The sequence below is a fragment of the Mytilus californianus genome, unplaced genomic scaffold (genome assembly GCF_021869535.1).
Source record: "Mytilus californianus isolate M0D057914Y unplaced genomic scaffold, xbMytCali1.0.p SCAF_7, whole genome shotgun sequence".
Lineage (NCBI taxonomy): Eukaryota > Metazoa > Mollusca > Bivalvia > Mytilida > Mytilidae > Mytilus > Mytilus californianus.
Window position 1 is genome coordinate 3,634,802 of NW_026262723.1, and position 72,089 is coordinate 3,706,890.

The 72,089-nt window shown below is 35.5% G+C and overlaps 3 protein-coding genes across 3 annotated transcripts in view; all 3 read left to right on the top strand.

Annotated features, from left to right (window-relative positions):
- The window catches only part of LOC127708151 (macrophage mannose receptor 1-like), a 13,115-nt gene extending 5,456 nt beyond the window's left edge, over positions 1-7,659 (top strand). The window contains exons 2-6 of the mRNA XM_052212991.1: positions 2,979-3,067; positions 3,770-3,873; positions 4,078-4,088; positions 4,788-5,016; positions 7,656-7,659. Coding sequence (XP_052068951.1) covers positions 2,979-3,067; positions 3,770-3,873; positions 4,078-4,088; positions 4,788-5,016; positions 7,656-7,659 — 437 coding nt within the window. The remainder of the gene's footprint in view (positions 1-2,978; positions 3,068-3,769; positions 3,874-4,077; positions 4,089-4,787; positions 5,017-7,655) is intronic.
- A 23,879-nt stretch (positions 7,660-31,538) lies between these two features.
- Positions 31,539-37,668, top strand: LOC127708153 (perlucin-like protein). The gene is made up of 5 exons (XM_052212995.1): positions 31,539-31,590; positions 32,866-32,954; positions 33,461-33,566; positions 34,597-34,825; positions 37,488-37,668. Exons 1-5 carry the CDS (start codon positions 31,539-31,541, stop codon positions 37,666-37,668), a joined length of 657 nt encoding a protein of 218 aa, XP_052068955.1.
- A 16,077-nt stretch (positions 37,669-53,745) lies between these two features.
- LOC127708154 (perlucin-like protein) overlaps positions 53,746-72,089 on the top strand; it is a 20,451-nt gene continuing 2,107 nt past the window's right edge. The window contains exons 1-2 of the mRNA XM_052212996.1: positions 53,746-53,952; positions 71,973-72,078. Of these exons, the coding sequence (XP_052068956.1) occupies positions 53,746-53,952; positions 71,973-72,078 (313 nt within the window). The remainder of the gene's footprint in view (positions 53,953-71,972; positions 72,079-72,089) is intronic.

Consider the following 72,089-nt stretch of genomic DNA (forward strand, 5'->3'; position numbering starts at 1 on the left):
AACCAACAAATAATGAAATAACACAAACCTTACTTAAATTCATGTGCTCCAGATGGATACCAATCGTGTTGTTTTTGACAAGTAAAAGTCCAGTGCCAAGTTTGTTGAGGACACCATCAACGTGGAAAGGAGGCAGATATTTTGCATACAACAAATGAAAGTATGCGTGGTAATTTGTGAAAAAAGAAACGTAAGACCTAATTATATATATATAACGTAAGACCTAATTATATATATATAACGTGTCCAGAATAAACTCTATTAGATAATGTCACTTATAAACTTTAAAAAAATGGAAACTTAACAATTGGAAAGTTAAAGAAAATTCTTTCAAACAATCCTGCTCAAATCAGTTTTAGAATTGACTTTCTGTAATGTTCCGATCTCTGATAATTTTTTTTTAATTTGACAAAGTAGTTCATGGAACAAAATGAAACATTTTGACGCTTTCTTATTTTTTTTTGTGTTCGAGAAAAACGTTGTCAGGCCATTAAATATACGTTTATAAAGCCTAACTATGAAATAATAGTCATTATACATATACAAGGAAAAATCGTCTAGAAAATAGTGAATGTTTACATCCATGGCTTTCAAATGATTGGGTTTGATTGTTCTTTGTAAAGTAAATCAAGAAAATTGGAAGAACTCACAAAATGTATATAGTATTATTTTCTTTATAGGAAAATGAGGTGTATCACAAAATTTATTGTTTTGTGGTGTCCTCACTTGTAAAAGATGTGAACCACAAGTTCATTGTTGAAGACCTTGGTATTATAAACAACATCAATAATGACGCTTAATTTATTCCCAGGATATCATAGGATTTAATTTACATATACATTCACCCATTGTATGCTCTTTCGACGATAAACATGTAAGCATCTTTTTCGTTTTTGCCATGGCAATTTCAGTTCATTTTCAATTTATGAGTTTGATTGTCCCGCTGGTACCTTTCGCCTCCCTCTTATACTTTACTACGACTAAACAGTTATGTAGGATGTAGATCATGGAAACAGGAACGATTATATCCAACTTTTTAATAATGTTAATACAATGGCAACAGTCTTGTTAGTGGTAATACAGTTCTAGATTATTCCGTATTCATGTCGGGTTCTTCCAGATTAGTTGAAAAAAACAAGACAATACCATTGCCGAAAAGAAAAAGGGCGAAAAGACGAACAAGATTTCCCGAAAAAAAACATAAACATGATAAACTAAAGCAACAAAAATCTCTGTAAAAACTTTTAAAATCTATTGTACTAAAACTAAGTGGTGTAAGGGAGTATATCAAGTGGACAATCGACAATCATAAATCCAGTAAAACAGACTGCACAATAATAATAAAAAAAAATGATAAAAAAAAGGCAAACAATAAAGATTTACACAACCAACAAAATACTGGACTACACGAACCCCAACAAAAACTGGTGGTGAACAGAGGTGCTCCGGAAGTGTAAAATCAAAAATAACAGGACCAAAGATAATATTGACTGCAGTGTTTAATTCCATTTTTACATCCCAAAACAATCTACATATCAGTCTTTCAAACCTTTGCTATCATTGTTCACCTGGTAAAGATTGTATCGGAAACGAGCATCGTGCACATCAAAGTATTAATTAGTGTTATGGGTTTACATTCTTACATAGGTTCTATATGACAACATTTCTGTACATGAACTGATAAATGTTCTAATTCATGTTCTAACAAATGTTCTATATAGCAACATTTTCTTCATGTACTGATAAACGTTCTAATTTATATTCTAACAAATGTTCTATATAACAACATTTTCTCCACTTGTACTGATAACTGTTCTGATTAACGTTCCTAGTGTTCATATGGGATGTTTACTTTGGTTTTGGTGCGAATTTGACACCCACATTCTAACCTGTCTGCAGTTGCCATTCACATTCTTAAACATTCTGACATTGAAATCACGAAATTTGATACCAAGTCTTATCAAAATTGAGATAATTAACGAATACTAGTATAAATATCGCCTTATTAAATGCAACAAGCAGTATTGAACTGAAACATTATCCTATAAAATGTCTCCTGTTTTGATAAAACTTCTTGTTTTGGCAGTTGTAGGAACAGCTGGTAAGCATAATTATATATTTCATTTAATGAACTGACTTTTCAAGCCTTTAAAGATATATGTATATCATGTATATCTTATAACAACATGCTGATAATTACAGCTACATAATAGTTCATTTCCTGTTTTTTTCCTCGATGGAAGACATTAAAGTAGAAGTTATGACAAACGTGATGATTTAAAAATGTTTACTTCTCCTTTCTCAACAGTAATATATGCTTTGTTCCAACTTATGCCGTTTACACATCTAAGCTAATACGTAACACTCGTGCACGCTCCAAAGATACGAACTTCATTGACAGAAGTGTGCTCCTTACACACAAAACTAAACCCACGGACTGATGAGGAAGAACGATTGAAATCCATATCAAATAAGTCACCATTTCGAATTGGCCGACTGATATGCTATATCTGTGTCTCAACTCATTTGCAACATGTCTGTGTTTCAACTCATTAGCGACATGTCTGTGTCTCAACTCATTAGCAAAATGTCTTTTTCTCAATTCATTAGCGACATGTTTACAAAGTCTTAGATCTTCAGCTACCGGAATAGCTGTTTAATCTGAAGTTTTACTGATGGTGTCCTATTCCCGTTGATGACATTTTGAGTGACTGTTGCTTCGCATGGCGGAAGAAGCATGCGTATATTTGTAGTAGGAGACGCCTACCCTGTCGACGCCTAATACCTCAATCATTATCGTGATGATGCAATTCAATTAGTTTGTATTGGTTACCTTTGTTTCTTCTCGATAAACGAGATTTGAACTGCAGTCGCCTTAGTTTGTCTTCTTTATACAGATTTTTGTTTGTAATTCACACATTTAAACTTCTTTATTCAATGATACGACACATACTAATTCAATATTATTACTATTTCAGTATTTTGCACATGTCCAAATGGATGGAATCATTATGAAGACAAATGTTTCTTTTTGAGCCGGGACAATGAGACATTTGGCAATTCACTGGTGAGTTCAGATAATGATCAAAAGGTCTGAAATATACTAACATATTTACTACGTTTAAATCGTTCTTTTGTTTGAAAAAAACTTTCTCATCAGATACAACAGTTTGATGCTAACCGCCAAGTAGCTGACGGGTCGATTAAATACATTTCAAGCTATAATTTGTTATCAATTACTAGACTTAGTACTCCGGAGAAAAAGGGGACCTGTGATGTCGTAATTTAGCCGTTTTGTTTTGATTTCATAAAACGGTTCTATTGTTTGTATTTGTCTTACCAAGTTGTTGTTGTTGCACGCACTTGATGAAGTTGTTTTTCAATTGGCGAGACCCAAAATTTGATGAATACAAGACAGGTAAATAAAGGTCGTATGAAGGTCCCTTAGATTTTTAAAATCATAAAATGCATCATACTAAAAAAAAAACTGATGTTATAACGTTTAGCGCAAAATGTGTGTCTGGAATAACTCTGACAAGTATATCTAACTGCTAAGCAAAACAATATATATAAGGTTAAGCATTGGCTACTTTGTTCATTGGGGTAATTTATAAACAGATAAGCAACCTTTAACTTATATTTTGATATGCCTAGGGAGGATATGGAAGGAAACATGTCAATTCCATCATGGAAATCTATTCAAATAGGACTATGTTTACAAACTATATTTATTTATTATTTGCAATAACATGTCTTTATTTTTTCGCAGATGCTCTGTGAAGTAATTGGGCGCCAGTATGGAAGATCTGCGTCTTTGGCTACCGTTGATGATGCCAAAACACAAGTTTCTTACAGATTTAATGATCAAAATAAGTAGGAATAAATTGGCAACATGTATTACAACTATGATAATCCAAAACTTTTCAGTCACTCTTTCTTGCTAAATATTTTATGATTTAATGGAATCAATACTATTTTTGGCAGCAAAGCTTAGGTGTCGTAAGATATAAAGCTTCGTCCTGTTAGGCTCTACATGATAATTGAGATTTTGATATAAATACTTCATGTTCACGGGAGTTTATCTGCATGTATGTAAGACATTAAATCTTTGTTTTTCTTATCGTTAAAAAAGTCCGTTATAAACTTTAGAAATAGAAAATAGCGTCTTATTTGTTGAGAATCTATTACTTAAGAAGGTTTCAATTTTTAATCACTTTATTGGCTGCATTTAAAAAGAATTTAATTAACCAACATTCTGTAATGCATACATCTTATTGTTCAAAGTAGAAGACCTTTAGATACAACAACAATAAAACCACTTTTATGAAATGAGCATTTCTGTGTATTTTATGGGCATAGTTTTTCTATACCTACATCTCATTTTATGCTATTCTAAATATCAGATTTTTATTCGGAAAATATTAAGTTAAAGTCGAAACAAAACACAAGTAAAACCAACCAATGGGAGAAATAAACAGATATAAAACAACAGCGAACACACTCATATATCTATATCTCCCAAAACAAGGTCGAGATGGGATGTTGAAATCTTTCTCATTGACACTTATACCATTAGTTGGAAATCAAAGGAAATCTTATCTAGAAATAAAACTTCATATTTTTCTCACGCTATGCTGTTCATCCGTTTGTCAGAATCATGTACTATTTAGCATAACTTAGATAACAACGGAAGTTTGTAAATAGATATTTCGTTATATTAACTTTCCATATTTGTTAATATCAAAAAAGTTAATCTATCTCAAAGTCATTTTCCTTTGTTTATACAGATTCCATTGGAATGTACATAGGATTAAATGACCTTGTAACTGAAGGGACATTTCATTGGATAGCCAATGGTAAGCAGGCAACATACTTTAACTGGGGACCTACACAACCAAACAACAGAGGAGGAAACGAAAATTGTGTAGCTATGCGAGTTGATCCAGTTATAGGCTTCAATTATTCTTGGACAGATGGTCCTTGCACAGTACCAACCACCTACATTTGTGAAATGGTGTAAGTTTTATTTCAAAGAAATCGAATGAATTTTAAACTGTGATTTTCATTAAAACTTTTATTTTCAAATTATTGTAATGTAATGTACAAGTCGCCATCTAAATAAGTTGATGATTTATACCAGGCTTAAAAAGTGTGTACGCCTGACGCGTTTCGTCTACAAAAGAATCATCAATGATGCTTGGATCACAAAAGTTAAAATGGCCAAATAAAGTACAAGTTAAAGAGCTTGAAACACCATAAGCTATTGATAATAATTGCTTTGAAGAAAAGTTGTTCTTCTTTTACTGATCGACCTAAATAACAAAACGGATAATCTAGATCGTTAGTTGGATATTTATAGTGTACTGTTATTACACAGTGGTCAACCCAACATATCATGTCGCTTTTCTTAAACTTTTGAAAAGATGACCTCAACCTTAAATTTAATATGAAGATAAGCAGAAAAGGTATCATTGCCAATGAGACAAATATCCACAAGAGACGATATTAATAAGCAACTAAAGGTCACCGCTTTCAACAATGAGCAAAACCTATACAGCTTAGCAAGGTATAAAAGCCGCCAAAATGACATGTAAAACAATTCAAACGAGAACACTAATGGCCTCATAAGCGAAAAATTAATATAATATAAAAACAACGAAGGGCAATCACATGAATTACAGTCATATGACTAGGGTTATGCGCCTCATTGTTCATATGTCAGTAGTAACTTCTATTTAAAAAAAAACCCACATTTAAAAGATCATTAATATTTATTTTAAAATATCTTTTTATTTATTTTAGGGCAGCAGATATTGGAAACCTTCTCGGATAGGCGTAATTGTCAGAAATTGTTTTACATTTTACATGTCAGTTTATTCATTATATATAATATATACCTAAATTCTTCTGTTTGTTTTTATTTGATATTTTGTTATATGTAAATTGCTTGATATTGGGAGAGACCATAGAGTAAAATGGATTCTCTACATATTGATAATACCAGAGAGAGAGAGAGAGAGAGAGAGAGAGAGAGAGAGAGAGAGAGAGAGTAATCTTCAGTTATCTTTTATCAATTAACCTCGTAGTCTATTACTTCAAAGCCGTAGCCGACTAACATGAAATGTGTAGATCCAGAAAATACTGTAACCCTCACTTCCATTTTTATTGAAAGAAGAAAAAATAATATAAATTTACAGATGATGCAACAATAAACTTCTGTAATTTCTGGGAAATCCATCAGAATTTCTATATCATTTAATAAAAAATGTACCACTGAGAGGAATTGATATTCATTACGACACACAAAAACACAGAATATTTAAATGGTCATTCAATAAACATTACAATAAAATTTAGCTCCAGTATGTTGTTTGATGGAATTGATGGAAATTAACAGAACACACAATAGTTCTATCACTTTTCCTAACCTATACCCAAACACTATCTTAATTTCTGATATGAAAAGCATGTAATCAGAATAATCCATAGGTTTGATTTACAATAGTGAGTAATGGTACATATAAGTTTTATTTAAAACATTTCGAAAAATGAGCATTATTGTGGAACATTAACACTGACGGTTTTTTGCGTGCTTCCTATACAAAAGCCTCACCACTGACGGTCGTATCCCAAAAATTAAAAAGGAGAAATACGAAGTTGAAGAGCATTGAGAAGATAACTTATCTTTCATAAAATTCAAAGATACCTAACTTATCCTACATAAATGAATTAAGGTCGAAAATAAGCAACGTCTGGTTTGCTGAATACAGTTTCCGGTGTCAATTGATAGCTAAATATGAACTGATTTCTAAAATATATGGCTTCTGTATTTTGTCACAAAGTAAGGGAGCTTATTTACAATTTCCGGTTGGAAGTTACAACGACCGGTTTGATATAATAGGTTACTGCATATAGATTCCAAATATATTTGGTTGCTAGATGTTTTTACATACAATTAATGCAAAAAATAGCTATATCATGTTAACAGAAGGTCAGTATTGTAAATGACCTTTCCAGATCATATGTCTTCCAAACTAATTCAAAGGAACCAATTGCTTTATTATGTTTAAATATCAAGTTAAAGCAAAGGTCCAAATCTACAACGTCAAATTCATCTTCGATCTTGAACTTAATTCTATGTTCACAAAGCAAGGATCTCATATTCAAAATGTTTAAATAAAAAATACCAAACTTAAAGTTAAATTCAAAAACGGTGTAGGTTCTTGAAACATGACCAAAATAAAACGTCCGACTATATCAACCAACACATCGAACGGCGAACAACTGTAGTATTACTTACTTGGTACAGGCAATGTCCGAAAAAGATGGTGGTTAAACCTGGTTGTATTGATAGGTAAACCTCTTACTTGTATGACAGTTATTTCTTGTCCCTATATATTTCCAAAATGGGGAGCAACCGTAACAGACTAAATATGACATTAGTTGGGATACAAAACTGTGTAAACAATCATCACACAAGGTTGATTGGTTTGAACGTTTGATTTTGCCATTAAATAAAAGATTTTCTGTTTTGAATGTTTCTTGGAGTTCGGTATTTTTGCGTTTTTACTTATACAACACAATTAACAAAAATTATCAAACAAACAAACATATAAATCTTAATATGAATAAATCATAATTTTTTTCTACTGTAGTTAATAGAAAATCTGACAAAGACGCCAACAATAAAAGTAATTGTAGTTGATAGTACATGCAGGATATAAAAACATAATGCCGTACAGTATACATTTCCTGATAAAGTACGAATTATGTAAATTATAAATACAAGGGTAAACAGAATTAAAACAACATTGTTAACACCTAATGGGTCTGAATTGCACCTCTGCACCCACTTGCACCAGGAACGTAAAAAGCCAAAAAAACCGATAGCTGAATAGACGTAAAAGGACCATAAAGGAACATTATAGCATAAAAAAAAAAAAATGACGGGAAAAATGTAATGAAATAAAAAGATAAACATTTGTATCACCTACAATCCAAAGACCATGTGAAGGAGACACTGAATATTTATGTATAAGGTCTTGATACTTTCCGATGACCTGTTCAGGAAAATTATGAAACGAGCAGTTTTGTCAATGCAAATATTCAGGATCGATCGAAACAATATAGACGTTCTGAAACAAAATATACCAACAAACAATATATATGTATAAAACAGAAGGAACAAAAATCACCGCTTAACCTAACTCAAATTTTAGGGTAAACTCAAGTAGTAGAGAACTGAGAGTTCTGCCACACTTTCACTTTCGATCATTTTTTCTACAAAATTGAAAATAAAAGTAGGTCATCCATCTATTTATTAAATTAGTAAGGAACCGGTTCCAATAAAGTTTCATAAAACGCCCTAAACCCTAGTGAGAGTTGTGTCCCACTATGCAGAAATGCGTTTTTTCAAAAAGGAGTGAGAGGTGTTGAAATTGAAAAAAAAGAAGAATAAAAGACATGGGTATAGTAAGTAAAATGAATACGATTGTTGTTGAAACGGTAAAACAGTTAAGAAGTATGGCTAAAAATGCTGGTCTTAAAAGGGTTCTCTAGAATGAAGAAAGATGAGCTGGTAGAGTTGATTGAAACAAAGAAGGAACATACATTTAAGCGTATTCCTAAACCAGCGACAAAAAAAAGAGATCATGATCGAGGCGAAACAACATGGGTTGAAAGGTGTGGGTAGATTACCTATAAATCAACTGTTGACAAAGGTAGGTGAGAAAATCAAGAAGGATCAAGAGTCCATGATTCGGGTACATGAACCCATTAGATCCATTAAAGGTCTATTGACTACCTGGAAAATGACATCGGATGCAGAAATGGACACCCAGACCTTTCTTGAAGTAACACAAGGGAAAATGATGGACATTACCCAGAATTGTGGATTGAAAGGGGTTAAAATTAATGTGGTGTTACACTGTACTTTCGTGAAAATCAACCCCACATGTAAAGAGGACGATGAGAATGAGGGACACTTCAATTCGGGAAATCGAACTATAACCGAAGCCACCGACCTTATTGAAACTTTGAAAGAGATGGACCTAAAGATCGGAAAAAAGATTGCCGAGTGGACCTCTGAGAAGAATGGGTGGACATTGAAGGAAATCGTGAAATAACAACCCTAACATCAACAAACACACACCGTTATCTGGTTTGCAGTATGTAGATTTACCAAAATTGATCAAAGACAAAAAAGCCGTGATTAATGTTCAAAACAAAGATGATTAGTGTTTTAAATGGGCAATACTTGAAGCCGTGCATCATGAGGAGGTAGACCAAAAGAAAACACAAAGGTGGACTCAGTACTGTAGATTGAATAATGAACTAAACCTAAAAGGATTATCATTCCCCGTAAGCCGTAAGGATATTAGCAAGTTTGAGAAAATCAACCCTACCTTAGCAGTCAATGTGTATGGAATCAATGATGACAATGCGAAATACACACTACGATATTAAGTTTTTGCCGAAAAGTGGGATAGAGACATTCAATTGTTGCTGATAGAAGGTAAAGGTAAAAAACATAAGTGTTGCATAAAAACATGTCTAGCATGTCTAGAGTACTGTCGAATCAGATCTCGGATCATAACGGTAGACTTAAATTTTGCTACAGGTGTTTAAGCCACTTCCACAGCAAAGATGCATTGAAGAAACATAAAGAATATTGCGTTAACCACAAGGCAGTTAAGATCAAGATGCCCGGTAAAGGAGCCTACCAAAGCATTGAGAACCACGCCAGATCGACGAAAGTTCCTTTCTCGGTTTATGCAGACTTTGAGTGTTATACCGAAAAAGTAGAATCCAAGACAGAGGAAACCGTTGCAGACAAACCACACACCAAAGTGTATCAAAAGCATATACCATCGGGATTTTGTTATTACATTAAATGCTTTGATGACAGTGTCTTTACTAAGGAGCCGGTACCTTACACTATGCAAAAAGAAGGGAAATATGTGGCGCAGATTTTTGTTGAAAGACTTGAGAAAGATATCAAAGTCATTTTCTGCGAGAATGACTTCAAAAAACCGATGGTGATGACGACGGAGGATAAGAATGATTTTACGACTGCCATACAGTGCTGGCTCTGTGACAACGCTTTAGGAGAGGACAAAGTCAGAGATCACTGTCACTTCACAGGTAAGTATAGAGGCGCAGCACACAACGAGTGTAACTTGAAGAACAAAGTACCAAAGTTTATACCCGTGTATTTTCATAATCTAGCTGGGTATGAGAGTCATCTTTTCATTAAGAATTAATGTGTAACAGAAGGACCAATTATGTATTCCAAACACCGATGAAAACTATATTTCACTCATCAAAAGAATTCAAGTAAGTGACTACAAATCAAAGGATGGTTACATGAAACCACTGTACCAACATTTGAGATTTGTAGACAGCGTTAAATCTATGAGTACGAGTTTAGAAAAAATAGTAAAAGCAACCTCCCGTGAGGATTTGAAAAATATCGAAAAATTGTTTGGTGACCTACCGCTAGATCCTGAATTGTACAAGGTTAACCCATCTACCTCAGAAAACAATCGAGTCATTCAACTAAGTGAAGTTATTGATAAACGTAAAATGGAATACATTGTGTCCCATCTAGATGGTTTTGAATTGGGAAGTTGATGCATTAACGGGGTTAAGATGGGAAAGAATGCACAATTAAAATTAATGAAGGATTACTTGTCAAGGGTTAACAAGCGAAGAGAATGTGTAATGAGATAGTATCAGAGAAAAAGTTTTGGTAGATACTGGACTAGTTAAAAACTAGATATTCAAAACATGAGTCGGAAAATCAGACACAACTTGTGTTCAGACATCATGTATGACATTGACATGAAAAATGCTCATCCAACTTTACTGTCATGGTTTTGTTATGAAAATGGAATCGAATGTAAAGGATTAGATGCTTATATTGAACATCGATTAGAGTACTTAGCTATTTTAATGAAACACACAGGTAAAACACGTGATGAATGTAAAGACACTTTAGCCATCATTAATGGTAGACGAGAAGCACAAAACAAGGATGATCCTGAATGGTACAAATCTTACTATAATGAGATTAAACACATTACTGAATCCATCATTGCTTTACGACCAGACTTACATAAATTAGCTTAACAATCTAAAGAAAAGAAAGGTAAGAAAGAATACAACATTGGAGGAACTACCGTTAATTACATTATGTGTTTATTAGAAAAAAGAGTATTAATGATTGCTTTTGACTACTTAACAAAACAAAACATTGAAGTAGGTGCTCTTGTGTTTGATTGACTCCTGGTTTGCGAAAAGGATGTAACAAAGAAATGATGCCAGAGTTACTTGAGAAATGTTCTGCAGAAGTAAAAAAAGTGATGGGATGTGATATTACATTTACTTACAAAGTTAAGGATGAAGGGTATGATATACCCCTGGACGCGTCATCAACACAACATGTGAATGTAGAATTGCTTTTGCGAAAAGGTGTATACCCCTATGATTATATGGATAGTTTCGAGAAACTTCAGACCACTAAGTTACTATCTAAGAAAAAGTTTAACAATACCTTCACTAATGTGGATGTGAGCAAAACAGACTATAAACACGCCCATGGAGTCTGGAAAGAAATGGGAATGACCAGTATGAGAGAGTACCACGATCTGTATTTGAAGACTAACGTGCTCCTACTATGCGTCGTGTTTAAGAAATTCAGAGATCTTTTTTTGAAGATTTATCAACTCGACCCCGCTTGGTATTTAACAGCACAGAGTCTTTCTTATGATGCACTATTGAACATTACCGGTGCAAAGCTTGAGCTTCCGACAGATCCGGATATGCTTTTAATGTATGAACAAGGGATTAAGGGAGGAGTAACCGTCGCAACTAAACGATATTCCAAAACTAACAATTCATACATTGAAGGGCATGATGCTAGCAAACCAACGATTCACTTGATGTACGTGGACGCCAACATCTTGTATGGATGGGCTATGAGTAAGCACTTATCCACCGATGGGTTCACGTGGATCATTCCCGATGAGATTCAAGCCCTGGAGACCATCACCGCTGAAAGAATCACTTCCTTTTTCCACAGCGTTCGATTGGAGGACTGATTATTAGCAAGTGGTAAGACAACATTACTCAACAATTTTCTCCTTAAAGAGGACTGGTTAGATTACGATTGCTTGCACGTGTTTGGAAAATCACTTCATCAACCCATGTATCAACTGTTGCAACACGCATTGGAAAAGGGATTCACTAAAAAAGACATACGATCTTTGTTATACGTGAAAGGAAAATGTCCTCACTCTTAAATCGATGTTGTAAAAGACTTACTCCCACCTCAACATCCTAGTGGTAACGAGTCCTTCTTTTATGAACAAGGAGACGATATATCAGACCCTCGACAACTGGATTTTCATCGTAAAAACTGAATGATGTTTGACGCTCAATAGTGTTCAACGTTCAGTGCTCTGAATGAATGACTTTTATTAGCATTAGTGATCCTGAACAAAGTGAAGCTCTTGCGATGTCGAGCGTAACATTCAAGCTTGCAACTTACAAGAAGGACTGAATAAACAAGGATTGCGTCGTGATCTTAAATTTTTTAAACCCGTCGTAGAAGCACAAGATAAAACGGCTTCTAAAATCACCAAGACGATTGAAAATCTCCCAGCAATCCTACCACTACCTGCATTGCCTCCTCCGACTCCCGAGTTTGCCGATCCATAACCTATCGAACCACGTGCAAACTTTATTAACGTTGTTCCTCGAGCACAAAAGTATTTATAACTCAGTTTATCGCGTAAGGATGCTCACCACATTTTCGGACTAAGATATTAAGACAACAATGGTATTTACATCGGGAATGCACCCGTTACCTTTGAAGGAGATGGAGTACAATACAAAGGAACTCATGAAACGTCCTGAAACATATGAACAGGACGACTGAGATGCCTATGGTGCTATCTTAAAAGATACAAATGCAATGTATAAAAATTATGATCTAGCATCCGGACCTAAATCAAACAAAAGTCTCAAATGGAAAACCATCGTGTCAGACATGTACAAGAAAGATAAGTTTGGTAGTGGACTGGTAGAGTTATGTATTGCTTTTAATCATGCTGGGAACAGTGGTGTACGCAATGAAATCGTATCCATCCTCGATGCTATGAAAATGGGTGGTTTTATTAACAGTATGAAGTATAGAGAGATTCATCGTAAACTCCTATAGATAAATGTTCATCATTACGAAAGGATCAACGTAAAGATGCGGTTGGTGGCAGGGGTCTGTTTGACACGTTCGCTAATTTGTCTGGACGCGTGTGTACCTGTTCTACCGCAAAAACTCTAGGAAGTAAAGCCATGACTTCTGCCACTAATGCAGCATTAAAAGGTGCGGAAGAAGAAGCTACCAAAGCTGTGGGAAACCAAAAACAAAGACTCTTAATCATCGTTTGAATAACATCATCTCATCCTCTAAAAGCAAAAAGACTCCCCAAGCCCGTTTAAACAACATCATGTCAGGCAGTGGTATTGCAACGATTCACAACGTTGTCAAACGTTATAAATAAATGAGTGATATACTTAGTATCACAGACAGTTTGTCTTTTGATGAAAGTATTCGGGAATATCAAGTCCATGAATACGAACCACAAACTGAAGCGTCCTTAAACACTTAAGGTTCTGAAATAAGAATCAACATTGAAACACAATATTTGTTTGTTCATGCGCACTACTGGACGAAAAAACAACTGTCCATACCAGTAACAGTGGTTCTAAGACTGATAATGTTTGTTAAAGTTGTAACAGTTGTTAAATTTCACTGTTGCAGTTATTTTGTAACTGTCCCAACTTTAAAAGTGTTTGTCTATAACATAAATCGACTGCAACAACGCTAGAAATAACTGTCACAGTCATTAAAGGACTGATACAACTATTTCAAAGTTGTAACAGTTGATTTACAATTGTCCCAACTCGAAAAACGTTGTAACAGTCATAAATAAACTGATTAAACGCCTAAAAGGTTGTCACAGTCATAATAAGACTGCTGCAACCATTTGAAAATTGTAACAGTTATTTAATAACTGTCCCAACACGGAAAACGTTGAAACAGTCATAAATAAACTGTTTAAACGCTGAAAAGGTTGTAACAGTAAATATATGATTGCTACAACCATTACATAGTCATAGCTAATTTATAAGTGTAGCAACTTCCAAACATTGATCGTCATTAAGACTTAAAAGTCACGGATACAAAATTTCTGACAGTCAGGGATAGGTTAAATTATTTGTAAAACAATTTTACCGTGTGCAATATAAGGTTGTGACAAAGAGATACAACTATCATTTACCCATAAAACATTTAAACTATACCCATTTAATACATTAATTTTAGAAAGAAATTGATTTAAAAAAAAATAGTATTTTGAAATATTTGCCGCTGAACATTTTGGTATTCCCCGCTTTTTAGTGAATGTGCTAAATTTATATAATTATTTAACACTCCCTCGCCTCTCATCTCATCCTGAGACTACTATCAGTCTCATCGAACAAAATCGGAACCAGCACTAAATACCTGCAATTTCACACAGGACGGTTTTATTCGCATTTAAAACTACTAACAGATAAATCGAAAAAGTTTACCCAATATATTTGTAATCAAATGTATCTTTAACTGTCTTTACAGTTGACAATTTTCAATATTATCTAAATAAAAACTTTTTTATTTCTTTAAATTAGTTAGGTGTGAAATCATTCATGAATACAAGGTTGTCTTCAATACCCGTAGTTTTACGAATCACATTACTTCATAATAACGGTTAATATACATGATATACTGTAAACCTAGCGGGGAACTCCGAATATACACACTTGTCAAACTTATCCCCATATTAAACTGCTTAATTTTTTCCCGAGGGCTTATTTTACACACTTATTTTGAGCTTTTATTTGGGGCTACATTTTTTTTCTTGCAAAATTATAAATATTACCGTTACGGTATTAACCCTTTTGATTTCTATACATATAAAAAAAAATCAAAGCTATGATGAACATTTAACGCATCGTTTGCAGCTATGGAAAAACAAAAATACTCTTAAATCTATCTAAATTTAATTTATTTTACTATATTTTATTTTTGAATAATTCAATATTGACTGGACTTTGTACTGTATATTGTAACGAGTGGTCTATTTGAAGTTCAAATGTCCTTGATAAATAGCACTTCGGCATTCATTCATGATTGATTGAGGTAAAAATATTATCACTCAAGTTCATTCATATTTTCGCCGGATTTTTTTCTCAACCAATTTACCAAAAGTATTTATGAATAGATGGACGTACTATACAAGACCGACAAGATAACTAGCGCCAGTGAAAGTTGAAATGTTCAAAACAAGAAAACTCGCATTGTTTCAGACAAGGAAATCAAATCTTCTTTTATTTATTCACATAACGGTTTAGAACTTGTTGTATTCTTTAGACTCTGGTCTTGTTAAATTCTACAGACTGACGTCAGATTCTCTTTTGTGGTTTCAGTTGATCAGATGTCGCACTAACCATGCTAACGTTTATCCAAAATATTTTCCAATTTCCATTTTTTAAATTCAATTTATTTAATCATATAAATACTTGTATATATATTATTCAACCAGTAAAGAAAAACAATTTTACTAGATGTAATGGAAATTTTAAAATGGTCACATTTATAAATTAGGCAAATGGGTCCATTATTCTAATTATATTCATCTTCAATCAGTGATGAAAACAGTACATATGTATTACCAGCAGAACTTATTTGGGCACCCCTTAGAAAAAAAAATCATTGATTAATTAAATCATACATTTTTTTTACTCAGTTTAAAAGAAGGGTGGACTGAAAATAAGTATTCTGGCCCTGGTCTGAGTGAAAATATATAATCTGGCTGCCTATATGTTGGAAATTAATATTCTGACCTTATCAAATTTGCCAATTCAGTTGCTAACTTCTATGTCATTGGGTTTTCGGTGAAAAATTGTCTAATTTGTAAACAAGTACCACATCATTTTATTTATTAAATAATGATCTTATTAACAAAATTGCAGTTCTATTTAACATTGTTGTTTCGATATTTTAAGCAATTATGATTTCAGCCCTGTATCACCATCAATGATCACTTGTTCTCCAATGGATGAATCTGTCGTAAAGTTTTCAGGTGCTTAGACGTATAGATATATGTTGACTACTAGATTGATATTTAGTTGTTGTTGGGTTGATGTCATATAGTAGCAGTTTACTCAATTTCACCAGTTTATTATCATATTTTTTAGTCTATTTGTCATGTTTGTATTAGATAGGCTTTTCACACCATGCTATATATATGTATAATGTACAATCATAGTCGATACATTAATTCTAATTGTACAGCCACAAAAAAATGTCCAATTCTCATCCCTTTCTTGAAACCACTTTTGTATATTTTGTTTTTCATTTCAGGTTGGTTTTTTTCTTTTGCTAGAAGTTTTAAAATCATAGCAAATTAAAACCCCCAAAATATGCTTCCACACATAAATATTATAATTAAATTATAACAAACCTGACAAACAGCTCACTAATAGTGCATAATACATGTATGCCATTGTAATGCTTATTGTGTATATTGAAAATGTTGCTAAACATCTTAGGATATATATTTAGAAGGCATTTATTCAAAAGCAGATAAAATGGATTTGTAGAAAAACATGAATAACATGAATAAGGGCAGAAGCCTGTTAATATTGGATCACCTATAAGTCTTTGGTAAACCATAATACATTTGTCATCACTCATGTTTCAAAGGGGTCTGTAAACATGATAAAATCGGAGACATCAGAAATGATCATCCAGGAACAATTTTTTCAAATTCTAAACATGCTTAACTGTAATTTTGAGGCCCTATATAGCTTGCTGTTCGGTGTGAGCCAAGGCTATGTGTTGAAGACTGTCCTTTGACCTATAATGGTTTACTTTTTCAAAATTTTTTACTTGGATGGAAAGTTGTCTCATTGGCAATTATACCACATCTTCTTATAAAATTGAGAATGGAAATGGGGAATGTGTCAAAGAGACAACAACCCGACCATAGAGCAGACAAGATTTTTTATATCTATTAACTGACCCAATTTTATTGCCAACTGATTGTTTTTTGCTTTTGTATATAAATCAAACTTGGGTTTCTCATCTAAACTTGTTTACATTGTGTTACATCATCCAATATGGCTAGGCCTGTTATAGGTTTTTCATTATCATGATTATGTGGTACTGATTTTGCTCATTGTTGAAGGATGTGTTGTTACTAACAATTACATCACTTGGTCTACCGTTGATGGTTGTCTCATTGAAAATCATATCACATCTCCTTATTCTGGTTATTGTACATTCATGACATTATACATGTTATACAAGACTACAATATTATCAAATGAATTATAACAATTGTTAATAGTTGTCCGACTTTTGTTAACAAAAAGCAGCTATAATCAACATGGTAGACATGATCAATGGTGATGTAACAAGAGTGACTGTGCACACGCTGAAATGTCATATCTGCTTTGCCTACATGTAAAATTGAATTCATGTTGAATGTAAAAAATGTAATACATGTACGAAGGTTTTACTACATGTACAAGTATCACATAAACTTTCCATTATCAATTACCTTTGAAAATGAAGTCATGGTCAAATTAACCATGCCAGACAGATGATGTACAACCTACAAACTGACATTCCATACCCAAAATTTAGTGGTTTATAGTATCTGTGAAATAGACTTAACATCCAAACCATGAAAATTAAACATTGCCCAATGATTATGAAACATGAAAATGAGGTCATGGTCAGATTTAAAACCTCCCAATCAAACTTGTACAACTTACGAAAATATCCAATACGCCAAAAATAGTGATCCTATACATGTCATGCATGTACATGTACATGTAGTTTACAGCATCTGAGAAACATTTGGGAAATAGACCAAACCACAAAAACTAAACATTGTTCAATGAACCATGACATTTTCATTGAGGTCAAAGTCTGATGCAAGTCTTGCAGTTAGATATATTCACCTTACAATCATTTCATACACCAAATATAGTTGACCTACCATTCCTACTGCTTTTAGTATCTGAGAAACAAACTTGACAAAGTAACTGAAATAACCTTATAAATCACTGATCCATGAAATGAAGTCAAGGTCAGGTTAACCTTGCCTGACAGACAACGAGACATGTAGACCTTTCAAGATACCTATATATATATACCATATAAATTTATCCAATTACTCATTACACATGCTATACATGTACATGTAAGAGAGTATTTCACTGTATGACTGTTCAAACAGTAATATTTTTTTCAAACAGTCAGTGAACCATGAAAACAAGGTAAAGTGCAATGGACAAGTTACTAACAGAAACTTCATAACATAAAGAAGTATCCAGGTCTTTAAGCTTCTAAAATGTACCTAGTGAAGCTTTATACAAATAGGTTACGCTGTAGCCGCTGCCAGATTGTAATACCTATTTCTTGCATACTTCAACTTTTGTTGCAGGCGGGACAATAAAATTATACTTTGAAGTACATGGTTTATTTGTTTAATATGCTTAAAATAAAATTGAGATTGGAAATGGGGAATGTGTCAAAGAGACAACAACCCGACCATAGAGCAGACAACAGCCGAAGGCCACCAATGGGTCTTCAATGCAGGGAGAAACTCCCGCACCCGGAGGCGTCCTTCAGCTGGCCCCCAAACAAACATGTATACCAGTTCAGTGATAATGGACGTCATACTAAACTCCAAATTATACACAAGAAACTAAAATTAATTAGTGCATTTTGGCACTAATTTAGATTTTTATTTGATTCTAATTCAGACTTAAAGTACAGAAAGCAGTCATTTGACACTAAACAATTGTGACGGACTACGAGAGACCCTCATGGGTGGTTAAGGTCTTTTAACACACCCTGGTGCTAGTTAACAATTGCAATGCCAACATAAACTTCAGATTCGATATACATGCACTGTTTTGTAAATTTCTCTGAAACTAGAAATTCACATTATCCAAATTGTTATTATATTAAAATGACTGATTATCCACTAAAGTACTCATGAACTCAGATATGATGCACTATTATTATTAATGTTCACTGAAACTATGAATTTTCATTATTCCAAATGGCTATTTCAAATGAATAATTATCAAAGGTATTCATGGAATTCAGATACAATGTGTGATTGCACTATTAATATGCACTGAAACTATGAAATCTTGTTATTCCAAATTCATTATTGATATACCAAATGAATAATTATCATGATTATCCAAGTTATTTAGTCATCCAGTACTGTGGTCCTCCTTTAATACAATTTGTAAGTTTCCTATTTGTAAAATGCACAGTTTTTTTCTTGCCCAATTTAATCCTAACATCACAAGTCATCATCATCATGGAATAATGCTGCAAGTGCTATTCGTTATTTCCAAAAACAATAAATAACTAGCACAAAATAATGAATTAATCCACTGTTTCACAATTTGCAGCTATAAGAGTGACTCAGTGACATCTATATGCACTTCCTATGCATCAAAGTGCACATGTAGCAGGCTTCATATTCTAAGTGGGAATCATGCTCAAGCCAATATGAATCTACAAAAAAATATATATACATTGAGACTAAAGTACAGTAAAATTTTAACTAACATAATACTATATACATTGTACGGTACTTAGAAGAAAGTCAATTACAATAACTGTATTTACCTAGATGAAAACTAGCATTCCTCATTTGTTTGACAAAAAACTTCTAGGACTTATACAATTATATTTTTAAGACCCAATTTTAAACAAGAAGAATAAATCTTTTTAGGGGGTCTAAATTTTATATATGGTGTTGTCTTTTTTCCTACATTAATGATTTAGTGACTTTCGTTGAAGGGTTACTGTCTTATTGAGGCTCACACCATACTTTATTTCATCAATTCTTTAAAGTCAGACATCATGGACATAGTTATTCCTCTCTAAAACACAACAGGTTATTGCTTTTGTTCATGTTAATATGAAATAGATTGATACTACAGAGAAAAGTTTAAAGAATGAAAAAAATAATTAAATAAATAAATGCACTGTTACTATATAGATGCTATTGACTTTCCCTTTGTCAAGTGCATATAATGAATAAACCTTTGTGATGTAAATGTAGAATCTTTGTCCTAAGGTTAATTAGGATAATATATATATACTGTTCCAAGGCTTAACCCTCCCTGTTAATGTTTTAAATCCTTGAGTTTAATTTTACATCTTTTGTGTTACTGGTATACTTTTTACATCGCGATGACCTTGGGGTCATTCAGATGTATTGCTATCGCCTAGATTTCCATTATGTAAATTAGTTTTGGGTTTGTAACCGATCTATAAACATGATAAATATGCGCACATAAACGAATGCAAAATAACATTCCTTATCGTTTGATATAAATACATCTCTTCAATGAATACTGATAAAAATATTTTTGTTTACAACATAAATTAATAATATGAAAATGTTTTGTAGTTCGATATATATATATATAAGTAAAAAATCATTGATAATATCAATGCAGACGCACCGAAAAATTGTGTTAAAGCATGCGGAAGAATATCTCAGAGAACTTTTTGCGAGGACCGGTAACTCTGTAATTGTTTTTGCGGGAAAATATGAATGCCTACTCGTATCCAATCTTAGAAAAATCAAATTTTTACAGAAAAGTGTCCACCATGTATACTGATTTGTATCACTACAATATAATAGTTATTATGGTGAAGTTGAATTTCCTGTCATTTATTCATCATCCACGCACGAACTTGTCTCAGAAAAAAATATATCTCTGTACATTAACCTCAGTTTCAGGTAAAGAGATATGTTGTTTTTTTCTGAGACAAGTGCTTTTGACCATCCTCAAGAACTTGTGGTCATCCGATGTTCAGTACTTCAGTACTTTGATTACTTATTACAGCTTGTATTAAATAATGCTTTGCAGCTCAGACAACACTTTCTTTATTTTATTTTAGTTATTTACCCAATTTTATTTTGATAAATCAATACTCAGATAACTTTTAAAATATGCATTTTTTTGTATCCAAAATAATTTTATATCCTGCTATTTCATATTTTTCTTAAATTATAATTTATTTTGAAAAATTTATCAAAATTTTGAAGAGGACAATTATAATTTGTGAACATCATTATAAAATCATCTTCAATACATACCCATCACAGTTTAAAATTCCTCCCCAAGGCAATAAACTATTGTGTGTCTTAATCTGTATATTAGCTATATCATGTATATAAGAATTCCTGATTATCACCTATCCAGTGTTAACATCCTGATTATTACCTATTTTAACATTGTTTAATGTCACATTTGTTTGGTCATGAATTCATGTTCAGTAAATACATATATTTTAATTATTTATTTTGAATTTGAATAAAAGGTTTTTTTAAACTAAATTATTAAACATACAATGCAGTTAACACAGTAAATTTTATGACAACTTACTTGATAATACAATATCTATAAAAAATATTTTGAGCTTCATAAAATATTTTAAAAAAGTTTATACCATGTTTAGATAAAAAAAAATATTCTTACAGATAGATTTTTTTGTTATGTTTTCCCCACATAGTGAATGTTAAACATAAAATAATTATGTAGAAAAGGCAAAAAATCTGCAGTCAGATGTGAATGCACATGATGAAAGGAGATGTGGGATATAATTATATATCAATGATGCATCAACCCAACAGTAAGGCAACAACAAAGTAACCAAAACACAATTTAACACACAAATTTGACTCATGAATAGAAAGTCCAGTCCTTTAATCATTTTAATGGTGGAATAAATAAAAAGACCCTTGAATGTTACTACTAGACAACATTTATGGCATAAATGAATTTTGACTAACCATGCTACAGGGCACAATTTATATAAAAATTTCACATGAAAATATATAGTTTAGGTTCAAAGTATTTACAAATGTATAGTGATTTAATATTCTATGTTAAATCTAAAAAGAATATAATTATGATGCTAACTTTGCTCTTTTAATATGTTTTTTATTTCTTTTTAACTTAAAACCATGAACATGTAGCAATTAACATGATGAAATATTTATAGATATTTTATTCATTGTAATTATTCATTTTGAGAAAAGATGCAACAACCTCCACAACCCTTGTTCAATATGAATCCTTAAGTACATGATGAAACATTTACTAATTGAATTAGCACATTTTGTTTAATCAACTGTTTAAATGGCAACTGTATGACTCTGTGCATGGTTTCAGGAACATTTATTTAATAATATTGTTTTATTTTGTTGATTAATGTTATTTTGAACCATCTAATACATATTCACTTTCAATGCCTAATATATTATCAAATGTATTCATGTTTTGTTGTTCATGATTTGGGAAATATTTAGAAATTGAATGAAAATGCATACTTGCTAAATAAGTCACTAAAATTAATAATTTTCATAAAATTTTATGGTCATATCATATGTTTTCGTACACCGTCATATTAATTCATTTTGTACTACATGTATGCATGTTTTTTCAATGGAAATTGTGACGTCACAATGCATTCTTAATAGAATGAAAACTATCAGCCAATAAAGCAAAACCAGGGAAATACTTGTAATCCAGCATTAGCAACACAATTATATGGATATGTACATGTAACTATTGGTTGGTTGTTGGTTATAAAAAGTCCAGTGACAAGTATCTCATGCAAATCTAAGACCAGAGAGTTAACAATACATTAACATACAATATGTACATGATGTATACATAGGTCCTGTAAAAGGCCATCCCACACAACAAAAGTTAGCCAATGCCCCACATGTTAGAGTTTAACAGTAAGACGATGAAGATCAAGAGTAACATTTTTTTATTCCTTTGACCTTGTCACCCTTGGGGTGATGTATGCAAAGAAAATATGGGATTAAATGACATACACATGATAAAAGGGGGAGGGGGAATGGTGTCATACATGAATTTCAATGATGCACAACTTTTCCAAGCCCAAATCCTAACTTTGCCTTGGAACATGCAACTATGCACGAGTGTGGTGATATAGATCGTCGATTCATAGCCTGTCTGTAGTGTAGGAAGAACAAATGTGCACATTTTCCCTTCAAAATCTTGGATCCATGATTATTCGATAGACATGCTTTAAAATATTGTTCATTTCTACTCACCGATTGTAATTTCCAGCTCAGGTTATATTGTACATGTGGTCTAACATCTGTAGTTTCCTGTGTAAAATATAGTTTGCCGACCTGCAGGTCCAGCTTGCCGACAAGAAAATAAAGAGGGTAAATCGTTCACGGTGAACAATTGTTTTCCGTTTTTAATGAAACTTGACAGATTTAATTAATTTTTTTTTATCATCGGAAATATCCCTCACGGGGAGTAATTCAAATTAAAACTGTTTTATTATGCTGTACAATATTGGTAACTTAGTCATATTCTTTAAATTTACTTCAGGTACACCGACGGTACATTTTCTATTCCTCAGAATTTATCAAAACCTTTTCAAATATAAATTTGAATGAATTCATTAGCATCTTCTTCAATAATTTAAAACTCCATTTTTAAACGAAGGCTTCTGGTATGTAAAACCAGTTATGAACGAATCTGAATAGATAAATTAAAAAGTACAGATACCTAAAGGAAAGTCAAACGCACATGTCAAAAATGAACGGACAATGCTATGGCAATAAACGGAAAACGACAAAAGACAAACAACGATCGCAAAATAAATAAATAAAAAACAAAACAAGTCAACAACCGCACAATAGATAATAATAGTATAAATTATGGGCTATTTCACAACTATATCAAATCTTGAGAGCCGGGTGAAACGTAATTTTTTTTTTACACTGATCGAGTTGCTACCGTGACGCTAAAATATTTGTCGACTGCAACAACCTATGAAATGTTTGTTTTAAACATTTAACGACTGTAGCAACCTTTTACAATTTGTAATAAACATTTTATGACTGTAACAACCTTTAAAAAGTTGTAACAAACATTTTACAACGGTCCCAACTCTAAAAACGTTGTAACAAACATTTTTTGACTGCATCAACGTTTGAAAAGTTGACACAAACAAATTTCAACTGTCCCAACTATTAAAAGGTTGGGACAAACATTATACAACTGCCACAACTTTTGGAAAGACTGTAATAAATAGTATTTGACTGTGACAACCCCGTAAACCACTGCAACAGTCCTTAAATTACTGTTGATAACATTTTTTGATTTTCACAACCCATAAAAGTGTTGGGACAGACATTAATCAACTGTATCAGTTTCTTTGACAGTCATCTTCAGTCTTCCACAGACTAAGACAGTCGTACAACGACTGTTACTGGTATGGACAGTTGTTTTTTCGTCCAGTAGTGGCGGCTGAGAGTTATCTTTTGGTGGAAGGACGACTTCTGAAAAACGACGACACAGCGTATGCCGATGCAGATCTGGTCTCCCTTGTCAAAAATGATATCATGTATCTCTTCAAAAGCATCGGTTATAAACTATCCGGTCAGCAGATTGAATACCTTAATGATCCAGGTATAGTGACTACTATCTTGGGATTGTTGACGTATCCCGACGACTTTAGTAAATCACGAGGTCTCAACAAATTGTGGTATAAAGATACTACATCTGACGCCGATGCTGATAACACTGATTTTGCGCTAGACGTGGTTATATCATCGCAAAGCCTACAACCGAAGGAATGTTTTCATTCGCCAATCCTTAAAATCACATCTTTGGTTTCGCAAGGGATTAAGATAAGATCGTGTATGGATTCAAACACGAACTCACTAGTGCGAGACTCTGATGCAAACGCAGTGTTCAGAGCAGCAGGGGTTAATCTAGCAAAGATAGTATTACATAAACTATCCTGGTTCGTTCCTCATGTGGTCCCCTCAGATGACAACAAGATGGAACTATACAAAACAATCCAAAGCAGAAATACACCCAACTATGGTTTACGCATGAGGCAGTGCAATTCCATATCTGTTCTCAAAAGTAGAGAATTCACTTGGCGACTCTATGCCAAAAGTGGACGGGAGAGCCAAGATACATCATCGTTGCCTTCCAAACCGATAAAAGTAACAATCAAGAAGAAAACGCAGCCGTGTTTGATCACTGTCGATTACAAAATATCCATGTCACCCTGAATGCTCAACGTTATCCAGCCCTAGACTGTAACACCCTCCCCAGCAAGTGTCAAGTATCAAGGGTGTACAAGGAAGTCGCCGATTTTCATAAAAAAAATTTCAACTTAGATCATCTCGTTAGCAATAGCAACATCAACCCTTCTGACCTGATAGACCTTTACCCTTTGTTCGTCAGCGATGCGAGTCACCAGTCTGAAAAGTTGAGAGAGTCTGTGGTTGACATTCAAATCAGGGCAGCATTCGGACACAATGTTCCAGCCAACACCGAAGCCTTTGCAATGGTGATCTCAGATAGGCTCCTACAGTTTGAGCCTGATAGACAAAAGTTGAACGTTGTGTTCAACAGCATCCAGGGAGGGTTTCTCTTACATTGTGTCTGCTAATAACAACAAAATCGAAACCAGGTTCAACCCATCCATTCACTTAAAAATGGAAAGAGTTATGAAATGGCTCTGATTAACCTGGAGACTCAATACTCTTTCCCAAATATTCATACAGGGAACAATACCTTTCGTTATTCTAATGATAATGGTGCCACCTGGTTTACCGTTGCGATAAACACTGGCTCTTACTCTATCGAAACCTCAAAAACGTGTTACAAAGAAATCTACAGCTCAACAAACACCTCACCAAAATCCAGATCGGCGCTAATCACAGTACACTGAGGGCAACACTTACTTTAGCTGGAAACTATCAAGTCGATTTTAATGTTGTCAATAGCATCAATTCAGTACTAGGCTTTAACAAAAAAATATACACGTACAACCGAACTGCAAACGGTTACACAGAGGGTGAGAACATTGTCAACATCATCAGTATCAACAGCATTCTCGTCAATAGTGATATCATCAGTGGTAGCTATGTCAATGGACCACAACAACCCACCATCAACAGTTTCTTTCCAAATGTATCCACCGTATGAAAATCCTTCAAACTACTAAAAACTTAGTCTATTTACTAGTCACACTGAACACCATCAATCGCATGAGTACTACTCTGAATGATAAAGTTTGAAATCCCATCGATCTGAGAGGTAAACATTTAAGCATACGTTTTCATCTTCGTGAGATATAAGCCACCTTAAAGCTAAACAAGCTAATGACTTAATATGGAATACAACAAGAGATGTTGTTGGTGTGTGTGTGTAAATTAAACTCCGACGTTGACTCAGTGTTTTGTCCCGTAGACAGACATTACCAAATCCAGGTATTGTAAGTATTGGAGTATCATCACAGTAATGGATTACATGGTAGATCATCAAAAGTACGTAGTGCTTTTCCAACCGTTTTGTTCGTTTGAATAATGTTTAGCCTTCATTGAAGACAATAAGCATGACTACACGTTTGTTAAAAGTAAATCGTTGGTGTTAGACATGTTTAAACAACTCATTAATGAACCCTTACCTTGTCGTTCTAGACATCGCTCGGTGTTAAGTGTATTTGGAGGACCCATTGGGTTTGATGAAGTTAAAAAACTGTTCTTAACTAAAACGTATTACATGCAACGTGCTTTACTGTAAAAACCCTTCAACACGAGTATGCTGTAATGAAAAGAACCTAAGAAAAAAAACGGTTTTGTTTTTTTAGGAAATGAAACCTGTTCCCTAAAAAAAAAATAATCTTCGTTAGGTATAAAAAAATGAAATATCATACATATGGTTTGAATTTGACACAAGGTCAAGCCAATAAATTACAGAAGGCAGTCAAGAATGGTTGTCCTGTTAATATTCGTGTATTGCATGCTAGCTTAAAGGGGAACGATGAGATGTTGCTCACTCAGCGACAAATACAAAGATCGACAAGCTGTTAAAAAGTGGTAAAGGTGGTATGGTGTTGGAGTTGAGTGTAAAACAACTCAAACAAAACATGCAAAAAGAAGGTGTTTTTTTGGGAATGTTAGCCGGATTAGCCATGCGAGCTCTTCCCATGTTCGCTAAAACAGTACTCCCTGCTTAAGGTGTAGGTGCTTTGAGTGGTTTAGGTAGTGCTGCCATGAACAAAGCCATTGGGTCTGGTCTCTACCTCAAACGAAGATGTAATATGTGTTCTGCTGCAACAGGAATAGGAGCCATTGCTTGCATTCCTATAAGTTCACTAGCGGTCATTAATTCGTTAGGAATGATGGGGTTAACAGTACTATCTCAACGTATTCATAAAAAATGTAAAAAAAAAACCATAAAAATACCGTACAACTCATTAGAACCTCTAAATCTAAGATCGAAGATGCAGTGAGTAAAGCTTTGGATGAAGATGACATTAGTGACCTAGAGTTTACATGTATTGTTACATGCTTACACTCTTACTACACTGAAAAACAACACTCACGACTCCATAAGAAAAACAAGTAACACACACCAATATTTTTTAATCTAGTGTTTGCTAGATTACAAATTAATTGGTCTTACACACACTTGTATTGTAAAGTTGTAACACCACCTACACCTGCACTTGCACTTCATCGTTATCACTAGTCTCCTCCTCATCACTACTTAACCCATCAGACAGCAAGCAACAACCATGTCCAATACCATTTCAATGCTTTCAACCATGTGAGATCCTTTTTCAAATTCATCAATGTATCTAGCAACAACCATGTCCATTACCATTTCAATGCTTTCAACCATGTGAGATCCCTTCTCAAACTCTAACCTATTCCTAACGACATGGTATAATCTAATGAGCTGTTTTAAGCTATTTTAACGGGTAGTGTAGATTACACATCATTTAAAATACCTAAACCTAACGCTAATAAATCATGTGTTAACACTTTAAGTGAAGATGGTGTTAAATATTAATTGTAAACTAACCAGTCAAAAATTTGGTGAATAGGGTCTTCTTAAAATTCTTTTAGGAGTTTGGAATCGAAAAGGTGAAAAAATGTTGAATCATATGTAAACGTATCAAAACAATCGTCACTTTCCAACAACCGCTCAAAAGCGTTTAGAATCTTTATAGCAGTCATACTTAACCTTTATCAACACATGTCTTTATGATGTTTTTTTTTCAATTTTCACCACTATTTTTTTTTAATCTAGTGTTAACTAGATTAAAAAAATGATTGGGTAGTCATTCCTACTTACATTCTAACCAAGTCGTATGAAAAATACTCTAGTTTAGTCTTTTTACTGATTTTAATCCCTATACTTTTTACAAAGGCACCTTCCAAGGGTTCCTTTTCTCTGTTTAACCCACTGCAAGCCCACACACCATTGTCATGTCCCCTTCCCTAGTTTTCAAGGTAGGTATACTACTCTTACCAAATTTACCAATTACTCTTGTCACTTCTATAAATTTGATACACCACCAAAATGGGAAGGTCTCTCCATTTTATGGTTTGTTCATCTTGTTCTTCTACCTTTGTCTCAAAAGCATTCAGATCAATGAAAGTAGCCATCATATTCTTAATACTTAACATACACACGTCTTTATTGTGAATGTTTAAACATGAATTAACGTGAATTATTAATTGTCGAACGATTTCCCAAATGAAATACCGTTCTAACCATGTGGTATAATTGCACATCTTCGATGTCCTCTTCTTCGTAATCACACAACAACACGTTGACCATCTCATTTATGACCGGAGCAGTAAACCAGCTTTGTTATAAAATCTCATTCAGTTGGTGAACTGCCATGTTAAGTTTCCAATTTTCAATCGTACATTCAATATCAAACCTAACGTCTTCTTCGAGATTAGACTTAATGACTTCGAAGGTATCAATGATTCGGTTACTTAACGGACCTAAAGTGTGTCTATTGTCATGCTGTATGACGTCTACCATATTAGTTAATACTGATCCCAAATTAACGATTATTGCACTCACTACAGCGTGTACTATGTTAGACATTATAACTTACTATACCCGTGTCTTTTATTCCTTCTTTTTTAATTTCAACACCTCTCACTCCTATTTTAAAAAACACATTTCTGCATAGTGGGATAGAACTCTCACTAGGATTAAGGGTGTTTTATGAAAACTGATTGGAACCGGCTCCTTACTAATTTTATAAATAGATTGATGACCTACTTTCATTCTATAAATAGATGGATGACCTACTTTCATTTTTAATTTTGTAGAAAAAATTATCGAAAGTGAAAGTGTGGCAGAACTCTCATTTCTCTACTACTATCTCAGGTGCCCCGGAAGTTAAGCAGTTTTTGAATCGACTTCATGTTGCTCATGAAAAGTAAAAGGACATTGCTAAATAGATATAAGAAGATGTGATATGAGTGCCATATAAGTTTATTTATGATGCAATTGGCATCACCGGTGGAAAAGAAACTAAACCCTGGAATGTCGTAGCACCTGACTGTGTACTTCATATCCAAATTCTGCTGTAATGTACATGTAATTTCGATTTAAAGTTGAAGTTTCCAATGGGAAAACTGAAATCTGTAAATATAAATGAAACCCTAACAAATTAGTTGTAGAAAATAATTTTGAACCACATTTGCTTTAATTTTAAATTTGAAAACGCAATTTACATACCACAATATTAATTTTGATGATTTGTCCTTTTATCAAATATAGTTTAAAAAAGATATCGATTTCAAAATAAGATTAATTCTTTTTTACGCAACCTAGTGGTTACTTATGTTTTTGCACTTGTAATCATTTAATCATCCCTGAAATGTGTCTTATTTGCATCTTAAGACACAAAACAATATCATAAGCATATTAAACACACTCAAGCAAATGCATAAAGGTTGATGGCGCCTACAAAAATCAAGTGCTTTTATGATACATATTCCCGAATTATTCTGTATATAAGAAGTTAGATACAGAATGGAAGTCAAAGCTTGGTGCCAACCTAATTATTGTTATGTGTCAAACCTAAGGTCATCATTGTAAAACTTCCAGCCACTGCTTTATTAATAACAGCAATAATGACGCTGATTTCCGGATTTCAACAGAATTTCATGCACATCCTTCCGGTTGTCGTTCTTTCTAAATGTCATATATAAATAAATAATTATGTACAGTATGTGTGAGAGACAAAGGAAGGCTAACTCAAGATAACAATCATGATTTCAAAACAATAGATACAAGCTTGTTGGTGGTAATTAAGTACAGGTCATTAAGTATTAGTACCTTGTTGTCCGAAATTCAAAATCATAAGTCGACAACAACATTCGAGTTATCATGCCGAAAAGAAAACAAAAACGAATAGGAGATAAACAACAGCCCACAAAACACTACAAAGATAACTGAAGATAAAGCAATACGAACCCTCCAAAAAAAACCTTGATTACACGTATGTGTTCTGGAAGGTTTAGCATTTCCTACTAGCTTACGTTGTGAAATTATATATAAAGGTTGTTTCACTGTATAAATGTATATGTAAGACTGTTTATTTAAGAAAGATAAGTGATTTATTGTATTATTTAGACTGTTTTTTACAAATTCCATTTGCTTTGTTTGATTCAATTTTCTACTCGTATAAGGTAAGATCACTCTCAGAGTAAAATTTTTTTTTTTATAAAGGAATGTTAATGAAATTTTTATTTTTACTTGTAGCAGGAAAACAAGTTCGGCGACACTATTTTTCCTTTTAATTTTATAAAACATATTATAAAACCAACTTCATATGTTATTGCAAAATTTTATCGGTTAGATATCTAGGGTTATAGGCAGTTCCCTCTGACACAATTTATCTTGCCAAATAATATTGACCCCCGTGTTCAACTTCAAAACGATCTACGCATTTTGCATTCAAAAGCTTTGCCATCATTGAGCACCTGTTAAAGCTTATTCTGAAATTGTGTATCGTGCGCCCATACATAGGTGTCAAATGTTTATATTTTCTACTTGTACTAAAAACGCATCAAAGATATCAAGCTTATAAATTTGTACGCAAGACGCCCGTTTCGGCTACATAAGACTCACCAGAGGCGCTCATAATAGTTGTTTCGATTTACATTCTAACAATTCTCCTCACATGCCTCATGAACTGATAAATATTCTTATTTAAATTCCAAATCTTTACATAGGACGTCTCGAAATTTGGCTTTTGTTCGTATCCTGATAAATGTTCCAAATTATATTCCAAATAATCTTGTTCTAAAATTTGAACTTTTTATCAAAATGGTCTTTATGAATAACAGCCTTATAAAAGTTCTACATTTATCATTAATATTTAAGGAGACCTTGACTTTGTTTCTGGTCCGAATTGTACACCCACATTCCAATCTGTCTGCAGTTTCTTTGACATCACGAACTTATCAAAATTGAGATAATTAACGAATATAAATATCGCCTCCTGAAATGGAACATGCAATGTTTAAACTGTTGCCTCATATATCAAAATGTCTTCTGTTTGGGTGAAACTTTGTGTTCTGGCATTTGTAGCCACAGTTGGTAAGTCACTTTTTTATTATCATTTAATGAACTGATTCTTCAAGATTTAATCTGTAATTCAAAATTAAATACTTTTTCGTGTAGTTTTAATTAAAGGACATTAGAGCTAGGGTTAGGATTAGAGTTAAGGTTAGGCTTAATGTAGCTGTCGAATTCATGCTCGCCAATTTCACCCAATCACAAATTATCATACTTGATTTATAACACAGTAAATCTAATATCCAAATTATAAAAAGTCCAAAAAAGAAATAATTAACAATGCACAGACTCGTTAAATTGTAGCAGCATTTCGTGCGTATAGACCAATTGTCATCAAATTATATATTGAGATGACCCTGAAAGACTGCTGACAGTCATATAACCCGATACAAAAATAACTATATAAATAGACAGACATACACGTGCACTCTATTTTATAGGTCTGTTTGATTTAATGTTATATATTCAAAATATATGTATATCATCGTTTTACCTGTATAAGAACGATTTTTTTCTGTAGCGGATCAGTCAACGGAATGGTTATTCCTGATGTCTCTTTTGTCTAACTTTTAATGTTAAAATCATCTTCTTTCTAATAAATAAACATGCTGAACACATGTACAACCCCTCCCCACCAATAGTCAAATTCAAAGCTGCAGGAATACGATTTTTAGCCTATTTTTACAAAATTGAACCAAACCGACTACTTATAGCTAAATATTATTTATATAACGTTTCCCCTAATGTATGCACATCTGGCGTACAACGTTATAAGCCTCATATCTTTCATGAATTTTGTTTTTATAAATATTTGAAACAAAATTAATTATATATTAATTTTTGTTCAATGTGTAAAAACATTGACCGAAGCAGATTTGTAATTAAACGCTTGAAATGTAAGTGCACACGGTCAACGTTATTACAAATTAAGAGTAAACATATCAGATTGCAAATGAAATCAAGCTTTTCCTAACTTTTTTTTTCAAATAGTCATATTGTTGTAATTAAGTAACTTTGTCATAGAGACCACTTGTAGTTATGAATGCGACGATTTATTGAAATAAAGAACACTATATTCTGTTAGTCAGATTATCAAATAACGGAATTCCTTTGAAACAGTTTTTCTTCGTGATGCAAATAAACCGAGTGTCGAAATAAATGTTATCAATCAAAATGTATTTCATATTCTGCTTTGATTTTTGATCTTGATTGCCTTCCTTGAATGTGATTACTCTTTTTATATCATTTGTTTATAAAAAAAAATAGACACTTTTCAACATTCATTTTTTGTTTCAGTTTTTTGTGCATGTCCAAATAATTGGAGTCATTATGAAGACAAGTGCTTCTTTTTAAGCCGCGACAACGAGACATTTGCCGATTCACTGGTGAGTTACAATGAAGAGAGCAGAGGGAGGGTTCCGAAATTAAATACTTATAAATTTGTCTTCAAATTTTGATTTCGATTGTCTTACTTTGATATAGAATCACTCTTTGTGTTTTGCACGCTGTATTATATGTGTCATATTCTCGATTGTGAATGGGTGTGGATTCCAATTACGGATGATGTATGCATAGCAGAAGTCGATTAACCTATAGACACTTCCAGTCTCGCTTTTTTTAGGGTTCATGTGAATCCCTCAGATTTTTTTTGTTTTTGTTTTTTTTTGTTTTTTACCTTTTTTTGAGCTGGATATATGGGATTTGAACATCGGTAAACTACCGTTGTCGCACATTTCACATCACATGACATAATATTAGGAGCGGGTTTTTCGAGGGTGGGATATAACAGAAAATATGTTATTTTTTCATTCAAAATAATCGAATAATATCAACATGACCAATAAATACTTGTTTTGTAATTTGAAAGTAATATGTTTCTATTTTATCTCAGAAACTGTGTGAAGTGATTGGACGCCAATATGGAAGATCGGCATCATTAGCTACTGTTGATGATGCGAAAACACAACAGTTTCTTACAGATTTAATGATCAAAATAAGTAAGAATGAGTAGACATTAGATTGTACATGAATCATATGGCACAACTTTTCCTATATTAATTCCTCCTTTATCTACCTTAACCTGAAAAAAAAAAAATATGTGGCGACCTGTGTAAGGTACTATTAAACTTGGCTGTCGTAATTAGTGTAAAAACTACAGTCAGTACGACTTTTGTTGATGGTCTTTATGTCTGTAAAGGATTTGGATACTAAAGCGTAGCTATATATATAGTGTGCACAGGAATTTTTCTGCATTTTGCAAGAATAAGGACATGGTTTTGTTTACTTCCCAGTCATTGAGGATCCTTTCCGTACTTAGAAATGATAGACTAAGTCGTTGTTGTTTGTCATTTAAGCATTTTACTTTTTAAAATGTTTTAATTTGTTGGCTACTTCATTGTTTGCATTTAAGAAACAAGCCTAATACTTTAACCTAGTCGTTATGAAGTAGTTCTATGAGTCATCGTACAATACATTCAGTCAACTGCGATTTGAAAACTGCAGTGAAGTAATTAAAAATGGCAGTGTATTTTGATGGAATCGTTTTCTGTAAATCTCATATTTTATTCAAAACAACAGAAAAGAAAAACCAAAACAACGATATTTTTGCCAAACAGAAATTATAAAGTCAATCTGAAAACAAATTACGAATGAGAAACATGAAAACGAAATAAAAAAAGCCAAAATAAAATAAAATCTGGTTTAAATTACGCTCATACAAATACGTCTTTCAAAACCAGACAGTGACGTCATGTGGTCAAATCTCACACGCTCACTTGTTAAAATAGAAGGAAGTCATGGAAAAATTATGCAGAAATAAAATTTCCGGTAAGCCTGGAAAACAATAAAATTTTTACTGTAATTTGTGTATTATGCCGTTCATTATTTGGCCTGAAAAATACTAAAAAATTACTTTACAATACAATTTAGAAATGTATATTTGATGGATAGAATTTCGCATGTTCTGTTTAAAAGCAGCAATATGAGATTTATTTTAGTAATTCACAACCATTTTGTTTGTTTTAATAGATTCCATTGGAATGTACATAGGATTAAATGACCTTGTAACTGAAGGGACATTTCACTGGGTAGCCAATGGCAAGCAGGCAACATACTTTAACTGGGGACCTACCCAACCAAATAACAGAGGGGGAAACGAAAACTGTGTAGCTATGCGAGTTGATCCAGTTATAGGCTTCAATTATTCGTGGACAGATGGTCCTTGTACAGTTCCAACCACATACATATGTGAAATGGTGTAAGTACCATTCTAAAGAAATCGTATAAATTTAACATTGTGATTTTCACCACTGCAAAGATATATGATGCACACATTTTTTTTCTTCGAATTATTGTAATGTAATGCACAAGTCTCCATCTAAATATCATATATACCAGGCTTAAACATTTGCACGTTAGACGCGTCATCAGTGACGCACAGATCAAAAAAGTTAAAATGGCCAAATAAAGTACGAAGTTGAACAGCATTAAGAACTCTAAGCTATTGATTATAGTTTCTTTGAAGTAAGGTTGTTTTTCTTTTACTGATTTACACAAATAACAATATGCACATAATTCCAATGTGGATCGTTCGTCAAATATTTGGAGTGTTCTGTTATTACATAATAATCACCCAATATATCATGTCGCTTCCCTAAAACTTTTGAAAAGATGATTTCAACCTTGAAATTAATATACAAATAATCAGAAAAAGGTATGATTGCTAATGAGACAAATCTCCCCCAGAGACGATATTAATTAGCATCTAAAAGTCACAGTAAAGCTTTCAACAATGAGCAAAACCCATACAGCTTAGCAAGGTAGAAAAGCCGCCGAAATGACAAATGTAAAACAATTCAAACGAGATCACTAACGGCCTCATCAATGAAAAATGAATACAATATAAAAACAACAAAAGGCAATTACATGAATTACAAGCATCTAACTAGGGTCAAGCGCCTCATTGTTCATATGTCAGCAGCAACTTCTATCACGAAAAAATCCCTCATATTTAAAAGAACATTATTTATATACATTCGATTTTTTTCAAATATATATCTTTTTATTTTAGGGCAGCAGATATTGGAAACCTTCTCGGATAGTCGTAATTGTCAACAATTGTTTTACATTTTCCATGTCAGTTTATTTATTATATATATATATTTATATACGGAAATTGTTCTGTTGTTTTTATTTGATATTTTGTTGTTAAGTAATTTGTTGGATATTGGAGTAGACCATAATGTAGATTCGCTGCATATTGATAATAACACACAAAAAGAGAGAGAGAGGGAGAGAGAGAGAGAGAGAGAGAGAGAGAGAGAGAGAGAGAGAGAGAGAGAGAGAGAGAGAGAGAGAGAGAGAGAAGAGTAATCTTTATATAAATAAAAAGATGTGGTATGAGTGTCAATGAGACAACTCTCCATCCGAGTCACAATGTATGAAAAGTTAACAATTGTAGGTCAAAGTACGGCTTTCAATACGGAGCCTTGGCTCACATCGAACAGCAAGCTATAAAGGGCCGCAAAACAATTCAAACAGGAAAACCAAAGGTCTAATCTATATAAAAAACGAAAAACGAGAAACACCTATGAACCACACCAACAAACGACAACATTCGGACAACAAGCTCCTGACTTAGGACAGGTGCAATACAAATGCAGCGGGTTTAAACGTTGTAACATGCGCCCACCTTCACCCTAACCTGCGACAGTAGTGTAACATTACAACATAAAAAGACACACAATGAAATATCAATTGAAATGGCTTACCTTGACCAAAAAGACATTTTAACAAAAACAAGTAAACATACACTGAACGAATAAGTTTAATCTATGACACAATATACATACAATATTAAAACGTAGGTGCCTATAGGCGAGCGCCGATTTGAGAAAAAGCCTCTCGTTAAGGTTTTTAATGCACCTATCTAACACACAGCTAATTTTGGTATCAATTGAAAGAAAAACTTCTAGAGCATACGATTTGGGTGGTCGTCAAAGTTCCCTATGGTCACGTTTCTTGCAAATCTCACGAGTACACAGACATGTCGAAATACTTTGGATTATACGGTGACATTTAACATTGAATATATCGGCATTGTTGTAAATATATTATTCATTTTTATCTACGATAGCTTTGACTACATTCTAAAAAGACATCGAATCCAAAAAAAAAAGAAGATTTTATGAAAAATTAGTTAATTCAAAGGCATCTGTCAGACCAACCCTAAAATGTAAAAAAAAATACCAATGTTTTTTAAGATTGTCAGTGTCAATGACTTATTAAAACTCTCATATGTTTTGTTTTTACAAATTCCATATACCTTGAAAAGATTGCGACACACATCGAAGCTCACTGATGGATAATAAATGTTTGACGACTTCTCTAAAATCTGCATTATTAAACGGTATTCCGGATCTGTATCGTGTTCATCTCAGACGCTCAAAATTTATATAAATCGAGTATCTAATATGCACAGGTAACATTTGAGTTGCCAAAACACAAGTCGTGTTTTAACATATTACTAAATAAATATTTGTATATGTGTTAACGAAAGACCATTTTAAGCATTACTATTGATATTGGCATGTGATATGTAAGCAGCAGACTGCATTTTGTAGAATAGTATATTCTAAAATATTATCATAATTACTCATCATGGATGAGTGTCTAAGTCCTGTGAAATGTGCGCCACCTCCAATGAAGCGCGGTCGCATGTCCATAAATTGGCAACGCTGTATAAGATGTCAAAAAATTATACAACAGACTCTCAATATGACAACTGATAGACGTTTTACAACCTTAATGAATGCTGTAAGGCAAAGACAAGATGATGTGTTTAGGTTGTTTTTGAGTGAGATTGATACATTAGATGACATTATTATGAACAACATAAAATATCACAAAACTTGTTACAGGACATATACAAGCAAACACAACCTACCGTCTCCATCAAGTCGTATATCTGCTGCAAAAGTTCAGCAACAGCAGTCTCAAGCAGAAACTACAACTTCATGTTCATCTCCAAATATCCTTACTAGATCTAGGCTATCACAAGATTTTTTTGTGTTGTATCTTTTGTTAAAACAAGACCTTTAAAAAAGATCGAAAACTTCATCGTGTTTGCTCGTCTATGAGGGTTCAAAGCCTTTTTGAAACAGCAACTAAACATGCTGACAATGAAATGCTCTTTCAAATTGCAGATGAAGATTTCACATCAAATGCTTTATATCACTCTGGTTGCATAACACAATACCTTTTGCGAGAAAAAGAAATTAAAGCAGAAACCAATGAAAATAATACTGGTACCATGTACGATAAAGCATTTACCTCATTTGTTGAGTCTATAAGCGAAGAATTGTTCGTTCACAAAATGGTGTTCTCCTTGTCTTATCTCCTTTCTAAATATAAATCATTTCTGCCAGAAGACGTATCATCTAAATACACTTCTTATAGACTTCAACTCAGATTAAAAAATCACTTTCGAGAACATATTGTGGTTGATATAAATCACGGTCAAGGGGAGTCTAACTTCGTATATAGTAGTTCTCTCACATTGCCCGAGGCAGTTAGAACTGCTATTCGTTTCAAGGCCGAAACAAAGTTTACTAAACTGCAGATGTCTGCGTGCACTTCAAAAAGCGACCAAACCGACGAAAATCAAATATTATATTCAGCTGCTTCAATTCTCAGACGTGAGATTAAAAATGCCGTTGTCCCTATGGATACTTATCCTTCAGTTGATGAAATGTCTTTATCGAAATCTCTAGAGACCGTGCCTTCTTTTTTGATTGGCTTTATAAATTAGCTTATCGATGACTCTCACAGCCAAGTAGATATTAAAAACCATTTATCTGACCAGCCATTTGAAAGTATAAGGAATGCATAGTGTCATTGCACAAAAAAGCTTTATCATCCCTTTACATTGGCCTTGCATTACAGTTACATCATATGAATGGTTCGAAAGCTTTGATCGAGACATTACATTCGCATGGATTTTGTGCATCATATCATGAGGTAAGGCGATACCTTACCAGCCTTGCGTGCTCTGAATTATCTCAAGTTCAAAACAATACATACATTCCCAGTGGTATTCGCCAATATAACGGCACAGTCTCAGTCATACAGTCCTTGGATGGTGTAAACTTCCCACTCACACCATACACCATTACACCATTCACCATACACCATTACACCATACACCATTACACCATTCACCATACACCATTACACCATACACCTTGTGCCATTACACCATACACGTTACACCTTTGCACCATACACCTTACACATTACACCATACACCATTCCCCATTCTATCTACACGATCCGAAATTACCCATAATGCAATTAAATTTCAAAGAAAGCGTGCGACTACAAAATTATTTATTTGATTTAAAAAACGAATTTTGATCACAATATTGTAAATTAATGTATGAAATTAAAATCTCCGTGGTCATGCCTATGATGGTTATATAAACAATACAGATTAAATATATATACATGTATTTGTAAATAAAGTACGCATAAAACTTTGCTCTATAAATTAAAAACGATATTGGTTACAATGCTATTATTATCGGTTTTAACATGTATCGTAAATCTTATAAACTTGGTTTTCAGATAAAATCGACAAACAATGCCAAAAATGAATACTTCAGGATGACTGGTACATGTACAACATGTACAACAAAATTATTTTAAGCATCAACCAAAACTGACCATATTTGCACTTATAATTATAAAATTGAGAATGGAAATGGGGAGTGTGTCAATCTGTTAATTTATATAGGGTTAAAAAATTTGGAAATATTTTTGCCCTCCTTTTATTAAAAATATTGTCTCGCTACAAAATTTCAGTAATTTTGATACCTCAGGCTGACTCATATAACAAAATTATTTAACTCATCAACCAAAACTGACCATAATATTTTCACTTTATTATATAGATCTATATAGCCGCATAGTAAATCAGCAATATTTTGATGTCAGGGTGGATTGTATAATACAAATGACAGCAACATTGCAAAACAACATGTACAATGACAAAAATTTGTCCCCATCAATCTAGATTGCCATCAAGTCCTCTTTTTATTCAATATATTGTCTCGCAACAAAATTTCAGTAGTTTTGATACCTCAGGTTGACTCGTATAGCAAAATTATTTTAACGCATCAACAAAAACTGACCATATTTGCACTTTATTATGTATATCTATAAAGCCACATAGTAAATCAGCAATATCTTGTTGTCAGGATGGATTGTATAACACAAATGACAGCAACTGTGCAATACAATTACAACAAAAATTTGTCCTGATCAATCTAGATAGCCAGCATGACCTCTTTTATTCAAAATATTGTCTCGCAAGAAAGTTTCAGTAGTTTTGATACCTCAGGCTGACTCGTATAACAAAATTATTTTAAAGCATCAACCAAAACTGACCATATTTGCACTTTATCATGTAAATCTATATAGCCGCATAGTAAATCAGCAATATTTTGATGTTAGAATGGATTGTATAATACAAATGACAGCAACATTGCAACACAATGACGACAAAAAATATCCCCATCAATTTAGATAGCCAGCATGTCCTCTTTTTAATTAAAATATGGTCTCGCAACAATTTTTCAGTAATTTTGATACCTAAGGCTGACTAGTATAACAAAATTATCTAAACGCATCAACCAAAACTGACCATATTTGCACTTTTAATATTATGTATATCTATATAGCCACATAGTAAAGCAGCTATATTTTATTGTCAGAATGGATTGTATAATACAAATGACAGCAACATTGCAACACAATGACATCAAAAATTATCCCCATCAATTTAGATTGCCAGCATGTCCTCTTTTTATTCAAAATATTGTCTCGCAACAAAATTTCAGTAATTTTGATACCTAAGGCTGACTAGTATAACAAAATTATTGAAACGCATCAACAAAAACTGACCATATTTGCACATTATTATGTATATCTATATAGCCACATAGTAAATCAGCAATATTTTGATGTCAGGATGGATTGTATAATACAAATGACAGCAACTTTGCAATACAATGACAACAAAAATTTATTCCCATCAATCTAGATAGCCAGCATGTCCTCTTTTTATTCAAAATATTGTCACGCAACAAAATTTCAGTAGTTTTGATACCTCAGGCTGACTCGTATAACAAAATTATTTAAACAAATCAACCAAAACTGACCATATTTGCATTTTATTATGTAAATCTATATAGCCGCATAGTAAATCAGCAATATTTTGTTGTCAGAATGGATTGCATAATACAAATGACAGCAACATTGCAACACAATGACAACAAAAATTTGTCCCCATCAATCTAGATTGCCAGCATGTCCTCTTTTTATTCAAAATATTGTCTCGCAAGAAAATTTTAGTAGTTTTGATACCACAGGCTGACTCATATAACAAAACTATTTTAAAGTATCAACCAAAACTGACCATATTTGCACTTTATTATGTAAATCTATATAGCCGCATAGTAAATCAGCAATATTTTGATGTGAGGATGGATTGTATAATACAAATGACAGCAACATTGCAATACAATTACAACAAAAATTTGTTTCCATCAATATAGATAGCCAGCATGTCCTCTTTTTATTCAAAATATTGTCTCTTAAGAAAATTTCAGTAGTTTTGATACCTCAGGCTGACTTGTATAACAAAATTATTTTACAGCATCAACCAAAACTGACCATATTTGCACTTTTAATATTATGTATATCTATATAGCCACGTAGTAAAGCAGCTATATTTTATTGTCAGAATGGATTGTATAATACAAATGACAGCAACATTGCAACACAATGACAACAAAAATTATCCCCATCAATTTAGATTGCCAGCATGTCCTCTTTTTATTCAAAATATTGTCTCGCAACAAAATTTCAGTAATTTTAATACCTAAAGCTGACTAGTATAACAAAATTATTTAAACGCATCAACAAAAACTGACCATATTTGAACATTATTATGTATATCTATATAGCCACATAGTAAATCAGCAATATTTTGATGTCAGGATGGATTGTATAATACAAATGACAGCAACATTGCAATACAATGACAACAACAATTTGTTCCCATCAATCTAGATAGCAAGCATGTCCTCTTTTTATTCAAAATATTGTCTCGCAACAAAATGTCAGTAGTTTTGATACCTCAGGCTGACTCGTATAACAAAATTATTTAAACGAATCAACCAAAATGACCATATTTGCACTTTATTATGTAAATCTATATAGCCGCATAGTAAACAACAATATTTTGATGTCAGAATGGATTGCATTATACAAATTAAATGACAGCAACATTGCAACACAATGACAACAAAAATTTGTCCCAATCAATCTACATGTAGATAGCCAGCATGTCCTCTTTTTATTCAAAATATTGTCTCGCATGAAAATTTTAGTAGTTTTGATACCTCAGGCTGACTTGTATAACAAAATTATTTTAAAGCATCAGCCAAAACTGATCATATTAGCACTTTATTATGTCATGTATGTAAATCTATATAGACGCATAGTAAATCAGCATATAGCCGCAAAGTAAATCAGCAATATTTTGATGTGAGGATGGATTGTATAATACAAATGACAGCAACATTGCAATACAATGACAATAAAAATTTGTCCCCATCAATCTAGATAGCCAGCATGTCCTCTTTTTATTAAAAATATTGTCTCGCAAGAAAATTTCAGTAGTTTTGATACCTCAGGCTGACTCATATAACAAAACTATTTTAAAGTATCAACCAAAACTGACCATATTTGCACTTTATTATGTAAATCTATATAGCCGCAAAGTAAATCAGCAATATTTTGATGTCAGGATGGATTGTATAATACAAATGACAGCAACATTGCAATACAATGACAACAAAAATTTGTCCCCATCAATCTAGATAGCCAGCATGTCCTCTTTTTATTCAAAATATTGTCTCTTAAGAAAATTTCAGTAGTTTTGATACCTCAGGCTGACTTGTATAACAAAGTTATTTTACAGCATCAACCAAAACTGACCATATTTGCACTTTTAATAGTATGTATATCTATATAGCCACATAGTAAAGCAGCTATATTTTATTGTCAGAATGGATTGTATAATACAAATGACAGCAACATTGCAACACAATGACAACAAAAATTATCCCCATCAATTTAGATTGCCAGCATGTCCTCTTTTTATTTAAAATATTGTCTCGCAACAAAATTTCAGTAATTTTAATACCTAAGGCTGACTAGTATAACAAAATTATTTAAACGCATCAACAAAAACTGACCATATTTGAACATTATTATGTATATCTATATAGCCACATAGTAAATCAGCAATATTTTGATGTCAGGATGGATTGTATAATACAAATGACAGCAACATTGCAATACAATGAGAACAACAATTTGTTCCCATCAATCTAGATAGCAAGCATGTCCTCTTTTTATTCAAAATATTGTCTCGCAACAAAATTTCAGTAGTTTTGATACCTCAGGCTGACTCGTATAACAAAATTATTTAAACGAATCAACCAAAATGACCATAGTTGCACTTTATTATGTAAATCTATATAGCCGCATAGTAAACAACAATATTTTGATGTCAGAATGGATTGCATTATACAAATTAAATGACAGCAACATTGCAACACAATGACAACAAAAATTTGTCCCAATCAATCTACATGTAGATAGCCAGCATGTCCTTTTTTTATTCAAAATATTGTCTCGCATGAAAATTTTAGTAGTTTTGATACCTCAGGCTGACTTGTATAACAAAATTATTTTAAAGCATCAGCCAAAACGGATCATATTAGCACTTTATTATGTCATGTATGTAAATCTATATAGACGCATAGTAAATCAGCATATAGCCGCAAAGTAAATCAGCAATATTTTGATGTGAGGATGGATTGTATAATACAAATGACAGCAACATTGCAATACAATGACAACAAAAATTTGTCCCCATCAATCTAGATAGCCAGCATGTCCTCTTTTTATTAAAAATATTGTCTCGCAAGAAAATTTCAGTAGTTTTGATACCTCAGGCTGACTCATATAACAAAACTATTTTAAAGTATCAACCAAAACTGACCATATTTGCACTTTATTATGTAAATCTATATAGCCGCAAAGTAGATCAGCAATATTTTGATGTCAGGATGGATTGTATAATACAAATGACAGCAACATTGCAATACAATGACAACAAAAATTTGTCCCCATCAATCTAGATAGCCAGCATGTCCTCTTTTTATTCAAAATATTGTCTCTTAAGAAAATTTCAGCAGTTTTGATACCTCAGGCTGACTTGTATAACAAAGTTATTTGACAGCATCAACCAAAACTGACCATATTTGCACTTTTAATAGTATGTATATCTATATAGCCACATAGTAAAGCAGCTATATTTAATTGTCAGAATGGATTGTATAATACAAATGACAGCAACATTGCAACACAATGACAACAAAAATTATCCCCATCAATTTAGATTGCCAGCATGTCCTCTTTTTATTCAAAATATTGTCTCGCAACAAAATTTCAGTAATTTTAATACCTAAGGCTGACTAGTATAACAAAATTATTTAAACGCATCAACAAAAACTGACCATATTTGCACATTATTATGTATGTATATCTATATAGCCACATAGTAAATCAGCAATATTTTGATGTCAGGATGGATTGTATAATACAAATGACAGCAACATTGCAATACAATGACAACAACAATTTGTTCCCATCAATCTAGATAGCCAGCATGTTCTCTTTTTATTCAAAATATTGTCTCGCAACAAAATTTCAGTAGTTTTGATACCTCAGGCTGACTCGTATAACAAAATTATTTAAACGAATCAACCAAAACTGACCATATTTGCACTTTATTATGTATATCTATATAGCCGCATAGTAAATCAGCAATATTTTGATGTCAGAATGGATTGCATTGTACAAATTAAATGACAGCAACATTGCAACACAATGACAACAAAAATTTGTCCCCATCAATCTACATGTAGATAGCCACCATGTCCTCTTTTTATTCAAAATATTGTCTCGCATGAAAATTGTAGTAGTTTTGATACCTCAGGCTGACTTGTATAACAAAATTATTTTAAAGCATCAGCCAAAACTGATCATGTTAGCACTTTATTATGTCATGTATGTAAATCTATATAGCCGCATAGTAAATCAGCATATAGCCGCAAAGTAAATCAGCAATATTTTGATGTCAGGATGGATTGTATAATACAAATGACAGCAACATTGCAATACAATGACAACAAAAATTTGTCCCCATCAATCTAGATAGCCAGCATGTCCTCTTTTTATTAAAAATATTGTCTCGCAAGAAAATTTCAGTAGTTTTGATACCTCAGGCTGACTCGTATAACAAAACTATTTTAAAGTATCAAACAAAACTGACCATATTTGCACTTTATTATGTAAATCTATATAGCGGCAGCCGCATAGTAAATCAGCAATATTTTGATGTCAGGATGGATTGTATAATACAAATGACAGCAACATTGCAATACAATGATAACAAAATCTTGCCCGCTTTAATTTAGAGTGCCAGCATTTCATCTCTGTATTCGTTATATAAAACTGTCACTAAAGTCAGTATCAGTATCTGTATTTCCCACTTCCATGACTTCTGAATATGGACGGGTACATCACAGATTCATTTTGGGCTATTGTGTGATGGGTTGGTCTGCGCATAAATTAGTCGTGCTTGCTGAGGTGTGATAATTTAAACTCAGTAGTTCAGGATGGTTTGTATAAGAAAACTATTCCATCTCATCATCCAACAGTGTGACTGACATGACAGATTTCATTTGTACTTTATAATGAAAAGTATGAGAAGTTCTCTTCTAGGAAAAGTATACTGTTAGTATATTATGTCGGTTGGTTGATTTTGTTGGTGGCTAAATATCAAGTGGCAAATATTTCATTCCGTTTCACATAAGTATATTTTTTCGGACGTTCAAGATATTGTAGTGCTGGTTCCCGGTTTAACCTGGCCCTAATCCGGATGTCCAGAAATACCGGCACATGCGCACTCTCTCAACGTCGACAACCAAAAGAAAGCAGACAGCCTTGTAAGTGCAAATAATAAATCGTTCTATCTAAGAGAATCCTTAGGTCGGAACAGCCATCGTTGATAGCCATACTCCGAAAACAGTTACACATTCTATCATTGGCGCTGCGGCAAAAAGCGGGCCTTGATAAAAACGTATTTTTCGGGTTTTCTTTCTGAGAAAGTTGTCTGCATCAGGGGATCGGGTTTTGATTCAGGGATGAGACAGTTTTGACTCAGGGAAGGAAAAGGGATAATTTGGTAGTTTTCGGGGTAGAAAGCTATTCAAGGGTCAGATAGATTGGCGGTTTGTCAATTTTTAGATTGTTTTTTTTTATTTAAATTTCCACTTTGAGTTTGTACTGGTTCCCGGGCCAAGAATTACCTCCCGCGGATCCAGTTCTTGTCCCGAAGTGCATCACCGGAAGTTCATTCCCGGTAAACAACATTGATTTTTCAACAATTTTTTTGAATTTGCCAAGTGTACGTGACACTGAGGCCCAATTAAACTTATTTAACATCACCGATAGTAACATCAGGTACTTGTAGCCGCCATCCACTTGTCAAACAAGGCGGATTTTGCAGAAACAACAACCAACCGCAAATTGTCTTTGTGTATAATATTGTTGTTATTTATTTTGAAATAAAATAAAGTTGTCCTAACAATTGCCCACCCATACACACCAAAAGGTAAGCAATTGTATTTGTGTATTGTTATTTATTTTGAAATAAAATAATTTGTCATAACACTTGCCCACCCATATACACCAAAAGGTAAACAATGGCACGGGTAAATATAAACCAGTGCTCCTACCAAGAGTTGTTGACCCTCCCAGGGGTTGGGCCCCGCATAGCGGAACAGATATTAGATATTAGAGAGGGGAAAGGGTTCATCACAGAGGGCGACCTGTCGGGTATTAGTTATTTAAGGGTAACATTCAACCTCCTAGACAGGGTAGACTTTTCCCGGCCTTTTGATTACCATACAGGCCCCCCTACCAACGGCCCGACCACTCATGACCGTAGGGAGTATGATGAACTGTTGCAGAGGGTAGACAGGGTGGCCAGGGCGAGAACACCATCAATGAAGGGAGCCCCCTTCCTAGTAAAACAGGAACAAGGGTGGTCAGACATACAGACCCCAGGGGACCCTGGTCTTATGAATTCCGCCTTTTAAGGGGAATCGGATGATGACAGTGTGCCATGGGATATTGAGCTCCAGGGGGCGTATGGCGGGCAGGATACCCCATACACATATAAGTCTCAATTAAACCCCGCCCAGAGGGACAACAGGTACAGGTCCCAGGCTCATGATTATGAGAAGGGGCACACAGGTAATGTAAAAGGGGAGTGGTATCCACCATCCCAAAATTCAAATACTGGATACCAACAACAAGGTTATGGGGGTCCATCTCAGCCCGGGGCTAATCTTGATGAGTCCCAGGGCTTCTCCCCAGCACCATACCACCAAGATGGTGGGGATCAGAATTCGTGGAGACCCGGTGAGACACCAAGAAGTAGGTATGAAAAACACCAACAAGGGAGGGCCAGCCAAAGATCAAAAGGACCCAGGGATCGGAAAAATTTAAGGACCCCTCTCCCACACTTAAACGAAGCCCCACCTTCAAACCATTATGATGTGGGTCAGATGAATACACAGATAAGCGGCAGAACTACAACACCTTACCGTGTAGGGCCACAGCCCATGCGGGCAAGGGTACAGTATTCAGGTACCCCATATGAGGAAGGCTCAGTCCAAGTAAGGTCCAATACAGCCCCACAATCAGGATAAAATGGCAGGGGGCAATATTACAGGTATGGTATAGATCATAACCAGACACATCCAAATGCAACACAAAACCAGGTACAAGTAGATTTCATACCGTACAATCAAGGGCCGCCATCAGGAATTCAATCAAGGTCAAGGGTGCAGGGGTCCCAGCCACATAAAAAAGTTGACCATGCACCCAAAACTTTAAAGTATGATGGAAAATCAAAATGGAAAGCCTTTTATGTGAAATTTTCACGGTATGCGGAGGTATATGAATGGTCCCCACAGGAGTGTAAGGATCAAATTTGTTGGTGCTTAGAGGGTAAGTCCAGTGAATATTACGCAATGTTGACCGACAAAAATAAACACATGTCATTCACGGATATGATCGAAAAGTTTGAAAAGCGTTTCGGATATAAAGAGTTACCAGAAACCGCTCAGGTCCAATTTCAGATTGCCCGTCAACTGCAGGCAGACGAAAGTCTGGAAGACTGGGCTGACAGGGTACTATCCCTTGCTACAAAGGCATTCAGGGACCTACCTGAGGAACACATGTACCAGCAGGCTGTCCTCAGGTTGTGTCAGGGTGTGTCTGACAAGGAGGCAGGGACTGCAGCCTCAAATGTCCGTCCAAAAAGTATTGAGGAGGCCATTGATAAAATGAAATGGTTCCAACACAACCAACAGGCCATCTATGGTAGGGGTCCTAAAAGGGAAGTGAGACAGGCAAACCTTAATAGGGGGTACTCGTATGAAGTCATGACCCCTACTGTTTCAGCTACCACTTTACCATCCAAGAGGGAATCAGAGACCCCTTGGAAGGTAGACATAGAGAGGGTAGAAGACAAGATTGATAAGATGCAGTCAGACTTACTGTCTGAACTTAAAAAGATTGTAATTCAAGCCCCTGCTCCTAGCCAACCAGCTGGGAGAAATCAATCTCCAGCGAGGATGGAATGTTACAGCTGTGGTTCCCAAAACCATTTTAAGCGGGATTGCCCCAAATTTCGGAGGTCCCCTTCCCGCAGTCCATCCCCAGGGTCCCGGGCGAATTGCTTTCATTGTGACCGCCCTGGGCATATGAAGAGGGACTGTCCCATGAGGAATAGGGAAAAAGCTGTGACCTTCGCAGACCAGGTTAGAGCTGCCTCAAAGGAGGCTTTAAACATGAACGGAGCTGCTCGAGAGGCCAGAGCCAGTTCCCAATAGATACAGGTCTCACTAAGGGCGAAACCACAGAGAATGGGGTAAGGGAAGTAGTAGAGAACCCCACAGACCAGGGTGTTCCAGCCATGGATGTAACATCCAGATACAAGACTGTTGATAGTGGGACTGAACCTTTATCTGACGTGGGGTTACCGGAACCAATGCTTCTTACATGTATGCCCCCAAAAGCTAAAAGAAACATCACAGGGGAGGGAGATGATTTAGAAAGTAGTAGGGAGGAAGGAAATCTAGGGGGTAATGTGGGATCTGACTCAACCTCAACAGAGAGTGAGGGAGCGGGCATTGCCCCTCGTCAGGCGGATCGCCATTTGTCAAAGACTTTGGCCTATATCTTAAGACATGGGGCCCATAAATACAATTATGAGGTCCAATCGGGAGGGTACCTTTTTGTTGATGAAATCTTGAGTTGTCAACCTGGTCTAAAGGGGTACTCGGTTGAAGATATTTGTAGGGTGGTAAGATTGGACGACAATAAAAGGTTTGGATTGTCAACAGATGATAAAACAGGTCGACTAAAGATTAAGGCAAATCATGGTCACTCCATTCCCATACATGATTCTGACCTTGTATTGATTAAGCAGGGTGAGGTAACAAGAGCATACCACTGCACCAGTATGTTAGGATGGGACGGGATATAGTTGGCATGGGAATAAATAGGATGGGCCGGGTTCACATTCATTTCAGTACCCAGGTCCCAGATAGTCTAAAATCGCATTGGGAAGTAATCATTCAAGTCGATATAAAGGAGGCTCAGCAGGACGGTTTCAAGTTTTTCCGGGCTCCCAGTGGACTTATTTTGTGTTCAGGGAATGAGGAGGGTATAATACCAGCAAAGTACATTTCATATGCCCAGCATTTGGACTCAGGGGAATACATGAATTTGGACTCCCCTGTCAGTCTTCGTTATGACGAGGAATCAGTTGAAGCTAAAAAGTCAGATTTGATTTGTGAAATAGGTTCTTCGTGTGATAGTGTGAGCGAGGTCAGGTGTGTACGTCAGGATACACCACAGGTTTCAGAGCAGGTCAAGGGGTCATATGATTTCGGGGCACATGAGCCAGAGTCTACTCGAAGTGAAGACCCCGGGAAACATTTCTTTGACAACTCATGCAAGACGATTGAATGGGGGAAAATTTGGTCCAAATACTGAACAGTCTGGAAATTGGTCAGACTCGACAGGGGACGGGATTTCCGAGATTGAAGATGACCCTCCCCCCGGGTATAGTGAAGCAACTAGGGAACCTGGTGACGAGATCTCGGGTAGTGAACTAGATAACACTCTGGTGACAGGCATGCAATACAGTGAAGGTGATCCTGAGAATGTAGAGGGCGTTGTTACAGTCTGTCGACTTCGTTCTGGTTCAGTTTTTAGGGTACCTGTGAAGGTTCAAGGGCAGAGTTTGTTTGCAGTTGTAGACACTGCTGCAGAGGTGACACTTATTTCAGAGGAAGTGTACAAGTCCCTGAAGGCTGTACCACCCGTTCTTAAGGAGGTCATAATGCACACGGCGGGTAGGGGTATGCAAATGAATGGATATGTTGTGGGACCCACTGAAATTCAGTTGGGTGCACGAGTGATGGAAGCAAATATCTATGTAGCTCCCATCTCAGATGACATGCTTTTGGGCTTTGATCTGTTGAGAGAACGGGGAGTGGCATTGGATATGTTAGAAGGGCATTTGAAAATTGGAGATGAAGTTATCCCCATGACATCTGGCGCGGTGGGACAAGTCCCTCGGGAAGCTAATGTAGTCTTGGATAGGACGGTCACTGTTCCCCCGAATTCAGTTATGAGGGTATCATGTAATCTCAGTGAGGAGTTGTCAGGGTATGTGGTTGAGGCCTGTACCCATGATGAACTGTTAGTCCCCAGAACTTTACAGGCCCCGGGGCGTAGCCCTATTATTTGTTTGATGAATGTTTCGGATAAGCACGTGACGATCCCAGAGAATGAGATGATAGCCCGGGCGGTTGAAGTTGAAATACTACCGGGCAAGGAGATTGAGTTGGCCCAAGGGAATGACCCCTGGGTTTGCAAGGTTCAAGGAGAGGATAATTCATTGGTTGAGGAGGGTGTGCCCAATCACATGAAAGATCTATTCAACAAGTCAAAAGCCAATCTAGATACAGATGGTCAAAAGCAGTTAGCTTCTCTGTTGTCGGACTTTGGCGATGTTTTTGCGGCCAATGAATTTGACTTGGGCAACTGCTCCCTCATTGAACACCACATTGATACAGGGGACCACCCACCCATTAAGCAACGAATGAGGCGACCGCCTGTGGGGTTTGCTCAAGAGGAGCAAGCCCACTTGAAGCGAATGCTCGAGGCGGGGGTGATCCAACCTTCAGTGTCGGAGTGGTGCTCTGCTCCAGTCTTGGTTCGAAAAAAAGATGGTGGGGTCAGGTGGTGCATTGATTACAGAGCCGTTAATTCCTGTACGGTTAAGGACGTGTACCCCTTGCCCCTGATCGGGGAGTGTCTGGATACTTTGGCGGGAAACCAGTGGTATTCGAAACTTGACGCTAATTCTGCGTATTGGCAGATTAAGATTCGGGAACAAGATCGATCTAAGACAGCGTTCATTTCAAAGTACGGGCTGTTTGAATTCGCCAGGATGGCGTTTGGTTTGTGTAACAGTCCGGCCACGTACGCAAGAGTTGTGAATCTGGTCCTACGGGGGCTCACGTGGGACATAGTCTTGGCGTTATTAGATGATATCTTGGTATTAGGCCAAACTCTAGAGGCCCACTTCACCAATCTGAGGGCGGTGTTGCAAAGATTCAGGGAATATGGGCTCAAACTCAAACCGAAAAAGTGTGAGTTGTTTCAACAGACAGTGGAGTTTCTAGGGAGGGTAGTAGGAGAAGGTGGTATGGAGATAGGTCCAGGCTATATTGAGGATGTTAAAAATTGGCCTACCCCTAACAATAGTAAAGATATCGAGAGGTTCTTGGGCTTTGCCAATTACCATCGATCCTTTATTCAGGCATATTCAAAAATAGCTGTTCCCCTCCAAGAGGTCACAGGTAAAAGACCATTCAGGTGGGAAACTGAACAGCAAGAGTCCTTCGAAAAATTGAAAATGGCCTTGACCTCAGCACCCGTACTGGTCCTACCGAATGGCACGGATCCCTTTATCTTGGACTGTGATGCCTCCGATAAAAGTTTGGGAGCTGAGCTGATACAGGTCCAGGAAGGGAAGAGAGGGTTGTGGCGTATTCAAGTTTAACACTGGCACCAGAGCAGCAACGTTACTGTACAACCCGCAAGGAACTATTGGCTATTGTGAGGTTCACCCGCCAGTTTCGTCATTATTTGGCGGGTCGTCCATTCGTAGTGAGGACTGATCATTCGAGTCTCACATGGCTCCTTAGGTTCAAGAACCCAGAGGGGCAATTGGCTAGGTGAATGGAGGAACTTAGCCAGTACCATATGACAGTCCAACACAGGCAGGGTGTAAAACATGGGAACGCTGATGGACTTTCCAGAATCCCCACAGAACTACCATGCCCGGGGTTCTCTACGGAGGTAGAATTGTCCGATCTCCCATGTAAAGGTTGTAAATACTGTGCAAAGGCCCATAGGCAGTGGTCTGGGTTCGCGGAGGATGTAGACTACTAGTATGTTGTGCCCCTCGCTTCCAAGGTAACACACAAACCGGAAGTCAGGAGGGTTCAGGGCCAGGCCAGTAGCCGAGGTCAAGATTTGGATGAAATTCATGTTTCAAGGGTAATGATACTTGTGGCCGACGGGAATGTGATTGTTTCTCCAGATACAGGGAAGATGTCCATTCAGGTCGTTCAGGATGAATACGGTGTTGGTTTGGGGAAATATGCAGTAGATGAGATTTGTGAGAGTCAGGGTAAGGACCCGGAATTAAAGTGGTTGGTAAAAGTGCTGAAGGGTGAGGGTGACCCGCCGCAAGGAGAAATTTTCCGTAGTAGTCCCCATGCAAAGTTTTATTGGGTGAATAGGTCTAGATTCACGATGACAGACCGGGGAGAGGTGATTCTCATTCCTACGAAAGGGGAGAACCCTCGTTTAGTTGTTCCAATGGAATGGAGGAATGAGATTCTGGAGTTGTGCCATGACATTCCGTCCGCGGGCCACCAAGGTGCCGAGCGGACAAGGGAAAAAATAAAACAGAGTTACTATTGGCACGGGCTTGGGGCAGATGTTGAGAGATATGTAACAAGTTGTAAACACTGTAGCCAGAACAAGAAGGCTACTAGGTCTGCTCGGTGTCCCCAAACCCTTTACCACTCTGGTTATCCGATGGAGAGAGTCCATCTGGATTTTATCGGACCCCTCCCCAGGACGGAGAGAGGGAATGAGAATGTGCTCATGATGGTAGACCAATTTAGCAAATGGGTTGAGTGTGTCCCCCTTCCGTCCCAGACTGCCGAAGTGACTGCAAAGGCAGCGGTCAATGAGTTTTTCTGTCGCTTTGGGTACCCGTTTGAAATCTTTACCGATCAGGGTAGAAATTTTGAAAGCCAACTCTTCAGGGCTGTGTGTGAAGTACTGCACATTCATAAGGCCCGTACAACCCCATATCGTCCTTGTGCAAATGGGCAGGTGGAGCGGTTCAATCGAACCCTAATGGCCGCAGTTAGGTGCTTTGTGGGAACCACTCAAAAGGCATGGGACGAGAACATTGCCCAATTGGCGGGAGCAATTAGGGCATTAGTTAATAGAACAACAAGGTTTACGGCTAATAAGCTTATGCTAGGGAGGGAAGTTAACACCCCAGCCGAATTAATGTTTAGACCCCCCAAGGATGTGAGCCCGCCAGACTTGGATGGGTATGTGGCAGAATTAGTCGAGGCTATGCAGGCAGCTCATGAGGTTGCCAGACAAAACATAAAGACTAGCCAACTTAGGAGTAAGAGGGATTATGACTTGCGGGTAAATCTACGCCAGTACAACGTGGGGGATCTGGTGTACCAATTAGATACCGCCACAACCCCAGGGAAATGCAAGAAACTCTGTCCTGTATGGAAGGGCCCCGGGATTGTGTTGCAGAAGGTTTCCGCCTACTTGTACAAGGTGAAAATGAAAAAATTGTTGGTAACAGCCAATCACGATAGGTTAAAGATCTGTAAAGATCGGGTACTCCCTCCTTGGTTGGTTAAGGAAAAGAAGAGACTGGAACAGGGGAACGAATGGGTAGAAAAGGATACCTTAGATAACCCAGAACAAACTCCTAAACAGACCCGGGATGACAATCCACCCACACCAGATATTTTACAAGATTCAGGCGTAGGGAAGGGTGAGGAGGGCTCTGAAATAAGTAGACTCACTCACAAAATAGAGGGAACACAGTCAGGGGTAGAAGATTTTAAACCCGGCCTTGCAAGCTCTCAGGAAGAATTGTACTGCATCTGCAAGGGTCCAGATATAGGGGATTTTATGGTTGGGTGCGATGGATGCACAGAATGGTTCCATGGGAGGTGTGTGGGTATTTCACCGCAAGAGGCTGAAGAACTAGGGGAATACCTATGCCAAACTTGCAAAGAGGCCAAGGAAACAAAGGGTGCGACCTCAACTCCCATTAAACTCCGTAGCAGCGTACGTTACCGGCGTCCTACAAAAGAGTTGAGGGGTTAGTTGATGAGAAAAAAGGGGGAGGGGAGGTTGGGTAAGGGAAATTGCTCACTCATTTGAAGTGATGAGTAAGGTTGGATACACCTGTATTTTTCAGAACTTCAAGCAAGATGAGCAGTGCAAGCGACGAAGGGAGTTCTAAAAGAAACAATGATTTGAAGTTTGGGAGGGAGCAGGCTGAGAAGAAGAAAGACAAAGATGCAGGGCACAGAGGGGCAGGGTCCAGACGACCAGCCTTAACAAAAAGACTCTCCAGGAGAGACCTTGACCGTTCAGGTAGGAGGGAGAGGACCTTTAGAGAACAGTCCCAAAGCCCCCAAGAGACTAGCCGGGGAAGAAAAAGGGGCAAGGCTCCTGAAAGATGGTCCGAGGCACGTTTGGCCAGGACCTCGCCACGTAGCGAGTGGACAGACACTCAAAGTGATTTGGAGGGAGACAGATCACCCCCAAGAAGGGTCGTGATGAAATCCGTTTGTATCCCCAAGGGTCCAGAGGGAACGGCCAGACAGGCAGAATCAAGGCCCAAGTCCCCTGTCCAGCGTTGGGTAACAGTTGATCATGACCCTACACGGACAGTGGGTGGGACCTGCAGGTGGTACCTCCAAAGCAGGCTCTAACTCCAGCAAGCAAAGGGCCAAGGGTCCAGAGAAAAGGGCAAAAGAGAACTGGAAACGGGCTGAGAGAAGGCGAAGGGCATTTCTTAGAGAAATGCAAGAAAATAGGCTAAGCCAGAAGTCTCAGAAAAACAGAACGGAAACCAGACGGACCCTGGGGCAGTCTTGTGGAAATGGTAGGCCTTCAATTCCACGTCCAGCGCTGTCCCGTACAGACAAACCATCTAGCCCAGTTGCATTCCAGTCTCATAAGGACAAGGAGGATGGGTTTATATTGTGTCCTGTAGATGGTTGTAATGTTAGGGGCATCAATATAGAACCACACATCAGGGGAGAACATCTTGTGGAAATTTTTCAGGAACCGTCGGGAGGGCTCAGATCTAACCTTTTGGTTAAAGCCCGGTTTGAGGCCCTCCAGACCCAGTCAAAAATGATTTTGGGAAGAGTTGACATTTGGGGTTTAGCTGCCTGGGTCAATCGACAGATGAAAAACTGGCCAAGGATTGTTGAGCAAGTGGAGATGGGACCAATGAGGGAAGTATGTGCTGCTGGTGGATGGTCTTTACCATCTCAATTTACTCTGGTCCCCGTTAATTTCCAGGGGTATTAATTCACTGGAGGGTACATATCTTAATTATGTCCTGGATTGGAGAGAGGAGAGGTCAAGAACTTCGTGAGATGTACCCTGTGGACCCTCTCTTGTCACAGTTGAGAATTGGTCCAGTTAAGAGCCACAGGCAAGCTTCTGCTAGCTGGGGAGCTTCCCCAAGGTTGGAAACCGTAGTGTCAAGGCCCAGGCCCATTACTGTTGACGCCCACTTCCACCTGGATAGGGCTTGGGCTAAAACCAATCTTCCGGGTAGGCCAAATCTTAGACAGTACATGGAGATGAGGCTGCCAAGTAGCCAACTATATGACGTTGATGTAAGAGGAGGGGTCATCAATTTCTGCGACCCCTTAACATGGCCATCAGACAAGGAGCTCGAGGTACAAGACCAGAGCTGGGTGGTTGCTATGGGGGTGCACCCGAAGAAGGCACGAGAACTGGATGGTGAGAGAGCCTATAGACTTGAAACCCTACTCAAGGCTGGGAAATTACGGGTCCTTGGAGAGGTTGGTCTAGACTTCTCTATGGGAGCCCCTCGGCCTCAGATCCAAATTAGCACCCTAAGATGGGTCCTAGCAATAGCATCACCGGGAGGAGTTCCTGTGGTACTCCATGTGAGAGGGGGTAAGGATGATGTCCATAGTGCCCAGGCCCACATTCAGTGTATGAGGCAGTGTAGGGCTAGTCTAAAAAGCGGTCACCCTATCCACCTACATTGTTTCGATGGAGGCTGGGAGCAAGCAAAACTATGGTTGGACAATTTCCCAGGGGTTCACTTTGGATTCACAGGATCGGTGAAAGCCTTCAGTGAGGAGCAGAAGTTGGCGGTAGCCAGGATACCCCGGGACCGCCTCCTTCTGGAATCAGATGCTCCTTACTTCAGGCCCGCTTGGGTTCCACAGGCCGGGTATGGTCACCCCAGGTACCTGGCAGAGGTGTCGAAAAGGATAGCTTCTATCAGACAGGGAGCGACGGTGGATGGAGTTCTTCAAGAGGGTGGGATGAATGCCCTTAGGTTTTATGGCCTAAGGGTGTAGAGAGGGAAGGACTATATATATAATAATAGACAGTGTGTACATATTGTAAATACGTTAATTGTTAATACAGACATTTCACAGTATTATTGTTTGATGTGTGCCAGGAAGGCTTGTCATTGTCCTTTTAGTTCAGTGCTGGGTAGTTTTTGAAATAATATGGGATTCAGACTTAATCAGATGGGTGGGGGGTGGTTTTTAATTTTCAAGACAGATGTGAGAGGATGTAAATCCTAGAACTGGCGCCAGCACCGCCCTGAGCATTGAATTTTGTTGGGGCCCAGCCAAACAGGATGGCGATATGTCACCTCTTGATCTTGGTTGGGGCCCTTCAAACAAAACAGGGGGGAGTGTAGTGCTGGTTCCCGGTTTAACCTGGCCCTAATCCGGATGTCCAGAAATACCGGCACATGCGCACTCTCTCAACGTCGACAACCAAAAGAAAGCAGACAGCCTTGTAAGTGCAAATAATAAATCGTTCTATCTAAGAGAATCCTTAGGTCGGAACAGCCATCGTTGATAGCCACACTCGGAAAACAGTTACACATTCTATCAATATCATTTATAATCCGTAAAGACAAATCTAACGAAATTGACGAGATTGTTCATAATTATACAACACCTTATGTGCAATAACACTGTACAATTTTCCTTTGAACATTTTTTGGAAAACAGAATCGTAAATCCAAGGCAAACATAGGTGAATGACGATAAGATATTTATAAAGAGACTGTCAAAAGTGGGGAACGAAGCAACTTTAAAAATGATGTTGATAACCCGTGATATAAAAATACTGTTCCGATGCGTGGATAACCTTTCTATCCGCCTTCTAGTTTAAATAAAATCCTTTCTTTTATGGTAACTGCATGTGATCACAAGTGTGTAATTTTAAAGCCATTATTTAATGTAAATAAGAATATGGAAAAAAAAAGATTTTTTAATATGTGTATATTAAATATATATGACATAGAGTCTAACGAGTAAAGTAATTTGCTTTACTGGGAAAAAAGAACAATAGGATTATTATTATTGTTTATGTTTACAATCCGAAAAATTAAAATAAAATGAACTTCGGTTTCAACCAATGAAATGTCGTACACCATTCATTCACACCATTCCCGATCGCACGTTACACAATCACACCATTCCTCATACACCATAACACCATTCCCCTTACACCATACACCATAGCACCATACACCTTCTACCATTGCACCATATGCCATACACCATTACACCATACACATTATTTTGGGAAGTTTACACCATCCAAGGGCTGTACATGAAGGAGCTGATAAGGTCGACATCAATGCAGAAACAGTTGATGGAAAGGATACTTTCCATTCAATGGCAAGAGCGGTATTCCAGGTATGTGAGGAGATAAATGGTGAAACTGAGCATCTGGAACACCAAAAAGTTGCTCGAGGTCGCATAAAAACCCTGCCAATAGACGAGATAGTAATTTCCCTTACCACATGTGCTCCCTTTACAAAGCCGAAGCAAAGAGCTGAACCTAGCCGCAAGAGTGACGTTTATTCAAAGCTTTATGCGTGTGTACTTCCCTATGCTGAAACATCTGATCTTATTTGGGTGCTTCTTAGAAATTTATCAAGGACTATTGTTGATCTTCGTTTGAAGGACAACAAATTCCATTCTGGACTGGATTCAACAAGCAGATCTCGAATATTAGTTCCACTTATCATGTTGTCAGCTATCCACCAATCATTGACGCAAAACCTTCCGATATGGGCACTGTGTATACAACAATGAAGAGGTGTGCTGATATGTGCCAGAGGGCTGGTCAACCATTTTCTATTCAAACTTTTGATTTACAATTGTACGCAGTGGCACAACAGGTAAAATGGGATAGACCTTCTGAGTTTAAATCACACATTTTACGTCTTGGTGGCTTTCATACCCTATCGTGTTTTATTTCATCAATAGGTAAGATATCGGGAGATGGTGGTCTCCGCGACCTGCTAGTTGATTCCGGTGTGTACGCAGCTGCAACGGTAGACCAAATGCTTTCAGGAAAACAGTTCAACCGTGCAGTTAGAGGACTCACACTCCTTTATGAGACATTGAAGACACTTTGGATCTGTTCGTTCTTTGTTTGGATCAGACAACAAAAGTGTTTAGAAATCCCTGAAAGCATTTTTGCAGGCCTCACAGAGTGTCATGGAAGTTTTACGAGTAATGGCCGTACATTTGACATGCTTCAAAGTCTAGAAAAAGCTCTGAATGACGACCTTGGGTCAAATATGAACGAGTTTGGAGAATGGGGTGGTCATGTTTCTCCTACATTTCGTTATTGGGATATGCTACTACAAGCTTTAGAAATTATGCTGATAAATATCCGAGCTGAAAGAAATGGCCTTTGGTCTCTTCATTTGCATTCTATTTTCTCAATGCTTCCTTACTTCTTTGTAGCCAACAAAAACAATTATTCCAGATGGACTCCTGTCTACCTTTTAGATATGCTAAACTTGCCTACTGAGGCAGAAGGTCTTTTTTCGATGGGTTTCTTCTCTGTTCGTCAAAAAGTTGGATCGTTCAATGGCGTTTGGAGCGACATGGCGACAGAAAAAACAGTGATAAAAGATTCAAAAGGAGACGGTGGCATTGTTGGTTTAACAAGGAAGAAGGCTTCATTGATAAGATGGAATCTCACAAGGCATGTGCTTAGTCAGATAACATGGGCAATGAGAGCACGTGCGTGTCTTGTCCAGGTTGATGACCAATGTCACGATGAAGCAAAACCAGCTGCAATGAAAAGGGATGAAAAACAAGATCTAATTGTTTATATAACAGAAAATATGACAAATCCATTTGACGTTGATAATCACCCCCGTCAGCTTATTAACATTTCAACTGGTCTCCATGCAAGTCACGACATTGAAGATTCACTGTTAAAATCAGTTGAAACTGGAAGAACTAAAATGAAGATATTTGTTGAGTCATCTCTATCAACAGACAAGGCAGGTAGCTTTTACCATCCCATCCAAAGATCAGGACTGAAGACCTTTGAAGATATGAACCCCAAAGTACAACTAAAATGCAAATCAGGGCAAGTTGTAAAAAATCCCGAGCTTGTGTTTAGACGTGCACTATCTCTAACTAAATGTAGAGATAACGTATCCGTGGAAACTGTTTTGTCCTATCCAATTTGTCCCATTCCCACTGCATTATTTTATGACGATGGAACTATGAGGAAGACAAAAAAGTCTGATCTTGCCCATGAATTGGAAAATTTAGTAGGATCAGTCCCTAACATTCCTCCATTCGACCACAGTGCTACCGTACTAATAAGAGATGGCATGAGCTTAGTTCAGTCATTTGATGTTAAAAGGATGTCCACATTTGGAGACTTGGCCAAATCTTACATTATGCAGGTACAATCATGCTTCCAATTCACAGACAAGGTTGTTGATGTCTTCGATCGCTATGACACTGAACATTCCATAAAATCAGCAGAGCGTCATAGACGATCGGCAACAACAACTACGCAAAAAATTTATCATATCGCTGAAGGCCGAACTGTTCCAGACTGGAAAAAATTTCTATCAAGCAACAAAAACAAGCAAGCTCTGATTACTTTCCTTGGTGATTATCTGAGCAGCAATTTGTCTGATATGTTGCAGGAGGAAAATAAATGTTTAGTTCTTGCCGGTGCATTTTCCAATCCAGAAATATTGCGACAACTCTCTAATGAGCATGTAATCGATCTCCCAGACCTTTTCTGTTCGCACGAAGAAGCAGACACAAGAATCTTGCTTCATGTTATAAAATCTGATAAAATCTTTAAGCAGTTGAATATAAGGGGAAGAATCATAGTCAAGTGTTCCGATACAGATGTTCTTGTGCTCTGTGTTCATTATTTCAAGGTTCTTGTGTCGACTGAACAAATGTGGTTTTTGACGGGGTCAACTAATTCTCTTAGGGACTGTAGAAGATACATACCAATCCATGAGTTAAGTAAATCTCTTTCACCTTTACTAGCTAACACTCTCCCTGCAGTTCATGCTTTAACTGGTTGTGATAACACTTCCGCTATATTTGGGTTTGGCAAAAAGACTGTATTCAAGTTGATAAGAAAATCTCCGAGTAAGTTTACAAATCTCCAAACTTTGACAAAATTGATTTTTCCACATCGTTGTCAGCAGCCAGAGAGCTTATTTCAAGCTTGTATGACCCAAAAGACAAATTCGCTTCATCACATGTTGACTTAAACAAGTTACGTGTTAAACTTGCAACATGCAAAGACACAAGTTTGTTGCGATTGCCACCAAGCGAACCTACATTCAAAGAACATGTTTTGCGGTCAAGTCTTCAAACGAAAATTTGGATGTCCTCACATCTCGATCACCCAAATCCTTTGTCTCCTTATGAATACGGATGGAAAAAGAGTTCACATGGCCCGGATCCAGTCTACTTTTTAGGCATGATGACGTCCGATTTCCTGCAAGATTTAATATGTTCTTGCAAGGGGAAATATATATGTAGCAAGTCATGTATTTGCCGAGAGCAGCAAATGTCTTGCACTGAGCTTTGTCCATGTCAGGGTAGTGATACCTGTCAAAATATATATTCTAAAGAGGACATCGACCTCGAAGATCAAATGAATGACGATGATGAAGATGAAAACGATACCATTGACTAACGAAAGATCATTTGAGCAAAGGGGCAACATAAATTTTAATGTGCCTCACTGTTATTCAATGTAAATATGTATATTATTATTAATTTTGTGTTTTTGTAATAACTCTACAAGCTGAAATAAATGGTCGTATACTTACGTTCCGTATGCAATGATAGTCGTAGTTAAAAAAAAAAAAAAAAAAAAAAAAAAAAAAACTTGCTAGTGATCTTCGACCTTGACGTGGTTGGCAAGCTTAAGACACTTAAATCATAATGTATTTATAACTGTCGAACTAACAGAAGACCAAAATAACCATATATTTTTAACTGTGCTGTAAACATGGTAAATATGCGCTTTAAAGCAGTTTTACGATATGTTTTAATATAGTTTTATCAATATTTTGTCGGTATAAAAACATACTAGGCGAGACATTAGATTTGATTTGATTTTTTTGTGTTTTAACGCCACTTTTAAGCACCGCTTTTGGGCTATTTCGTGGCGGCCAGTTTTTATTGGTGGAGGAAGCCGGAGTGCCCGGAGAAAACCACCGACCTTCGATAGGAAAACTGACAATCCTAGTCAATTAAGATTGGATTCGAGTGTGATCGGGGTTCGAACTCACAACCTCAGTGTTGACTGGCTAGTGATTACAGTAGTAACTACTTAGACCACCCGGCCACCGAGGCCCCACGAGACATTAGAACTTAGAAAACTAGTTATATATGTTATTAATATAAAACCAATAGAATTTGTGTGTTTTCGATGCAAAATTAAATATTACCGAGCGTTTTGCGTCAATACCCGTAAAAATTATGATTTTCACAAAAATACGAGATTTTTTTCATTTTAAACACTTTGTTTTTAAATTTTATTTCAGAAACAAAAATTAGATAGGCTATAGTTTATCAAATGATATATTTCATATTATATTGCAGAAGAATTTGTTTTTAAACTGCATTTTTCGAACAATATCGTCAAATTATGACTTGTATTTGTTTTCCCTTTTTTGCCGTTTTTAGAAAAATGTGACCATTTTCCAATTTGACGACCAGGCAATTCTGAATGTACGATAAAAGACCTTTCAAATGATATATCATATAGCCGTGTGTTAGGTAGGTGCATTAAAAACCTCCGAATCCTTGTTTTGGCGCTCGCCTACTATATAACATAGACGTTACAAGTAGTTTTAAAAAAAAGATGTAGGGAGAGTATCAAGAAGACAACTCTTACCTGGGACAAAATGGCGTTAAATAAAACAACGTACACAGGTAAATTTAAATATAATACTTTTGTTGTTAGGAGTACGAGTACAGAATTAAAAATGTATCGTCATACTAAATACTTATCAAAGGTGGTAAAAATAGTGAGACGAGATATAACACAAAATAGTAAACATTGAATTACAGAAATTCATTACAAATTTTGTCAACAGGTCAAATTAACACAAAAGTACGATTTCAGAGTACTCGCAGTTACTGAAAGCTAGTTAAAAGCCAAAAACAATTAACTATTAAAAATCATGCATCAGAGACTGAAATCAATTAAAACACATCCCAGGGATTTAGTGTTTTAATGCCATGGGCATTGAAAGAAGACATGACTCGTGCAATGCCAAAAAAAAAGAGTATCGACAGGCAGTAGGATCGTTATGATTTAGCCTTATAATAAATATATATCATGTTATATATAGATACAGAAATCTCTAAATAGAAAATTAACGTGAATTTGTATTTATACATCCCAAAAACCATTCGTAAAGAATACAAATTTAGTTAGGTTTTAATTTGTTGATGAAAAAATCGATGTTAGTGCCAATGAAAACAATTTTCAAAGATCTTATTACAACATTAATAAGATAACCTTTACTAATAAGTTAACTCAGAAAATTAGAATTTAAAGGCCAACTGATTTTTTTAAAATTATTTATTATAAGCTATTATCGTTTATCTATTAACTTAGCAGTCTAATATTTCATAGCTGTAGCCGACTAACGTGCAATGTGCAGATCCAGAAAATACTGTAACGCTTACTTCCGTTTTTATTTAAAGTAGAAAAATGAATATAATTTTACAGATCATGCAACAATAAACTTCTATAATTTCTGTTAAATCCTTCTGTAGATATCAATGATTTCCAACAAAATGTACTACTGAAAGGGATTGATACTAATAATGACACAGAATATTAAAATGGTCTTCCAATAAACATTGCAATCAATTTTGATTCCAATATATTGTTTGATAGAATAGATATAGTTAACAGGACACGCAGTTTACACCAAAACACAATACATAACGTCTAGTTCTAACCCTAACTCTTACCCATACCCAAACACTATCTAGTTTCTGATATGAAAAGCATATTTACTATGTATGCTTGAATTCGTGTTCAAGTGAACAGAGGGGAAATGAAATACAATTGTACTTTCGTAATTTTTAAACATTAGAATAATCAATAGGTTTGATATAAATTAGTAAGTAATGGTACACATAAGTTTTGTTTAAAATATTTCGCAAAATGAGCATTATTATGTTACATCATGAACATTGGCACTGACTTTTTTAAGACGCGCGTTTCGTTCACAAAAGACCCATCCCTGACGATCGAATCCAAAAAATTAAAAAGGACAAATATTGTATGCAGATGAAGAGCATTAACTTTCAAAGAATTAAAAAATACGTAGCTTTTATCCTCCCTTATTGAATTAAGATAGAGAATAAGCGACGTCTGGTTTTCTCAAAACAATTTCCGGTGTCAATTGATAGCAAAATGTACACTGACTCCTTAAAGATGTGATTTTTTTATTTTGGCTTAAAATGAAGGAGTTGATTTGCAATTTCCTTTTGGAAGTTACACTGTCCAGTTTGAGATAATAGGTTACTTCAGTTTGATTCCAAAAATATATGGTTGCATTTTTTTGGGTTGTTTTTTAATGCCCAAAAATAGCAGAGTTACATCTATACCGATTCCGAAAACCTAAGAAATTCAAAAGTATTATTTACCAACATTTAGGAAAACACAATCACAATATTAAATTTATCGGATTCCAACTACTCGAATCGATCAATAAACAACAAGGGTAATCGCATAAACAATTTGAAGATTATCGTAAAATTATCGAACTGTCTTTGATTAAACGACTGCAGACAGCATATCCCCTGAGTCTAAATGACAATATAATGGGACAAGGGAACATATCTTAAACTTTTTCTATTGATATCATGAATATTGTTGATAACATACAACGTAATGATAGGTCTCAATCGAAATCAACGAATTAAGCATCGCATGAATTATACACTTGATGATCTCCTATCTATATTTAAAAACAAAGGTAGGCATCAATTATTATGTACACTGGGTCAAATGCCAATTAGTAAATTACATGATATTTTCAAAGTGCGACACAATCTCGTAATACAGCCTATTTTCTTTTAATATTCGCGTATAATTACAGCCTTTTGCCACCATAGGCTGTTCCCGTGTATCGATAATCCTGAAGGTCATAAACGGAATTTTCTTACAATTAAATATATTAACAGAGGTACTGATTTCATCGAGTATATTTAATGACTCTACCATTGAAAACTCTATACATCCCAATTTTGATAACACAGAACAACCTATTATTTTGGTATACACACAATAAAGCCAGCAGAAGTTTACCTTTTAATTATACCCCAGTAACATTAGACGTCAGTGAATTTGCAAATTTTAAATATGATCCCTATGGCTATGTTATTACGGTGGACCTCAATATCGTTCAAGACCGAGAGGTTAAACACTTTTTGAAAAAAAGAACCAAAATATCGTCCTCTATCTGAAATAGATTAGAAACAGTGTCGTCAGGTCATAAAAGACGCTCTTTCGTCGTATTGAAGAAATTGTTGTAAACGGGAAAGATCTAGTAAAAAAATCTTGATTCTCATTTAAATAAATGTATGAATGTTGTGGATATTCGAATATCACATTTTGAAAATGATTTAGGAATGAATTAAAGAGTACATAATACACCTTTATTCTAGAACAAGAAACTAAGTTCAAGTACTCGCAAAATGGTTTGTGTCTGTACCGGCCGACAAAGCAGCCAACAATGTGGTGGTGGTATGCCGTAATTAATACTCGGAATTTCTTCAGAATGAAATTTTGAATTCTTCTACATTCAAATCCGTGCGCTCCACAGAGAGTCATATAGTAAACAATCATATCATATCAAAATTACATCACAACTGACGGCCTCTTCTGAACATTTGAAGGTCCCTACTATGTATTGGTTGCCTAAAATACACAAAAAACCCAGTAAAATAGCGTTTATCTCGGCCTCTAGTACGTGTTCTAAAACTAATCTTCCAGTGCTTTTAACAAGTTCCTTAACTTCTACCAAAGAACTTATCATTTACATTTGTAATAAAACATATGAAAATAGTGGAATTAACTATTTTTGGAGTGTAAAAAACTTCTTTGGATGTTTTAGATAAATTACGTACTTTCGATGGTTCTTTTGATTTTGTTGACAGTTTTGACTTTTCATCTCTTTACACTACACTTCCACACAATCTTATCACACAAACGTTTTCCAATTTAATTAAATGGTCGTTTGGTAAATCTCATTGCAAATATATTTGAAACTCAGTTAAAGACTTTTCCTCTAATGAGAAAGGTAAATATGCCAGATATTCTTATTGGAGGTGTGATGAGATGATTGAAGCTTTTCATTTTCTCCTAGATAATATTTATGTACGTTTCGGCAATTAACTTTATCGACAAGTTGTAGGTATTCCTATGGGCACCAATTGCGTCCCTTTAATAGCAGACGTGTTGGCATGATACGGATTATGTTCTTTTCGTATATTTTATGATGGTATGATACTTAACGCCTAACTGGAGGGATTGTGCTTGATTTTCATATGATGAAGACATACATTCTCAATCAGTTTAATTGATGTCTGGAGCTGGCATGTCAGTAACTGCTAGTAGTCCTTTTTTAATTTATGTTATCATTGTCATTTTGCTTCTTCTATTACCTATTCTAACATCGGACTCGGACTTCTTTTAAACTGTGCATATTACTGTATGTTTGTTTATGCTACATTGGATAGAGGTATAGGGGGAGGGTTGAGATCGCACAAAACATGTTTAACCCCGCCGCATTTTTGGGCCTGTCACAAGTCAGGAACCTCTAGCCATTGTAAGTCTTGTATATTTGTTTTAACTTCGGTTTATTTATATGTGTGACGTCCATTATCTCTGAACCGGTACACATTACTGTTTAGGGGCAAACTGAAGCCCGCCTCCGGGTCCAGGATTTTTTCGCTGTGTTGAAGACCCATTGGTGGCCTTGGGCTGTTTTCTGCTCATTGTTCGGGTTGTTGTCTCTTAGGCAAATTCCCCGTTTCGTTTCTCAATTTATTGTTCTTGTACTGTTATGAATCACAGTTTATCACCAAACTCAGTAAAGACCCGTCTAAATAGCATTTAAATGATTAAATCAAACAACACTTATCATTATCTTGATGATATTTTTCGTTAAATAATCAAGAATTTTCTAAATATACTGCCGAAATTTTACCCAAAGGAACTTACTATAAATACATCAAATACAAACGGAAATAACTGTCCTTTCCTAGATTTAGATATTTCAGTTTTATACGGGAAACTCTATACACGAATTTACGACAAAAGTGACTTTTTTTTGTTCCCTATTGTTAATTTTCCTTTTTATGACGACGATGTTCCTTTGGCACAATCTTATGGTGTTTATATATCACAACTTGTTCCCTATGCCGTGTCTGTTGTGACGTTTTAAATTTCAATGAACATAATCTATGTATTACTGGTAAATTATTAAGTCAGGGATTTCCTTACCACAAATTACTGAAAACCTTTACTTAATTCTTCCATAGATACAAAGATTTGGTTTGGAAGTTTGGTTGTACCTGTAGAAAACTTATTTCAAACGGGATTGCACATCCTAATTTTTACTGAAATGTTGTGTTCCGGGCCCGGAAATTTATATACGATCTGGGTAAACTTATCGATTCTTTAAATAAACTTATTCTGAAAGGTCACCAATTCAATAATATACTTAGATCTTTGAAATTTTTGTTATTGGTATTAATATTGATTTTGTTATCAGTAAATCAAAATCAATCTTAATATTATTTTTATATACATATACACATTCATGGCTCTACAATCTGTCAGTACCTGTATCTTGGCATTGCACAATGTCATGTTTTTCTCTGACTATTTAATTTATGACATCTTTACACTAAATTCACTGGATGTTGGATGTGTACTGATTGATATTTCAGTCTTAGATGCATGCATTTTTTATAAGTTGTTATTGGCTTTGAACAAGCTGTCAGTAACTGTGAGTACTCTCAGATCTATACTTTGTTGTTAGGGATAAATAAATAACCTGCTACGTCCGGTCTGTGCTTTTGTTACATGTGTTTCTACTTTTTATCGATCTGATGAGTTATGATTTTTATAGTTTGTTCTTCAGTTGTACTGTTACACCACTGTTCTAGGTTAGGGGTAAGGTTGACGCCTTCAAACAAGTTTAACCCCGACACATTCTGTATGTGCCCGTACGAATTAAGTAAAATATTAATACAAGTGTATACAAAATTAAAACAACACTGTAGAAGCCCCATGGGTGCGAATCGCACCTCAGGACACACCTGCACCGGGAATGTCAAAAGCTAAAAACCCGATAGCTCGACGGTCAAAAAAGGACCAAAAGGAACATAATAGCACAAAAATGAAAATAAAGGGAAAATGTAAAGTACATAAAAAGATGCACATTTTCAACACCTACAATCCAAAGACCATCTTATTTTATTTTGTGAAGGAGACAATGAATATCTATCTATAAGGTCTTGATACTTTCCGATAAACTGTTCGAGAAAATTATGAAACGAACAGTTTTGTCAACAGAAAGCACTGACAAGGATTGATCAAAACAACACAGACGCTCTGAAACAAAATATAGCAACAAGTTATATACATGTATAAAACAAAAGGAACAACAATCACCACTTAACCTAACACAACACTTAGGGTAAACACAGGTTCCTCGGAAGGTAAACAGTGTTTGAATCAGCTTCATGTTACTCATGGAAAGTACAAAGACATTGCTAAGTTTATTTGTGATGCCATTGGCATCACCGGTGAAAAATAAACAAAACCCTGGAATGTCGTATCAGCTGTATAACTCATATTTAAATTCCGCTGAAATGTAATTTTGATTTGATTAAAGGTCAAAGTTCACAATGGGAAAATCGAAATCAATAAATATGAAAAAACGTTAACAAATTTAGTTGTTGAATTTGTTTTTGAACCACAATTGTTTTTTCTAACGCAATGAAAAAAAGGTTCAAGGAGCCTGAAAAATCAAGTGCTATTAAGATACAAATACACAAAATTTTCTGTATATAAGTAGTTAAATACAGAATGGAAGTCAGCAAATGGCGCCATCCTAATTAACGTAATTTGTCAATCCTAAGGTCATCGTTGTAAACCTTGCAGCAACTGATATTATTGATAACAGCAATAATGACGCTGAATACAAGTATTCAACAGGATTTCATGCACATTCATCCTGTTGTAGTTCTTTCTAAATGTCATACATATTAAATAATCGTGAACGGTATGTGTAAGAGACCAAGGAAGGCTAACTCAACAAAACAAATAGGATTTCAAAACAAAAAGGAAAAACGACGAGAAGATAAGCAACAGCCTACAAAACACTACAAAGATAACTGAAGATAAAGCAATACATGTAAGAACCCTACAAAAAACCGGAGTTACACATATGTGTTCTGGAAGGATAAGCATTTACTACCGTCCTACGTTGTGAAAGTAAGATATTAGGTTGATTCACTAAATATTGGAATCTTTAATTGAAAAATAGCAGTACAAAATTGGCTAGTTCTTTGCTTCAATCTGCCAATTGTTTTAGACAGAATGCATATTTATGTGTAAGACTGTTTTTTTTAGGAAAGATAAGTGATTTATTGTATTATTTAGACTGTTTGTACAAATACTAATTGTTTTGATCGATTCAATTTTCTACCTAGCCATATAAGTTAAGATAACTCTTACAGGAAAATTTTTATAAAGAAATGTTAATGAAATTTTTCTTTTATACTTGCAGCAGGAAAACAAGTTCGGTGACACCATTTTTTCTTTTTAGTTTTTAAAAACATATTATAAAACCTATCTTCATATGGTATGTTAAAGTTTTATCGGATAGATTTCTAGTATGAGAGGCAAATCCCACTGACACAAGTTATCTTACCAAATATCATATTGAACCCCGTGTTCAACTCCGAAACGATCAACATATTTTCCTTTTAAAGCTTTGCCTTCATTGCGCACCTGTTAATGATTATTCTGGAAATGTGTATCGTGCGCACATACATAGGTGTCAAATAATATCAGGCTTATAAATTTGTACGCAAGACGCGCGTTTCGTCTACAGAAGATTCATTAGAAGTGCTCAAAATAGATGTTCCGATTTACATTCTAATATTTCTCCTCACATGCCTCGTGTACGGATAAATATTCTTATTTATATTCCAAATATTCACATATGAATTCTCGAACTTTGGCTTGTATCCTTATCCTGATAAATGTTCCAAATTATATTCCAAATAATCTTGTCCTAAAATTTGAACTTTTTATTAAAATGGTCTTTATAGATACCAGTCTTACAACAGTTCTACATTAATCAATATTTAAGAAGACCTTGAGTTTGTTTCTGGTCCGAATTTTACACCTACATTCCAATCTGTCTGCAGTTTCTTTGACATCACGAACTTATCGAAATAGAGATAATTTACGAATATAAATATCGCCTTCAGAAATGCAACATGCTATCTTAAAACTGCTGCTTCATATATCAAAATGTCTTCTGTTTGGATGAAACTTTGTGTTCTGGCATTTGTGGCCACGGTTGGTAAGTCACTTTTTAATTATCATTAATGTACTGATTCTTCAAGATTAAATCTGTAATTCATAATTAAATGCTTATTTATGTAATTTCACTGAAGGGGCATTAGGGTTAGGGTAAGGTTTAAGGTTAGATTTATGGTAGCTGTCAAATTCATGCACACCAATTTTACCCAATTACAAATTATTATATTTGATTTAGATCATAGTAAAACCTGTCTCCAAATTACAGAAAGTGCAAAAGAAATATTTAACAATGCATACACTCGTTAATGTATAGCAGCATTTCGAGCGTAGAGACCAGATGTCATCAAATTATCCATTGAGATGACCCCCAAAGACTGTCGACAGTCATATAACCTGATACAAACGAAATGGTTTTTAGCTTATTTTGACAAAATTGAACCAAACCGACTTCTTATAGCGAAATATAATTCATACAACTTTTCCCATATTGTACGTGCATCTGGCGTACACCGTTATAAGCCTCGTATCTTTGATGAGTTTATTTTTTATAAATATTTGAAACAAAATCTATCATATATCAATTTTTGTCTAATGTGTAAAAGCATTGACCGAAGCAGATTTGTAATTAAACGCTTCATATGTAAGTGCACACGGTCGACGTTATTACAAAGTAAAAGTCAACACATGAGATTACGAGTGAAATCAAGATTTTCCTATTTTTTTTTTTAAATATTCATATTATTGTTATTAAGTAACTTTGTCATAGAAAGCACGTGCAGTTATGGATGTGACGGTTTATTGAGACAAAGAACCCCATTACTCTGATTATCAAATAATGGAATCTCTATGAAACGGTGTTTCTTCGTGATGCAAATAAACCGAGTGTCGAAATAAATTGTATCATTAAAAATGTAATTTATATTATTCTTCTTTGACATTTGATTTTGATTGACTTCCTTGATTGTGATATCTCTTTTTATATCATTTGTTTATATAAAATAAGACACTTTTCAACATTCATATTTTGTATGAAAGGATACTTGCAAATGCAAAATTATTTTTGTTTCAGTATTTTGCGCATGTCCAAATAATTGGAGTCATTATGAAGACAAATGTTTCTTTCTAAGCCGTGACAACGAGACATTTGCCGATTCACTGGTGAGTTGAAATGAAAAAAGAAGAGTGAAGGTTCCGAAAATATTTCTTTATAAATTTGTCTTCAAATTATGATTTCGATTGTTTGATTTTGATATAGAATAACTCTTTTTGTATTGCACTCTGTATTGAGTGTGTCCTATTCTCGATTTTGAAAGAGTGTGGGTTCCAATGACGGATGATGTATGCATAGCAGTAGTCGCTAACCCTTTAAACACATCCAGTCTCGCTTCTGTTCATGTGGATCCCTCAGGTTTTGTTTTGTTTTTTTGTTTTTTTTTTAACCTTGATTTTCATTTTCTTAATAGATTATGAGATTTGAAAATCGGCAAACTTCTGCTAACTCACATTAGACATCACATGAACTTGTATATGAAATTAATAATTTTGAATTCATAAATAATAAGCTTAATGGATTGCAACCTTAGAATAACACAATTACATAACATAAGAAGCGGGAAATACATCTTAACAATTTAACATGTTTTATCATGGTTATACCAAAGCACTTGGTAATGTAGGAATTGCCGTTTATTTCAAACGTGTAAGCATGGTTAAACGTATATGCGGTTTTTCGAGGGAGGGATATAACAGAAAATATTATGTTCATTTGTGTCATTCAAATTAATCGTATAATATCAACATGATCAATAAATATTTGTTTTGTAATTTTAGAGTTATATTTTTATATCTTTTCTCAGAAACTATGTGAAGTGATTGGACGTCAATATGGAAGATCGGCATCATTAGCTACCGTTGATGATGCGAAAACACAACAGTTTCTTACAGATTTAATGATCAAAATAAGTAAGAATGAG

Coding starts and splice junctions, on each gene's coding strand:
- LOC127708153 (XM_052212995.1), top strand. CDS start 31,539: ATGTCTTCTGTTTGGGTGAAACTTTGTGTTCTGGCATTTGTAGCCACA. Junction 33,567..34,596: donor AGATTTAATGATCAAAATAA/GTAAGAATGAGT, acceptor TTGTTTTAATAG/ATTCCATTGGAATGTACATA. Junction 34,826..37,487: donor ACATACATATGTGAAATGGT/GTAAGTACCATT, acceptor AACTTGTTACAG/GACATATACAAGCAAACACA.